The sequence below is a fragment of the Mixophyes fleayi genome, chromosome 4, assembly GCF_038048845.1.
Source record: "Mixophyes fleayi isolate aMixFle1 chromosome 4, aMixFle1.hap1, whole genome shotgun sequence".
Taxonomy (NCBI): Eukaryota; Metazoa; Chordata; class Amphibia; order Anura; family Limnodynastidae; genus Mixophyes; species Mixophyes fleayi.
This window is the reverse complement of record NC_134405.1, coordinates 96,101,480-96,163,411: the sequence shown is the minus strand read 5'-3', so window position 1 is coordinate 96,163,411 and position 61,932 is coordinate 96,101,480. Positions and strand designations below refer to the sequence as shown.

The following is a 61,932-nucleotide window of genomic DNA, read 5'->3' as shown; positions in this document are numbered from 1 at the left end:
GTTAAGCAGGGATGATAAATCCACATGAAAGTAAAGATGGCTTGTTAGTTGGATGAGTGTTACTTATTCAATACATTTATCTTGTTTAAATAGTTGCCAAACGAAACGGAGCCCAGTGTGTATAAATGTAAGCAGTGACTTGCAAGCTTGACCTATCACTGACAGTTCTGATTGAATAAAAGTCATAGATGTTTAAAAGATCAATATTTTCTCATTTCTAAAACAGTATGAGAGACAACAGATATTTTTATTTACTGTGCATTAAAAAACAAGCCTTCTTTATCTTCACAGCACGCATGTTTTTTCCATGAACAAATAAACAAGGTGTACTCAGGTAATCAATGATATTTCCTTTCTTCATCTGCACAGCTCATTACATTCATACAAAAGGTCTTTGGTGTAAAAATATTCTGTTTTATTTTTTATTTTTGCACTATATTAAACTTCTGCTCAACAACCTATTTTATTCCCTGATCCACCCCCTGGAAGAAGCATTAAAATGCAGACGTTATAGGTGTGCATAAACATAATTGTGACATTTACACTGTATACACAGAAATGTCACAGAGTCCGAGCACACGAATGTGCTCTACTGGTCTCTGCAGTGGGAGGATGATATAACAGAAGTGCCTCATGTCTGTGACGGTTATTGTCGCACAATGAGATGGAATGTGTGGGCCTGCTCCTTATTCAAGGCTTGTGAATTTCTATCTATATGTCTCATTTTGAGACTTCAAATTACACTTAATTATGTCATCATTTCACAGGAACATTGAAGAAATGTACTAATACCATTTATGAATGTCTCAGCTTGGTAGATGTTGTGTTTTTATGCACATAACAAACAGTTACCTATTTGCATACTTCCACAATCCTAAATCAGTGAAAACTGCAGTCAATATATGGTATTGAGCTGTATATGATAATTACTATATATCACTTTTCAGTTTGGCTATTCCAATTGCTACAGTCAAACGTGTCATAATTTACACACCTATAAAAATCTGATAAAGCCATCATTTTGTAACCAAATAACAGTTTCCATCATAGGTGTTTTGTCTGCACAAATACTTTAATAAAAGAATATGAGGCATATGACATAGCCCCGGGACAAAAAACGGGATTTCCTGGAAAGTGACTAGAATGTATTATAATTAGAGATGAGTGGTTTGGATTGGTTGAAATCCGACAAGACTCGACATTGGGGATCTGAGTTTTACAGATTCATGACTCGGTTTCTCGTGCCAAATTTGGATCTCAAAACGAGGCAAAACATAATTTTCGGGAAATATATTTGCAAAACTTGTGAGATATTTTATATATATATATATATATATATATATATATATATATATAAAAATATAGGCATAAAGATCTCCCATGTTTTGAGGGGGCACTATGTGAGCTGTAGTGGGTGTCAAAAGGTGGGGTAGATTTAATTCAGTAAGTTAGGCTCTACCCATCATGAATTGTACACGCTTCACGCTAGGTCGCATTGCATCTGTACCAGATTGGAAAACAATTTTGCTATGGATTTCTAATCTTTGGTCAACTGGATACACACTGAAAAGAAAATCACCTGGCAGACCTAGGACCGTTAGAACGCCAGAAAATGTGGAAGCAGTGAGAGCATCCATTCAGCAATCACCAAGACTTTCCGCTCATAAGCATGCCATGGCACTGGGGAGTTTGAGGAGAATTTTACATGCCGATTTTAAAATTACATCCTAACAAAATGATGTTGGTTCAATAATTAAGTGAGGGAGATTATGCCATTCGCAGAGCCCTATGTGAGGAAATTCTTGAACAGGTTCCTGCTGCAGCCGTTCTTCTGAGTAGTGATGAGGCTCACTTCCATATCAGTGGAGCCGTAAACAAGCAGAATTTTCACAATTGGGCTGAACATAACCCTTGTGAACTCCACGAACGACCACTCCACTCTCCTCGCGTAACTGTTTGCTGTGCAGTTGCCGACTTTGGTGTAATCGGCCCATATTTTTTCGAGGAAGGTGGTGCAACAGGAACTGTGACCTCTGACCGGTATGTTGAAAGGTTGGAGACCTTTCTGCGCCCCAAACTGAAGAATGTGGATACAGAACATGTGTGGTTTCAACAGGACAGGGCCACAGCTCACACAGCCCAACATTCACTCGGAGTGTTGAGGGAAATGTTCCCTGGACATTTGATCTCTTTAAGAGGGGTGGCCGGGACGGTCACCAGATTTAAGCCCATGTGACTTTTTTCTTTGAGAACACCTAAAGGAAAATGTTTGCAAACATCGTCCTCGATCTCTTGAGGATTTGAAGTGAAGGATCAGACAGGAAATCAAAGCCATTCCACCCGATATGACCCGGAGAGTGATGGAGAAATTCTGGGAATGCCTTTATCAATGTATTGCCAAAGGCAGTCGCCATTTGTCCGATATGATTTTTAAAACCCATTAAAACAAATCTGTTTTTATGTTCTTTTCAGAAATAAATACAATGTTTTCCTAAATATTTTAGTTCATTTTTTCATACCCTTTGAAAATACGGGAGATCTTTAAGCCCCACCCTGTATATATAAATATTCCTCTCTTGTTTTCTAAGGTGCCATTTTAGAACAGACAGCGTGCAGGGAGGAGGTTAGCTACAGTATTCTGTTCTGAAAGTAGCGTTCAGGGTGAAAGAGGGACATAGCAATAGAGTCGTGTCATTATTGTAAAGCAGTACTCTAGAGATTAATCAGCTAGAATAGTTGCTTTTAATTTCAATCTTTCAGAGACTTTACATGGACTAGTGGCTCTTGGTTGCTGTTAATGCATTGGAAATATAATAGCACTAGTATATTGACTGAGTTAGATATTATTCTGAACCAAATATTTTATTTAATGGAGGAATAGAGTAGCCGCAGAATCCCCCAAAAAGTTTTGCTAGTGAAAGTAATCTTGTGCGGGGTAGTGGCTTCTGTAATCATTTTGAAAAAAAAAATAGGCGTTTGTGTGTGAGCGTCAACACAGCTGCACACCCCAAAAAATGCTATATATTCAAATTTTTTGTATTTTTTCAATACTTGTCAATTTTGAAAGGGTCATTCTTTGAAATCTATATTTAAAAAAGTGTGTTTGCGTGTTAGGTTCAACGGAGCTGCACAACCCAAAAAACTCTATATAGTCTAATCATTTCTATTTTTGAATACTTGTCAGTTTGTAAAGCGTCTTTCAGGGACCTCCATATTTAAAAAAGTCGATGGTGGCCTGCATTCATTCTAAACAACTTCAAAGACTACACACACAATATTTAATGTTACAGGGTATTTATCATAGACAGTGAAGCTACAGTAACAGGCAGAGGTCACTGGATGGACAGTGGTATGAATGGAGTTAGACATTTATTAAAGTAAATAGACGAAGGTGGCCTGCACCCATACTACAAAACTTGAAAGACTACACACACAATACAGTTTTCAATGGCCAGAGCATTCACCGGTAGCCAAGAGCAGGGCTTTCCTAACCTTGTTTTACTCATATGCTCTGTACTGTAATGCTGCCCTGCTGAATCAAACCAGGAGACTTGTATATATTTATGGGGAGGGCTGAAGAATCAGTCCCCTGGGGGAAGCTTCGTCAAAGCCAGTGGTAAAGGGGACTGCCCGAGATTTGCAGCAGAGGTGGTCCCCAAGAAGGGGTGTAGTCACTCCGCTGCCAGATTTTGCATCAGCCAATCATATGTCACAAGCCACCGCACTAGCCGCAACAGCTAAAGTGTATCCAGTGTAACCAGGGCGCGCGACAAATGTGGCCTGTACCCATACTACAAAAATTCAAAGACTACACACACAATACATTTTTCAATGGCCAGAACATTCATCAGTAGCCAAGAGCAGGGCTTTCCTTACCTTGTCGCTATGTGAATAAATGTTGATCATGATAGACGAAGATAGCCTGCACCTATACTACAAATATTCAAAGAATATGCACAAAATACATTTTTTCAATGGCCAGAGCATTGATCGGTAGCCAAGAGCAGGGCTTTTATACCTTGTTTTACTTTTATGATATGTGCCGTAATACTGCCCTTCTGAATCAAACAATGGTACTCATATATATTTCTGGGGAGGGAGGGCTGAAGAATCATTACCCCAGGGGAAGCTTCATCCGACCCTGGGGTAAATTGGACTGTCTGAGACTTGCAGCGGAGGTGGTTGCCAAGACCCATGTATATAAATATGGAATGTATATAAATAACATATTTAAATGTCCTATTGTTACGAGCAGCGGCGGTGCCCAGCCGCCGTGACTCTCCTGCCTCCGTCCCAGTCGTCGCTATGACGACCGGGACGTCACTTCCGGGGTAGCAACGGTCGGACGCTTTTCAGTTCAGCGCCGCGTCCCGGCATTACAGGGCAGCCGGGCGCGTGCGCAACAGGGCGGCAAGCCTGTGGGCTAATTAATTCAATTAGGGGACAGCCTGCGTGCAATTTGAGAGCTGAGCTCTCATTGGTCCATTCCAGTATTTAAGGCAGGGAGGGCTTAGCCTCCCTGCCGGTTATAGCTTCCAGATTCCTGTGTTGCTGCCTGCTGCTGTACTCCTGTACTCCTGGTGTTAAGCCTTTGGATTGTTGCCTGCCGTGTATGACCCCTGCCTGTCCTCTGGATTTGTCTTTTGCCTGTGCCCTTGACCTTTTGGCTTATATCTCCATTTCTGCTGATCTGCTCGTGACTTCGACCCCTGGCGTGCTTCCTGACGATTCTTCCTAGCAAGTGACCCCTGACCTCGGCCTGTTCTTTGGATTTGCTGTCTGCCATTACCCTCTGCTTCTGGGTTCCCCGCAACTGCTATACATCACACAACCCCCTGTAGTCTGCAGCCAAGTCTGTCCCCACCACTAGGGGCTCCAGTGAACACCAGACTGTCAGAATAGACTCCGGGTGGTGTTGTACTGGTTGGAGGGTTCCTGACACCTATTAGTGAAGAGTAAGACATATTTAAAACAGACGGTTCACACAAGCCAATAGCTGTCCTTCCTATATATATAAGTATGAATAATACTGACACTGAAGCAGATTTGGTTACCCAAAACATTCTGAGAAATTAAAAGGACAGATTTTGGCCCTGGCAAAGAATACATGTAGAGATGGAGATATAATGGCTGACGATTTACGCTAAGTGATGGAGTTAGAGAACCGTATAGATTGATGAATTATTTTTGGATTGAATGGGAGCAAGCAAATGCAATGATGGCAAAATGACAAAATCCTTCATTAAGACAGCTCGCTGCAGACCAAGGGAGGGCTAGCAAATTTTAGCCTGGGGAAGGGGGAGGGGAGATATTGAGACTCAACCCAGCAGTCTATTAGGAACATTTTAAAGGAAAAAATAAAAATGCAGGGGGGCCAGTGACTCAGCCCAAGATAACCCACTATGGGACTGCCCGAGCCTGCCCATGCTGCAGACATTGTCCAAAGTTGGTGGCAATTGGAACAGTTTTGTCGGAATCATTAGAAAATAGATTGGAAATTACTAGATAAGAATGTTAATGCTATAAATAGTAATATAGGAGCAAAAACAGCTCAAAATGAAAAAAACACATCCGAAACCAAAGCACTGGGGTCAATGTCCATCTTTATTATAATAGGTCCATCTGAGGTACGTAACATAAACTGACATTTATCTGGAGCTGCTACCCCTTTACCTTGACAGAAATAATGCCTGTAATGACACAATTGGGCTAATTATTGCTTCAAAGCACATAACATATCCAGGAATCAGATTGGCAGACACATTTTTACCTTGTTAGATGCCACCCAATAAACATGGTAAACTTATAACCACTCCAGAATATTTTGATACTAACAGGGACATTACCAGATTTACTTAAGCTTTTACTAATCTGGAGGTTTTAAAGGAAACTCCAAATGCTAATGGAATTGCCAATATCATCAATTTAAATCTTGGAAGCTTTTCAGACCATTATAAACTAGGGGCCTGATTCTTTAAGGATCTTAACTTAAGAAACTTCTTATTTCAGTCTCCTGGACAAAACCATGTTACAATGCAAGGGGTGCAAATTAGTATTCTGTTTTGCACATAAGTTAAATACTGACTGTTATTTCATGTAACACACAAATATCAACTTTAAATTTCAGTGTACAAATAAGCTATCAAGTATTTGTGGGCTACATGAAAAAAGTCATTATTTAACTTATGTGCAAAACAGAATACTACTTTGCTTAATAAATCAGGCCCTAGATCTGCAACACAAGTTATTTCTCTAATTTATATGTAGATCAGAATCTGGCTATACCGTGGTCAGTAGTAGCACTATTGCATTGCAAGAAACAACAACCATCCATAAGTTTTTGTGTATGTTTTCAAAATATGTACCTCTATAGGATCAACTCCACTTCCCTAAGGGAATAGTACATAGGAGTTTTTGCTACTGTAGATTACGGGGAACTACTAGACTTCCATATAAGATTCATCTTTATGGGAAACAACTCTGAATATTAAATAAAATCAGGGACAGAGTTTCAATCCCTCAGGGTCACTTTCTATAGTGCAAACAAATATTAATCTTTGTTTGTTATAGATCTTTCCCAGAGCTTTGTTTGACTCAATGGAGAGCAGAGCATCAAAAGTAGTTATTGCAAACTCTTAATATCCCCTATTTATAGGGCCATCAGTCAAAAACATATTAAATCTTATGTCCAAAAAAGTGAAGAGGACTTTAAAATAGAGGAGGTGGGCCCAATGCTTCTAAAGTATCTTCTAGGCTTAGGTCCTGCATGATTAATAAAGTTTGGATAGAGTGTTAATTTAAAGTAGTTCTTAGGGCAGATTATGCCTTCAATGTCTTTGGTCAGCTCTCTCCTCCCCAGGGTCATTTTGATAATCAACAAGGAAAATGTAAAGGATAACATCAAGCAATATTTATCTCAATGGGTTCAGCTAACTTTACTTGTAGTCTATATGTGCATTCTATGAAAGTGATCTACAGTAATGTCCACACATTTCTCTATCAATTTTGTAAACTTTAGAATTTTAAACAAATTAGACACTGAGATGCATAAGGAGCTGAAGACTAAAAAAATATTTTTGCAAAGGAGAGATTCAATCTGAAAAAATTAAGAGTCTTAGGGTTAGATTTACTAAACTGCGGGTTTGAAAAAGTGGAGATGTTGCCTTATAGCAACCAATCAGATTCTAGCTGTCATTTTGTATAGTGCACTAAATAAATGACAGCTAGAATCTGATTGGTTGCTATAGGCAACATCTCCACTTTTTCAAAACCGCAGTTTAGTAAATATACCCCTTTGGCTGGGTACTCACTACAGAAGATTTCTCTCATTTCTGCCATATCAGTAATGATTTTACAATGACTGAAAAAAAAAAGTCCCGATCAGCATGCCAATTCATGCGCACACATTTTCATGATTTACCTTTAGATTTGCTCTCTTTACCTGTTTTAACCATTGGCTGAAAAGATCATGATTCTGTTAACTCTATGGAGATCCTGATCGTGAGTACATACACACTGCAGAATTGGAAGGACATTGTTCAATCGTTGAACGAGAGTTTTAGTCCGGTTTAAAAATCAAATGAAACGATATGATGAGCTTTGGAACGACAGTCGCCCATCGTTGCAGAGTACACACTAATGTGATATCCGGCTGAATGGTCGTTTATTGGGTGATTGGTCCGATAATCAGCTGAAAACCCTGTAGTGTGTACCTAGCCTTAAGCTGTTTCTGGAGGAATGAGTAGGGAATCATAAGTATGAACAATGGGTGACATTACATGCAAGGTCATAGACAATGAGGTTTCATTCCTGCACCATATTTATGTGCATTATATATATTTATTTTATTTTGTTATGTAAAATATTAATAAAGTGTTTAACAAAAAATAATTTTCATCTCCTTTTCATATTTCTACTTCTTTCACCTGCACTGGATATCTCTCCGTGTTAAATCAGAGGCTTGCTTTCTTAGAAGAGACCATGATTCTGCAATCTGCTTTCTCCTCTCTGGAAAAGTTTGCAATCTGGTGAAAGGAAAATAAGTTACACCATAAACATTTACATGTATTCTTTTGTTGGGGTTTTATTTTGCATGTAAGTACATATAATGGATTTTATTAACGGAGGATGAAGATCTCACCTTGTCTGAAACAGTGACTTGCATTTCTGTTCCCAGTGTAAGTTTTGTGAGAGGACGACAGACTGCTGTACTTTCATGAAAGATTCCACTACAGATAAACAGTCCAGACGGAAGACAAATAGAGTGCAGGGACCATTTTCTGTGGCCAAAATCTCTCCAGAGGTCACCTTCTCATTCGCTGCAAGGTAAAATCAGATAATCATGAGCAGATCCCTTGGGGTATATTTAATAAACTGCGGGGTTGAAAAGGTGGAGAAGTTGCCTATAGCAACCAATCAGATTCTAGCTGTCATTTTGTAGATTGTACTAAATAAATGACAGCTAGAATCTGATTGGTTGCTATAGGCAACATCTCCACTTTTTCAAACCCGCCGTTTAGTAAATCTAGCTTCTTGTCACAATCCAATGAAGAGCAGTATATGAATTTTGATCAATAAATCTGACTGAACCATTTTTAGAATTTAATGCAATACAACAACTGTATTTATTGAGAGTAAAGGGAATTATTTTGGATTATGTCAATGAAGGTGATTTACTAACTGCATCATCTACAGAATACAATTTTTTGACACCGTATACTTGCACAGCAATTATGGAGACCCTCAACGCTTACTATACATAGTCCAGCTCTCTGTCCAGATCAGCCAGCTAGCCCAGCGTTGATCTCCCTGAACAATGAAACAAGCAGGGTTTTATACCTGACACTTCTCCCACAGGCCTAGCTTGATGGACAGGTGACACACCCATCTTCTCTTTAAAAGGAAACGCCCATCCCTGGCTCTGTTTAGACTATCAGACCCACCCTGTCTGTTTGCTGAGAGGAAGCAGCTTTTAAATCATGTAAGTAAACCAATTTTAAACTACACATATGTTTTTACCTGGTTTAATCTCCACCTAGGTACATAACTGGCCAATGTTTTACTCTACTTCCCTGCTTTCTCTGCATATTGCCAGCTAAATGCCTCCTTTTGTTACAATATATATATCATATTTGGATATAGTTTTGTTATGCAAGATCTACATATTTAGTAACTTATTATAAGGTCTTACTTGAGAGTCTGAAAAGCCCCTTGGTGTCCTATAAATTAAAGGTAATCCTTTCAATATAAAGTACCCCTGTAATATCCTGTTCCATAAAACTGAACCTTGTTCTTTAATATCTCCCAACCAATACTAGTAGTAAACATCTAACACACACACACACACACACACACACTCAATGGTGCCATCTTGCCATATATGCATGGTCCCATTCATAGATGCACATGCTGCCTAATGCTGACATCACACTACCAAACTGCAATGGCTATCTTTGTCTCATGTATGAGTCAATAGAGATGATAGCTTCTACTTTCATTTATAAGTATATTTTTTATGTTTATGTTTGCAAAAAAGTATGCTTAGCAGTGGCGCACGCAGGGGGGGGGTTTGAGTCTCCAGAAACACACCCCCCCCCCTGCGCTAACTCAGTGCCCACCATAGCGGCACTGTCCTATACAGCAGCCGCGGCGCTGTCAAAGACACAATACAGCACCGCCGCGGACGCTTCTTTGGCAGCGTCGCGGCTGCTGTATAGGACAGCGCTGCCGAAACGGAGCATGCGCAGCAGCTCTCTCTCGTGGTTGGTTTTTTTATTTATTTTTTCGGTCGGGGGTGGGGAAACCCCCCCTGACAATCCTGCATGCGCCCCTGCTTAGACATTATTATTTTCATATTAAATAATGCTAAACAATCTGATAACCTGTGGAGCACATGAGTCCCGATTCATCAAGGATTACAACGTGAAAAAAATTTGCATTCTTTCATGCACATATTCAAGTACAAATAGATCTCATGAAACGGTTCACGTTGAATACAGAAATAAGTATTTGCCGTATGCAGACAGACAGAACACATTGCAGGATATGCACAATGCATATGTGTAAAAATTAAATACATTAACAACTGTTAATACTATAATGACTAATGAAAAATACATTTTAAAAATATATATATTTTTTTCCCAACACAAAATACAATTATCAGAATGTTTTTAATGTCTACTGTACATAAAACACATTTTTACAGTTGCTCTTTTGCAAACACATGTTCTGTCATGGGTACAGGTCCGTCATCACTATCACTTGGCACTTATACCTAACCTGTAGCTGGTGCAGGTGAATTCTGAAACAATGGTATTCCCATTTCTACAGATACTACTTACAGGACTAACATATATATCAGTCTCACTAGTGTAACATACATCAACACTATAGTTCATTTGTTTCATAGAAATGATCATTTACATAAAATTATAGATTTGAAATCATATGGTGGAGTGAAATGAAGAATATTCTCAAAAGTAGCAGCAGGGGTTTTATTTCAATTAAAAATGCATCTATAGCTTGCCTCCCGAAGATGGAGACACCGCAGTAAAGGTAAATGCTGGATACACTCTATTACAGGAAATGTCTAGCAGATGATTGCACATAGGATAGAGGTTATATTTGCAAAAATAGACCCAAATAGTAAACAAAAAAAGACGATCAAAGAGAACTTTTCCTTTATTATTCCACTGCTTTTCTTAATATCTCTAAATGTCAGAAGACAACCCTTCATGGTTATTATTATTATTATTATTGGTGTCGATTTATAAGGTGCCACAGTTCTCTGCAGCTCCATACTGTAGAGAAACCATGACATACATAAAACAGGGACAATATCAAGGGACATACTAATAAATCCAGAATTGAAAATGAATGGTAGGGAGGGCCCAGCTCATTAGAGACCTTACCATCTAATGGGACAAGAGCACTGCTGAGACAAAAGGAGCGAGTCTGGCCTAGAGCGTAGCCCAGAGTGTGCTAGTGTGGTTAGTATAGGTAGAAGTAGGGTACGTACTAACGAGATGGGTTTTCATAGAGCGTCTAAAGATTTGAAGGCTGTGGGGGAGTCTGATTGGGCTAGTGGGGAATTCCATAAGTGGGAGGTGGCACACAGAATTCTTGTATGCAGGAGTGAGAGGTGGTTATTAGAGGCGAGACACAGGCCAAAGGCAGATCTAGGAGGGCGTGAGGGAGAGTATTTTAAGACAACATATAATGGGGTGGTGTTACTGAGAGTTTCATATAAGCTCTGTAGCTTAGTAAGGAACACTGTATCATTAAAGGTGAGAAGCTTTTGTGATTACTTGCAGGGACTGTATTATTACATGCTAGGGATTGTGGTCATAATTACTTTCACACATAATAAAGTAATTAACTTTATTAACTATAAAAATAACATGTCATAAAACACAGTTTTCACTAAATTGAATAATACAGTAGTATGTGGTATATTTATAAAGTAATATGAACAGTATTCATCATCATCGTTTATTTATAAGGTGCTACAGATTCCGCAGGGTACATCAATACAAAACAAATAAATACAATTATTACTATAATACCTCTGCAACAAGATCAATGCTGAAATAAATATATTATAACATATATAAATAAATTATATATGTACATATATGTATTATTGCAACCCATCAGAGCAATAATAAAGAAGACATAATACAGGAATCTAATTCTATATCAGAGGTATGATGTTAGCGATATAATTACCCACCTTTAAGAAAAAGACAAAGGTTTTCTGAATCAAGGGCATAAACTGGTTGCCAGGGAAATGCCAATTTATAGGATGAGGGTAAACCAAACTGGCAAATTTTCTGATGCAGCACAACATCCAAGAGCTCGACTATACCACTACGGTAAAATAATAGTATCTATAAAACAGTAAGCAAGAATAGTAATGTAACTTTTCTAATCAGCAATGTATATATTATATTATAGGTGCCTACAAAAAAATCACAAAACTACAAACATTTATAAAGATTCATAAACCGAATGTACACAATTATAACACATGGAAGAAAACTGGTATATGGGATACAGGTAAACATTAAAGCACAGAGATATGGGATACAGGTAAGTATGAAACACAGAGACATGGCATACAGAAATGATGGAAGTACATAGGAACTTGGGATACAAGTAAACATGGAAGCAGTCAGGGATATTGTACACAGAGAAACATGGAAGAACATAGGGACATGGGATACAGATAATGATAGACGACCACAGGGACATGGGATGCAGGTAAACATGAACAATATTTAGGGTGCACGTGGAAGACAGACAATATTAGTATAACTTACGCCATTGGGAAGTGAGTTAACTGGCACAACTGCACTGATCTGTTCATCTGAGGAGCCAGGGCTTTAGGGAAGACATGTAATCAATAAAGACAGTGTAAGACAAAATGTCATTATATTGAGCAAAATCTCCTATATAACATATTCCCGGTTACTCATGTTAATTCAGTTTACTTTTCAGATTTACAACTCTAGCTACAGAGCATCTACTGAGCATCAAGCAATGTGACCCTACATATGAAACAATGACAAATAAAACAAAAACGGGTGGTGTGTTTATAATTATGTAATTGTTATGACTTTTATGGAACTTGAATGAATTCAAATAATAAATGTGTACATATGCTTAAAAATAGTTAATAAGAGTTAATATGCAGAAGGAATAGTCTACTCAAGTGGGTTTCTAACAAAAAGGGAGATAAGACATATTCTGGTACATGGTTGTACTAAGTTACAAGAGAAACCATATGTACGAGGACCCCTACAAGGTCAAACACTATAGAGGGGGAGTCCGAACAGGGTGTGTAGCTAAAATCTGCCCAGTAACAAGAAAGGTATATAAGGTTGTGTAAATGCATTAGTTGTTGTTCAGATGCTTGTTAGAATGCTGCACCTAAGTTCACATTTGACTTACGATTTTTGACTTCATACTGATTGGTAAAATCCTAGCTATAACAGCAAGCATGCAATGTATTTTGATAAGAAAGAAGATTAAAGCGAAGACCATTAAAAAATCAGTAATAAATGTTTTCTTTCTAAATTGGAACTTACTCTAAATGATAATAATAATAATTATTATTATTACTATTATTATTATTATAATTATATAGACTTAGATAACAGTGTAAGGGTAGAGATTTCACCTCTGCTGGAGAAGAACTAGGCTGGATTGCTTGCCTCCTGCTGCAGTAACAATGTACAGAGATTTATCAGTACCCCACACCAAGATCTGGGCTTTTGGTACAGCTGGATAATCTCGGTTAGACGCAGTGTGTTCTAAGAAATAAAGGTTGCCTATGGACTTTCCCTCCGGTAGGGCAACAACAGCTAATGGGAATCCTGGGAAAGGAGGAGAACAAAGGTTTCCATTATATTAATAAAAATAGTTTTTTTAGAACCATTCAGGTTATTTTTTTTATAAATAATGTGCAAATGTAAAATAGAAAGTGCAGAACTCACCAGAATATTTCATGTCCCAAACTGTAAGTGTTTCATCTTCAAGGCCAAGGGCTAAGTAGGAGGTGCAAGAGCTGACAGCTGAGAATCTGATTGGTGCTGCACATGGCCAGACAATATCAGGCTTTAAGTCAATATCTAAAACATTGGAAATAAATTAGTTAAACAAAAAGATATATTCATAGTAGAACTTATACATAGCCAGACATTCAACCTAAATACTTTTTTTTAATCACTTAACATTTTGGCTACATGAGTCTAAATAGCTCATTTTCATTGCATTTAGAAGTAGAATATGCCCTGCACCACAGCAACTAATCAGCAAATAGATAATATCTGATTAGTGCAAGTAATTTGATAAAAGCAAGTTTCTGATTGGTTTCTAGGGAAAATTGTGCACCTAAATGCAATGTTAATGATCCCTTAAATGTCATAGAGTAGAAAACATTTCACCGTGGTTTATTTATGTCATAATATAAAATATAAATAAATACACTGTTATATTTCAAAATTTAAAGAATATGAGAAAAATGTGATTTAAATCTACAATACATGTCAATGTAAATGCATTTCTACTAGAGATTATTTCTTAGCAAAACAAGATGAAGGGCATGACTACAATTTAGGATCTTTTTATTTATGTATTTTCAGTAGAACAGAGCCAGTAGTATCAAATATATCTTACTCTTGGGACACCATCCATGCTCAGAGCAGCCAGCTTGTGGCTTAGAGTGGGGAAAAGCTGTAGACATTTTCCTGTCACTTTTCCTTCTGATCAGCATTCACACTCCCCAAATTAACAGTGTCAGATGTTCACAATATACTTTACATAATAGGTGGGAATGGTGCAAGTTATGCTTTCTTTTTCCTGTACACAATGTGCAAAGTGTCAGCAAAATTATATACTTTCATATATTTGTATTGGTTTTTAACACAGTTAACATATTCCATGTAACATTGTTATATATAGCCACACAACATGACGCTCTCTAAAACGGCATTTTTTTTAAAATCTGATCATAAGACACAGATGTCTCCATAAGAAAATATGATATATATATATATATATATATATATATATATAAATCATTTTGTTGTCAGATTAAAAGGAATATTCAATTTCCTTCACCAAGGCATGAATTCATGTCCATTACCATAAGCAGTGATATACGTCTTCCCGTCATATGTGACACGTCCTGCATTTATCTTTGAGACAAGCTTACTCACGATCACTAAATACGAAATATTGCTTTGTATTTTTTAAATCAGGGAGCTTAATCTTTTATTAATAAGGCGCCACCAAAGGTCCGCAGCACCATACGTGAAATTTACAGTAGTATACAATACACAGAGAGCAACAAACCATAATACATTATTAAACTAAACATAATTATACAGGCGTTACCAGTTAACAGATTACACACAGATAACTTGTTAATGTAGATCATATTATTTACAGGACAGCGAGTAAGAATGATAGTAATGTCCACATAAAGTAGGCCTATAATAAAACAGGGCTAGGGAAACAGACCTAGAGGAACAGAGGGTGATGCAATAGTAGGAGAAAACGAGGAAAGAGGGAAAGAGAAGCTTGTGAGAGCTTACATCCTAAAGAGAAGGGAAAGACACAATTAGTAGCAGCCAAGGCGAAGTGGGAAGAGTGAGGCAGCGGTCTTTGGCAGATAGGAAGGGATGGGAAGGAGTGTGGGTAGAGAGGAGGCTGGAGATATAGTGGGGCAAGCAGGGACTGATTTGAGGAGATGTCACGACATATGGGCATAATTTAGGACATGAAGTGGGTAGTAAAGTTGAGAACAGACAGTAAAGAGGGGAGGGGGAAGAGAGAATTGAAGGTGGCAAAGAGGCATCGGGGCTGGAGGATTGGGAGGAAGTGAAAAAGTAAGGTGGTCAGGTTGGGGGAAAGGTGAAAGGACTGATAGAGCAGAAATGTAAGAGGAGAGAAGGAACTCAAAGTGAAGGAAATGAACATGAGAGGGCAACTTCTTCTAGAGTTGCACTAAGGGATCATTTTTGAAGATAGCGGGCAAGTTTGGAGCACCATTGATGAGGCGGCGACCAACAAAGATTGCTAGTGGCAGTTTAGGCAAAAGAGTAAAAGGCAGTGGTCAGGGTATGATTATAGAAGGAGACATCTGGTCACAATCTCGACTCTATTTCAATAGAAAAATCAATAAAGCCCCTTAGTTAATACAAGGAGAAACCGCTACAGACCTTGCAGGGCATTCTTATCAACAGCATCTAGGCAGGGGACCACATACTAAGGCTGGGTACACAATACAGGTTTTTTTACCCAATTATTGTGCCAATCACACGATAAACAACTGTTAGGTCCAATATCACATTAGTGTGTACACTCCCATGATCACGTTTTATCGTACCAAAGCACATTGAATCATTTAATTTGATTTTATAAACTGACTAAAATTTCTCTATAAACGATGGAACCATGTCGAGCAAATTCTGCAATGTGTCTGCACTCACAACCAACAGTGTAGGCAGATCTCTATAGGGTTTACAGAATCTGTTCTATACAATAACATTTGTGTAAACATTACTTGAATCCTGATAACTCCTTAAACACTATACAGAGCATTTAAACTAATGCTCTTGGCTACAAGCCTTAAGAGAATCAAATATAAGGGGGGGGTCCCCTGAGGGACAACAGCTTTTAAGGGTGTTATACCCTTTGCCACCCATAGGTGGAGGTTTGGCAAAGACTGAAAAAAATTCTGAATTATATTACACTACAACAGTGTAAATGGGCACCAATGTTCCTCAAACCTCTGTCTAGCAGCCTCACATTATGCTGTGCCTCTAAAGATTAGGTTCTCTAACGCCAAGTACAAGGATACCAAAGAATTAACCACATATAGTGATGCCTTATACTCCAGCACACTCTGAAAATAGCAAGGGTAAAAAGAGCCAGAAAAAAGGGCACCTCCTCTTATGTCTTGTGTCCCTACCAATAGGAAAGGGAGAGAAAAAACACCACAGTGTTCTGCCTGGCTGTAGGATCTAATATAAACATGTGTAACCATGTTAAGAAATAAGTTAAGAATTAAGAGCAGCACACTCCATGAACATCACACAAATAAAATCTAATAAGCACACACAAGGAATCTTATGGCATTTTAACATCACAGTAAAAAAAAGCTCCGGTCACAAAAGGTATGCATAGATGTGCCCCCAAATCAATCAAATCTGGCCACTGTCTCTATACATTAGTTATTCATTGTCATCTATTATTAGATGCTGAATCTGAAAGGACAGAAAGATGTTCTAGATTGTGCTATTTTCATATTATTCTTCAAGCATTAATTCAATTGTAGTCCAGTATAATAGGTTAATGACAGTTTCTTCCAGGATCTCTTGGTAGGTAGCATAAACAACTGTATACATTAGAGTTAAAAATATTGCAAACAACATGTACCTTTATAATCCATACAATTTAGATGGGAGTATTATGAGGCACTGTGGTTTGTAGGCTGGCCACACACAGACAGACCCTGCCACTTGGTAATGAGTGTCACAATTTGGTGGGCAAATAAGATGAGATCTAACCTTTTGGACCTATGATGTAGCTTCTGGATCACTTCTGACTACCGAGGTCTGTTAGTGTAGTTGAAAGAGGACTACACACACAGCTAGATAGAGGCCATCTTCCAAATGCATTTACCAACAGGTCCTATAATAATCTGTTTGTTTCGAAACCAATCAGATTATTATCAGGCACTTATGATGCATAATCGGGCGAATTGTCTGATATCTAAACTAATAAAATGATATTTCTTTATTTCTTTATGTTGGGTATTTGGAGCAAATACATTGGAGGACATGTTTAGGATTTGCACAAGTATACACACACCTAATGTGCCATCTAATGGACAAGAGGATACCCTAAATATTGCATAGTGCAGATCACTGTAACACTTTTCTTGTTAGAACTGTGTACAAGCAAACAATACAACACGCGTGATTAGATCTAGGTGATACATCCAGGCGCACTGTACACATGTTGATGCATGATAATGAGTAGGAAATCAGTGGAAGAAAGACTGAAATACCCAAGTGACACATGCAAGATAGGGCTCTCTATAAAAGACAGCAATATTATTTATAAGCAATTTACGCTTGCATGGTAACACTCAATAGCTACATCCAATTATATTGATGAGCCATTCTCCCAGCATTGTGCACAGTAAGCCAAATTAACCCCCTGACCTGTGATTCACAATCTATTCTTTTAAGTGTGTTCCCACAATCATGTCCACATACTTATTTGTTTGTTTAACAAAAGAGATTGCTCGTCAGCAACGGGGATGCAGCTCTGTGGACAAGAAAAAAAACCCTGCTAGCTTTCCTTTTCTTCCATCCATCCAGGACTTTAATAACGTGTGCAGCACAGTAATTCATCTGAAGGCGACATACAGAAAGATGTACTAGATTGCGCTATTTTCATATTATTCTTTCAAACTCCTTTAAGGCAAATCAGTGTCAGACACTGAAAGACAGGGGAGCATAAACCCATTAATCGAATCACAGACCACACATAGGAATATGTTGTCCATTCAACCACTGTAATAGGACACCTTTTCGTTACCAAGGACATTCTAAAGTCTGTAATGTTTGACAAGTAAAACCTTATTTTTCTATATGTTGATCATTTAGGTCTAATTAGCTTCAAATCATAGGTTGCAACGGTCTTAAAGAATCACTGATGATTGTGCATACGGTCATCGTCCAACCGTGCAAATAGTGACCCATCCAATCTAGCCATAGTGCCCAAGCACAAAGCGGCAGCATCGATCACATCTGGCCATACACGTATATGATTACATTTAGTTACGTTTCATGAGCACTCTCTTTGATTTTTTTGCATATACTTTACCTCTTACTTAATCATGTAAACTCTTATTTTGAAATACAGTATTTCAAATATTTAAAAGTAAATTTACCTGCCCTATCCTTTGCAGGTTTTCCCAAAACGTATATGAGATGATTGTGACATCCATTCCAATGCACACTGATAGCATTAGGTATAGCTACAAAAAGAAACAAACATTATTAATCAGATGAGTTATCATTAATCAGAAGCATCTTTTGACCACTATGTTGCTGCTTAGCTAAAAGATTAAGTTTAGGAGGTGGCACCATCTAGTGGATAATTTATATACCAAAACCAAAATCAGAGAAACTCTAAAGCAACAAACATGAAGGGGGGGGTCTATTTATTAAACCGCAATGAGACAGAAATCCAGAGAAAACAGCTGTTTTAATGGCTATCGCAGCTCTTCTTTCAATTTATCAAGGGGATAAAGCAGGACAAATCAGAGACATCCCTTGCCTTAGCCCAATAGACATATATGGGGACTGTGAGGTGACCCAAATTGACCAGCCTTAAATAAAGTAACGCCATTGTTAAATTACCTTTTTAATGGAGTCTATCAAGAAGCTGCTCCATTGCCGGATCCCATCTCTCTGTGCATGTGCGACCTTATCCGCGCACACACACACTAGCCACAGCAGGTAACTTCCTCCTTACGCCAGCAGCATTAGGCTGCCGGTGAGGTTTCTTTCTATTAGTTTAAAGGGGAGGAGTTTCGCCAGGGCTCTCCAATGAGCCTTGGCAAGGTAAGTATCAGCATACAAAATACTTACTGTGCCCACTAGCTACCAATGTTGAATAGAACCCATGGTTTTACTCTTGGATGGATTTAGGTCAGGAAGAGTAAAATGATGAATGTTACTTACTTTTACTCTGGTTAGTCAGTGGGTTTCTCAATGTGTAATAGTCCCGAGTAAGAGATCCTCTCTCCTGCTTGGGTGGATCTTGTTCAAGGTCGTTGCAAAGCCCCTTCCCAGTGAACTTGTCATTCACATAAATTCAAAATGGTTTATTGAGGAGGGTCCTTGATAGCGCCTGTGTTAGTGTGAACATGGCCACCTGAGAAGGTGAGAGGCTCTCCTTCATGGGACATTTAGAATAATAGGTGGACCAGCTAAAGCAGCAAATCAACATAGACCTGGTATATAACATTTCTACCGGTTTACACATTTTATTTTAGGACTTAGCCTTTGAAAAATCAGACTTTATTGGCCCGATGAATATATGCCTACCTGAATTAATGGTTTCTGTATCACTTTGTAACACTTTATTAGGCTTGAGAAAATGAAACATGGTGTGCCTAAAAAAAAAAAAAAAAAAAGACATAACTTTTTTTTTACATTTCACAAACTCAACACAATGTGATAGGCATGTATTAGATTTAATAAACAATCACAGGGAAACTGAGGGCCTGTCACTGAGTTGGACGCAAATTAGGGGTAGTTTCCACTCTAAGAAGATGCCCAATACTATAGTGTGTATTCATGCTCTAGGTTGGGTCATAAGCATCTCAAGATGTGTTCAGATCTGCACCTGTAGTATATGGTTTATGTCAGGCATATATAACCCCACAAATGCATACACACACCCAGGTCATAAGCACAAGAAACGTTTGTTAACATTTATTTTAAAGCAAAAAACACGTGAGCTTTTAGGCTTGATATATAAATACAGGAGATATAATATTCCTTACATAATAATATAATATTATATATAATATAATATATATAATATAATCAGGCGCGGGCTGGGAGAGGGATGGCCGGGGGGCAGACAGGCGGCCGCATCACATGACAGGGGATGGAGCCGCGTCATTGACGCGGCCGCATCCCCTGTCATGGGATGCGGCCGCCTGTGCGCTGACGCGGTCGCATCTGATATCATCAGATGTGGCCGCGGGGGGAAATTATGTATTTTGCATCGGGGGGCGGCCGGCCGGCCTACCCCCCGGCCGTAATAGCTGTCTGACCCAGCGGCCCGGGGGGCCGTTGCCCCCCTGCCCAGCCCGCCCCTGAATATAATATTCTCGTGTTTGAATTAAAGTAGCAAAACATTTATATGTAAAATAAGCCCACAAAATATTATAACATATGTACAATCATTGCAGAAAGCACCTATCAGCTTCAGTGGTGACATCTCAATCAGCCAATCAGAAGCGGGTACCTAGTACTGGTATATAATAGAGTAGGGTAAAATCTGCGCTAACTATAGACAGCAGCCACCTATAATCCTACATACATTCCACCCAGGTATGTAAACATATAAATCACACACAATATGGAAAATAGGAACGGCGCTATCTGAAACATATATCAATCACTTTTCTCATCACAGATAAAAATTGACCTCAATAGATGTTCATAACATATAGTCCATAAGTCCCAAATTTGGATAGTGATCCTCTCCTTGAGATAAGAAGGCCCTGCTCGCAAGCTTATAATCTATGGGACAATGGTTTGATACACAAGGGTAAATGCTACATCATATTAATATTATTATTATTATTATTATTATCATCCTCTATTTGTTAGGCACCACAAGATTTCCACAGCGTCGTACTCAGTACACACAGTAGACTATACAGGGTGAAACAGTACTGAACAATAAACAAAAAATACCAGTATTCCAGGCAGGCTAATGCAGTAAAGACAGAGCAGAAGAACAGGTATGGAGACAGGAGGGCCCTGCTCATACGAGCTTACATCCTAAGGGAGGGTAAACAAAAATCAGGCACAAAGGGGAGCCAGTTGAAGCATGGGGGAGAGAAAAGGGGGGCTGGGAGGAGAGAGGGGAGAACGAGCGGAGGAGATGAGGGGGTTAAGTGGATGGTTGGTAGGCTTTGAGGAACAGGTGAGTTTTTAGTGCTCTGTTTGAGGGAGCAGAGATTAGGAGAGAGACGGATGGAGCGAGGGAGGTCATTCCAGTGAAGGGGGGCTGCACGGGACAAGTCTTGGATTCTGGAGTTGGAAGAGGTGATCAGAGTGGAGCAGAGGTGACGTTCATTGGCCGAGCACACGGAGCGGACAGGAGTGTGAATGGAGAGGAGGTTAGAGATATAGGGGGCAGTAGACTGGGAGAGAGCCTTGTAAGTGATGGTAAGGAGTTTGAAAAGGATTCTGTATGAGAAAGGGAGCCAGTGTAACGCAAGGCAGAGAGGGGAGGTAGAGGAGGAGCGGAGTGAAAGGAAGATGAGTCTTGCAGTCTCATTGAGTATAGAGCGGAGGGGAACGAGATGGGAGTGGGGGAGGCCGGTAAGGAGGAGGTTGCAATAATTGAGGCAGGAGACGATGAGTGCGTGGATGATAGTTTTGGTGGCATTCTGAGAGGGGAAGGGCCAGATGTGGGCAATGCTGCGCAGTTGGAAGTGACAGGCTTGGGCAAGGGATTGAATGTGGGGGGCAAAAGAGAGAGAGGAGTCGAGGGTCACCCCAGGGTGCGGAGTTGGGTGACAGAGGAGATGGTGGTGTTATTAACAATGATAGAGAGGTCATGGTTAGAGGGGAGTCAAGGGGGAGGAAAGACAATGAGTTCAGTTTTAGAGATGTTAATTTTGAGAAAGCATGAGGACATCCAGGAGGAGATGGCAGAGAGGTAGTCTGATACACAAGAGAGGAGGGTGGAGAAAAGATCGGGCGAGGAGAAGTAGAGTTCAATGTCGTCAGCATAAAGGTGATACTGAAGACCAAAGGAGGAGATGAGAGCACCAAAGGAGGAAGTATAGAGCAAAAAGAGTAGAGGGCCGAGAACAGAGCCCTGAGGAACTCCTACAGGGAGGGGGTGGAGGAAGAACCAGACGTGGATACAGAGAAGGAGCGGTTCGCAAGGTATGAGGTGAACAGGCGTGGCCAGATCCAGAGAGGCCGAGAGAGAGAAGAGTTTGCAGCAGGAAGGGGTGGTCCACGGTGTTGAAGGCCACGGAGAGTTTGAGGAGTATGAGTAGGGAGAAGTGACCCCTGGATTTGGCTGATAGGAGATCATTAGTAACTTTGGCCAGGGCAGTTTCGGTGGAGTGAAGGGGGTAGAGGAGGGAATTGTCCGAGAGGTATCTGGTGAGGCGGCTGCAGACAATCCGCTCAAGTAATTTGGAGGCACAGGGGAGAAGTGAGATTGGGCGATAATTAGCATTATATTGAATATTTGTCCAGCTAGAATGCAAAAGTTACAAACTATTTAGTGGGCTGTATGATCAGTCACACAACTATGTTGGTCAGAGGGTTGTTGTCTTGCGTTAGCTGTGTAGAGGGTGGTAACAGGGTAACCTAGGGAAATTAAGAGGGTGGTAGAGGAATATTATAAGCTTGTCTGAAGAGGTGGGTTTTCAGAGATCGCTTGAAGGTTTGAAGACTAGAGGAATGTCTTGTGGGTCGAGAGAGTGAATTCCATAAAGTAGGTGCAGCCCAAAAAAATGTCAGGTAGTGATGAGAGTGAAAGAGAGACGCAGATCTTGTGCAGAGCGGAGGTGTTGAGTTCGGAGATATTTTGAGACAAGTGAGCAAATGTATGTTGGTACAATTTTGTTGGCCTTGTAAGTTAGTAGAAGAATTTTATATTGGGGAGTAATGCGAGACAACACAGATGGTGAGAGATCAGGAGAGGATAGATAAATTTGTGTATCATTTGTATAGGCATAGAATTGATACTGAAATCCAAAAGAGCCTATTAGTTTTCCTAGAGAAGTGGTGTAGATAGAAAATAGCAGAGGACCTAGGACTGAGTCTTGTGGTACTCCAACTAATAAAGGAAGCAGAGGGAAGGTTATTCCAGAGAAATTAACACTGAAAGAGCAATTACATAGGTAGCATGAGAACCATGATAGGACAGTGTCTTGAAAACCTAAGAATTGTAGCGTCTGTATAAGGAGAGAATGGTCAACAGTGTCGAATGCAGCAGAGCGATCCAGGAGAATTAGAAGAGAGTAATCACCTTTAGTTTTAGCTGTGATCAGATCATTGACATCCTTGGTCAGCGTAGTCTCTGTGGAGTGTTGAGAGCGAAAGCCTGACTGAAGAGGATCCAATATGTTGTTTGCAGAAAGGAAATGTGTGAAGTGAGTGTAGGCAATTCGCTGGAGATGTTTGGAGGGGCATGGGAGCTGAGAGATGGGGCGTTAATTTGAGAAAATCCCTACAAAATGCATGAATAGATGCCAAAACAATGAGCTGCGTTCCTGCAAGGCATGAATAAATGTGCCGCTCCCATAAAATCCCTCCTCAATCTGTAAATGCAGCAACCTGTTCTAGTCTTCTTTAAAATTAGCAATAATTAACAATATTTTTTTAACCTAGTTGCTAGAACTACCAAACTTAAGCCTCATCATTTTACTGTGCCAAAAAATATGTGCATAAGTCCCAAAGAGGAACAAATCCTGTAATTTCAACTACCAATACATACTAAGGGCTAGATTTACTAAACGGCAGGTTTGAAAAAGTGAAGATGTTGCCTATAGCAACCGATCAGATTCTAGCTGTCATTTTGTAGGATGCACTAAATAAATAAAAGCTAGAATCTGATTGGTTGCTATAGGCAACATCTACACTTTTCCAAACCCGCCGTTTAGTAAATATACCTCTAAGTGTCCTTCATTCAAAGAGTTGTCCCACCGCCTGCATAACAATCTGTAAGTTACATCAATTAGATGAAATTATACCACTGATACCATAAACATATTTACTCAGAATATTCTTTATTTTGATGTCACTAAAAGAGGCTCCACCTCCTGGTCACATCAGTAAAAGCTGCACAATGACATAAACAAGCAAATAAATGAAGCATTTTTTTTATTATATAACTTATGATGAATAGTGCAGAATAAAAAAAGACATCATGTTCTAAAGTAAACATAAATACACTTAATAAAACACACATATCAATACAATAATTTATAAACTTAACTTATAAATACAATAATCTCTACAATAACAACTCAAAAGACTAAATATATGAAATACATTTATTTTTAGCATCCTTTGCACTTTAAGCAATGTACTTATATCATCAGACAGCGTTGTTCTATGGATATAACCTCAGAGTAGATCAGGAATATATTGTATTCCAGGGCAATGAAAATAACTCAGCTGAATGATATAAACACTTGGCTAAAAACACTGAAGTAGGGGAGAAAATAAAAGAAACGTAATTAATAAAAGTTGCTGGAGGGCACTACAAGACAAAAAACTAGTCATCTCAAAGTAGTAACTCATTTACTGTGTGTAGGGATATACATAAGATTTCTTAGCATTGGTCAACTCCTTTACCTGGACTTCCCGCCTTCTGGCGTCCTTGGCATATCCAATCTTAGGTACTTTTCACACATGCCCATAAATATTGCCTCTTGCTGATCCCACTGATGAGAACTGATTATGTGATTCTGTCCGGTGCCAAACACATTGCTGTCTTCACTATTCTGCACAGCCTCCTGTGCTGTTTTGTATAAGCTTCCTAAATGACAAATGCCATATGATTAAAATATCCTCCAGAAGGAGAATCAGTTCAAATGGCAAATACAATGGATGTTTAATGAATATAGCAAAACATACTGATAAATGCCAGTTGTTTGTGCCCATTCAACAATACACTATCCAGCCACCCCCCTACTATTGTCGTTAAAGGTGAACCACTAATGAACTGGCAAATCAATAATAGCTTTATTACAACAAATTACTACATTTAGAAATATAGTAATTTTTTAAAATCACAAAGGAAGAACAAATACATACTTTAGACTTTGTTATACCCTTTTGTATTCAACACATACAGTATTCTTGTCTTTATAAAATCTGACACCAGCAACAGCCTCATCAACACCACAATCACAGCTATGCTGGTGAGAGGTGATTAATACACACACCTGGATGAGAACTCCTCACCTATAAATGCATTGTGATACAGAACCCTCCTAGCTTCTGATGAAATTGCCTACTGGGAGGGGCTGACTGTCACATTTTTTGTCCAGGGAAGTTAGAGTCAGCTCAGCAGCCTATTAGGAACATTCTAAAGGAAAAAAATGCAGGTAGCCCAGTGACCCTACCCAAGGTAGCCCACTATGAGACCGACCGAGGGGGGCAAATACTCCCTTGCCCCCCAGCCCAGACAGCCCCTGCCTACTGGTAATGAAATTCATGAAGCTGTGAAACCAGGTGCCTCCTGACAAACACTAACAACTGGATGATATGCAGAAACTACAGTGATTCACTCATCAGGCTCATTTTTGGGGCCTGACAAGCTGCCATATTGGACCAATTTCCCAATATTGCTGCTGATTCCGCGGTAGGTGTAGCCAGGTTTACATTTGCTCCGATTTAGATCCCACACAATCCAACCAAGATTCACAGAATGTTCTATGTTTTACATTATCCAAGAGCATATGTACTACAATTATATGCTGATGTTATATTAAGACAGGTTACTACTTGTTCCACATAAATCATTATGTTACCTGCCAATGACTTAGGTGGTTTAAGCTTCATCAGAAGCACTGGTTGTGTGACCTTTGGCTCGGTCATAACAGGAGTGCTAGCTGTCTGCAATGCAAGGGACACAGGAATAAACGTTACTGGCAGTAGGAATAAATAATGAAAACAAAATCACCATATAACTGTCTGAGCTATAGAAAAAAAAATACTGTTATAAGAAACATATTCCATACTAGAAGACAAGGAGCACTTAAAGCATTCTAGTGATTAGTTTAGTATTTGTGAAAGTCAACAATGCTTAATATTTGAAACATTTGGTGTGCTGTGTAATTTGTTTTAAATACAGGTACTTATACATATGCTACTAATTAAACATTACAGAAATATCTCTAAATTGTATGTTCTTTTATGTCTGAGTGATGACTGTTCTGTGTTTGTGGATATTATACCATACAGTGTATTAGAACTAGTATATATAATAATATACTGATCTGATGTAGATACATATTACTGCTTTCTTAACTTTGTGTTTCTGGGTCACATGCATCTTCATACAGTAACAACATTTTATTTTTAATGCTAGAATGGCGAGATTTCCTAACCTGCCTCCAGGCGGGTTATTGGATTATAAAGGTGAAAGAAATTTCTTGAAATGCAATGAGATTGCTGAAGTTATTAAGGTGTGTGCTCTGCAATTTACTGATAGACTAATAACATCATTAAGCATGAATGATCCCTACTGTGAGATAATGTGCACAGATAATACAAATTCATTTATGGGGGCCTGGAGAGTAACCCAACTGAGTGGTCTAAGGAAGTTTACAAGGAGTAAAAGGAAAGTAGTAGGAACATATTAAAAGGACAAGCTGCCCATAAATACATGGGTTTGTTAATGGACTCATTTCAGACTCTGTGCCCCAGGCTACAATGCTCTTCCACCCTTATTACAGGCCTTTATTATATGTGTTCATATTTATTGTGACATGTCATAGATCAGTATATGAAACACTAATGGCCTTATGCACAACAGAACAAAGTCGGTTTTGGTAATATCACTCCTAATGGGAAATAACTAAAGGTTGTATTCACAAAGGTCTAATGTTGTTCCTAATGCCTAAATCATTTATAAAAGAGATCATTTTGATTCTCAGTGCTGCCTGCACCTCCTATGTCTAAAGCACCGATTGTCAACTGCAGTCATCCAGTTCTGAGTATCAGTGTATGAAAGCATAATATAAAATCATGAATAGCAAAATGTGATTCTGAAATTCGAGTTTGAATCATTTCAGTAATTTGTTCTGTTTGAAGTCTAACATTATATAACATTATTTATTTTCAATTTACTATATATTATACTCTATGAGCCTGAATTATCATTTTGTTGAATGTACTAAAAAAATGATAACAAGAATCTGATTGGAGATGTTGCCTATAGCAACCACTTTTCAAACCGCCAGAGGCTCACAGCTTGATAAATGTACCCCTTTGGGTCATTTACAAAAGTTTGCAAAAACTGCAAACACTCCTTTGTGATATAACATGCCTACTACATCTACAGAAATATAACTGATTTTACAGGTAAACACATGGATTTGTTGACCAAAATGACAATGTCTTATTGGGTGCAAAATGCAAAAGCTTTTACATCCAATGGTATGAGATGGGCAGATCTGGGACGCATTTAGCAAAGTCCAGGGGGTAAATGTATCAATATGCGGGTTCTTCAACACCCGCGTGTTCAGCCTCTTCCGCGATTAAATTTCAAGCGGCACTGCATTGTAAAGGGTTAACTTCCCTTTACAATGCAGCGCCGCGTGAAATTTAATCGCGGAAGAGGCTGAACACGCGGGTGTTGAAGAACCCGCATATTGATATATTTACCCCCAGGTTAAGCGCCAAGTTTTGCACATAACTGGAAAAACAAGACTCCTTTTGTAGGATTGGATAATTTAAACGAGCTTGCCCGGGTGAAGGAGGCGCATTTAGGGAAGCCTTCCCCATTTTACAGACGACACACCGCCTTTCACTGCACAAAAAAGAAGCCATGTTCTCTTGCTTCCAACATTATCCCTCCTGTACTTTAGTGGGATACATTTTACATTTTTCTGCTGACTTTTTGCATTCAGCCACTGTAATAAGCAGATTCAGACACGCAGTAATAAAGACAATGTCCGATCTCCACTCATATTAATAAATGCGGCTTGTCAATGTACCTATGTCAATACTGTGACAGGGTGGATGTCCTATGCCACCCTGTCCCTGTGTTGCTGAGAACTGGCTGGGCTTGCCTTGCCACCGTTCCCTTTCTTTATCCCAAATTGCGCCCCTCTAGCCACAGTAGGAGGGGCTTTTTTCTGCTGCCACCAGTAGGCTCCTAGAACCGAATCTGATTGGAGATGTTGCCTATAGCAACCACTTTTCAAACCGCCAGAGGCTCACAGCTTGATAAATGTACCCCTTTGGGTCATTTACAAAAGTTTGCAAAAATTGCAAACACTCCTTTGTGATATAACATGCCTACTACATCTACAGAAATATAACTGATTTTACAGGTAAACACATGGATTTGTTGACCAAAATGACAATGTCTTATTGGGTGCAAAATGCAAAAGCTTTTACATCCAATGGTATGAGATGGGCAGATCTGGGACGCATTTAGCAAAGTCCAGGGGGTAAATGTATCAATATGCGGGTTCTTCAACACCCGCGTGTTCAGCCTCTTCCGCGATTAAATTTCAAGCGGCACTGCATTGTAAAGGGTTAACTTCCCTTTACAATGCAGCGCCGCGTGAAATTTAATCGCGGAAGAGGCTGAACACGCGGGTGTTGAAGAACCCGCATATTGATACATTTACCCCCAGGTTAAGCGCCAAGTTTTGCACATAACTGGAAAAACAAGACTCTTTTTGTAGGATTGGATAATTTAAACGAGCTTGCCGGGGTGAAGGAGGCGCATTGAGGGAAGCCTTCCCCATTTTACAGACGACACACCGCCTTTCACTGCACAAAAAAGAAGCCATGTTCTCTTGCTTCCAACATTATCCCTCCTGTACTTTAGTGGGATACATTTTACATTTTTCTGCTGACTTTTTGCATTCAGCCACTGTAATAAGCAGATTCAGACACGCAGTAATAAAGACAATGTCCGATCTCCACTCATATTAATAAATGCGGCTTGTCAATGTACCTATGTCAATACTGTGACAGGGTGGATGTCCTATGCCACCCTGTCCCTGTGTTGCTGGGAACTGGCTGGGCTTGCCTTGCCACCGTTCCCTTTCTTTATCCCAAATTGCGCCCCTCTAGCCACAGTAGGAGGGGCTTTTTTCTGCTGCCACCAGTAGGCTCCTAGAACCGGATACTTCTGGGTAACTCTCACTGCTAGTGTACCCACTCGCTGGGCACCTGGGTTGGTACTCATTACCTCTTCCTTTAGATCAGCGTTTCTATGGATGGTTCCCTCTGGCCTATCACAGTGGCCAGAGCTGCAGGTAGCGGACAGAGCGTTGGTACTGGAATTCTGGGTCCCAACCTTACAACAGCCACATAACGGATTAAATTTGGTCTAATCTGCAGGTCACAGGAATTACAGCAGGTAGGTAGGTGTCAAAGCTAGCTCTTGAAGCAGTGATGTTTATTAGCTCAAGTGTCCTAATAAGAACAGTTACATACACTAATTTAAGTTACTAGTGATCTCCAGAAGTACAGATGGAATAATGATACTACATGGTTAAGTAGAGCTCCTTTTTATACAGATTCTGACACAAATCCTGGCAGGGGGTAAACCAGCCCCCTGATCCAACCAGGCACCAAATTGTCTGATATCACATCAGATAATTTAACATCAGGTTGTGATATTTCTCTAGACGTGGAGTTAAAGCAATTTAAAAAATTCACAGCAATCTGTGATATCCTAAACTACTTGTATCCTGAGTCTACATTGTTCAGACAGGTTCCTGTCTCTCTAATAAGATGTGACAACAGGTAACGACCTCCTGCTGGGCCTTCAGGCTAAAGTAGTTTTTTTTGCCACTTCTGCAATGAAAAGTCTTACTTATTTCTTGCTTCCTATAACCTGGCATAATACATTAGAAATCAATACATTTCCTATACCGAAACTCACATATAAAAAAATATCAGTACATTTGCAATGACACACAGCGGTGTTCTGCACCCTTAATTAAAATAAATATCTACAATAAGTTATTCCTATGTGATCCAGCTACAAATACCATAACACATCATACTCTCAGTACTAGAGTGCTCATCTACTGACTGATAGCAGTGTGCTTGGTGCTTACAGTAGCCAGGGAATGCTCCAGCTCCCTCAGCCATGTATCATTGGGCAGCTTGTACACTTCCAGCCAACATTCCCCACCACCTGTGTTTTGGAACAAAACAAAAAACATTATTAATATAATAAAAAGATCTTAAAATTTCAGAAAGCGCTCTATAAAGTTGCAATTAATGTGGGGTTAAACTTCTAAGGTTCGGGGTGATTTTACATTGATTATTGCACTCTAATTTTATTTAAAACCTCAGTAATCCCTGCCCACAGATTGCTAACGGTGGCAACAATTATTTATGATGGGCACAACTCTTATTATTTCCTGATGGGAGCACCATTCATACTGCTCACGTGGCACTACAAGTATTTCCTCATCATAAATAATTTGGTCAGAAAATCCACCTAAAACTAGCCTTTAGTAGATTTAGCTCTTAATGGTTTTCAACTAGGCAATGAATGAAAGTGAACTTAGCATAGAGTGCTGCTAAATTGTGTGGTATCCAAGCGGAATGAAACTAAGTAACTCAACCTGGAAGATATAAAGGGATTTGCTGATAAACACAGCAGAAGCCAGAAAGATAAAGCAATGCAGATTGCAGGTGAACATATACAAAGCAATAAATAATAGTTGTATGAGGGGGAAAAAAATCTTAAGCCCTAGGTACTGGTTAGCGCTAGAGATTGGATAAGGGCGGCTGCTGAAGATGGTACAGGGCAGAGTTTGGAAGTATGTTGGTGATGAATATCCCATTTAGCTAGGAGGTCAACTAGTTTTCCTCTTCATTCCTTCCTGTTCTTTCATTTAGTTCTTTTGTCAAAGCTGGAGATAATATATTTGCCAGTCTTATTGGTTATTAACCTGGCCACATAAATATTTGTAGCTGGCATTCATTCAACATAGTTACTGGTTTTACAGGTCTACTTGGCATATAAACTCCATCTTTAAGGGCCAACTTAAAACACAGAGCGAAACTGTTATTATAGCAAAGATAGTGTCAGGGGCATGCCACACGTATGTAGATGGATTTGACTGTTTAAAAATGTCTTTGCCAATAAAAAATTGTATTTCATTTTTGTTTTTCAACTTTCTTTTTACACCTAATTCGGAAGTGCCCCCCTCCTCCATTGTAGATATTGATGTCCTACATAATCACCTTTGGCTGATCGCAATCACTCATGAAAACCCACCAAACAACCAGATCTGAGGCCAAACATGTTACGGCCAAAGTTTCATGTTTAATTATTTGGTCGCAAGGGCACAATGTTTTCTGTTGCCTATGACCACACACACATCAATGCAGTTCTCATGGAATAGAATTTACTGCAGAAACTCTATCATAATACAAATACAATAATATATAGTATATAATATACTAAATCAAAACTATCTCATGTGACATAATAAGGGATAGGATAATTGTGGGGTAGCAGAACTTGATGTTCATTTTTCAACCTAAACAACAATGTAACCTTTACTGTGTATTACAATGCATTAAATTAAATTTACCTTCCAAAAGAACACCAACATAATCCCCTCCATCAGACACCTGAAACTGTATGCTAATTGTCCGCTTACTTATGTCCTCCTGTGAAAGACACATTACACTTTTAATAACCTGCATATTTTTTACTACCCTGTCTATTTTTTGACATAAAGGGGCATATTCAATTGTCGGCGGAAACGCCGAAAATCTCGCGCTCTGCGCACTATTAGCGTTATTAAGGTAATAGTGTGCATAAAAAACGTTATTACGGTAGTTTTCTCGCTGGATTTCAGCTCCCTGAGCCGCGAGCTGAAATCCAGCTTACTATTACCGTAATAACGGTAATAGTTTTAACACAGCGGGATATTCAAACAATTGAATATGCCCCAAAGAGAAAAAAATCCTACCGGTTCATTGAAGGCTTTTAGTAAATGGAGGTTCTCATCGGAAAAGTAAAAGAGACGGGCAATGCCTGTAGAAAAGAGAGTAGTGTTTCAATTCCGTAACACCAATAGAGGCACTGACCTTTCTGATAACACATTTCAACCTTACATTTTCTTTCCACTTGTAGGTAAAGCAGAGGCAGATGCAGAGTAGGAAGAGGGGTGGTCCCCTCCGCCAACATTGCTCCCTCCACTTAGCAATATAGTGCACTGCTATTGAGTAAACAACTGGCAGCGGTGTTGTTAGCACAGGAGGCATGCATGTTCTATGGAAGCCACCTCCTCCTGCTTATTGTTATTGCCTGGCTTGTTCTGTCTCTACTTAACAGCTATGCAGGCAAGCTTAGCGATTAATTAGCAATTGGACTGCCAATGACAAGCCTGCTTACACTGACATCTAAGCAAAAAGAAACTCGGCACTAAGAGGTTAAGAACACATGAAGTACCAGCTACCTCCTTCCAACAGCTGCTTAAAAATGTATCATAGGCCTCTGTCTCTCACTAGAGGTCTGTCGCTCACTTTGTGCTGTGATGTGGAGGATGCTCAGGAAATGATCTTTTCTTCTACTGTCGGGGGATCAAGCTGTGGAATCTTGGTGGGGAGACGTCTTCAGTCTCTGGTGGTCAATATAATTGGTAAACCACCCCACTAAACAGATCCACTCCATCATGTATCATAGGATTTACATAATGTCTCTATTCAATCAGTTTAACAGTTTGATAGAAAGGAAATAAACATTACCCATATCATCCACTGTACTGAGGAGGTAGACTTGGTTGTGCACAAGGCTCACACTCAGACTACAAACGTCTAGGTTACTTGCTTCCCAACCGCAAACCCAGTCATGATCAGATAAGCTGTACACTGCAAGTCCTTCCGAAAGGCCGACAAATAAATATGTCCCAGAACCCCCTGCAGCCACACAATTAACTCTTCTGGACACCTAGAGATGCAGAAAACACCATTCAGTTATCCGGTTAAAGAACAAAATGTCACACAGTATATAGAATAGACATAAAATAATAATGGTACTGCCAGGTTTCAGAAACATTTAGTTCAAGTGTTATGCTTGGATGTCCCAGCAAGTATTCAACCATATTCAGAATTATTTTATTTTGCTACTGGGGAGGGGGGGGCTATTTAATTTATGTATCTATAATAATCTTTAATACTTTATTAGACATTGCAGCTTCCACACATAGTTCAGTTACCCACACTTTTATTTAGAAGACAATTATATCCAATGAGATCTTACTATTATTGCTGTATGTAGGACGTGCATGAGCAATCTGCTTTCTGTGCATGCTCACAATCTGTTATATCATTAGAGAAGGCAGGACAAATCTTAGGAGCCAAATAGTCAATACACCTAAAATCCTAACATCTAGGAATCATCTCTATACACAGTTGTGTACAAACAACAATAAATAATAGTAAAATCAGCACAAATGTGACAAATTATCACTGCGGTCTAACAAGTATGTGTATAGTGCCATACGCATATCTTGGCAATAGGAATTCCTTATTTTCATTTATCAGGACCTACAAGTTCAATTATGTTAATATAAAAGATATTCCCTTAGTTGCCGCTTTCCCCCCTCGCTCTCAATCACTATCAACAAAGTTTGGTCAATCTATAAAATGGAAAGCATCACAGCTGTCCTCAAAGACAAACCAGTGAATTTCAAAAACACGTGGTCTTCCTGAACGAATTACTACAATGCCGAACCCCCATTAACAACCATTTGACAAACCCCCGTACTTATAACACGTTTACTATATGTTTGGATGACTTTTATATCTACATGAGAGACATGCATAACCTAGACCCACTTTCTCACAACTATGCATATCATTTATTCCCTTCTCCATTGTTTGATTCACAGTTTAATAAGTAGCAATCCCCTATCTCCCATCCCCCCCAACCTTTATTTCTCTCCCCATGTTTGTCCCCCCCCCTCCAAAAAACAATATTCTTATTCCCTTATTATAACATACTTATTAAACTTCTGTAATTCTGAGTTTTCCTCAATGTTTGTAAACATCTTGTTATTCATATGTATAATGTTTGGTATGTTCTGCATATGTTGTTTTGTAAAACTCCATACAAAAATAATAAAAACAAAAAAAAAGATATTCCCTCGTATGTGTAACCTTGGATTGCTAATGTTTCAAGAGCATTTTGAACAAAAATATAATTTAACATAAACAATCATTACATGGATTTCCGCAGCTGGCTGAAAGATGTTAATTTTCGCCTTGAGTTTCTCTGCTTCACGGTTCTCCTCACGTATCTTGATAATTTCAAGGGCCTGGTCAACTAGAAACTCTACTAATTTTGCAATCATCCGATAGGGTTGCGGCAGACAGTCTTGTGCTTGGTCTGGATCCCTCAGGAAATAATCTTCCTCCTGTTCTTCATTGGCCCAGTCTTTCTCAGAACCAGGAGGTATTTCTAATAGCCCTTTCCTAATATACAGCGGCATGCTGTGGGCTCCAGCAGGGGAAGAGAGAGAACAGTGTCTGTAAACTGGTCCTTATCTAATTACTGCAGATTGATGCTCTCATAAATGTGGATCCACCTGAGAAATAAAATAAAAAACTAGGAACTGGTGTATGTATCGATTTACATTATTTAGACTATGATTAAACCAAAATTCACACTCAATATGTGTACTACAAGTTAACCCGTGCATGATACTCATGCATTCTAGTCAAATCAAGCTACTTAAGGTGTTAAAAAGGTTCTTGTCATGCATTTGGGCCTAGCCCAGGCCTCCTTCCCGACGCAAGCGCCCTTTTTTAACGTGGTTTTGTCCACATGTCACCACCTCATCATTTTTCTCCATCACCTCATCCTTCATCTTCATCGCCACATCCTTCATCAAGCTACTTAAGGTGTTAAAAACTCCCCACTGTCACCCCCGGCAACCACCAACCACTCCCAACTGTCACTTCTCCTTCAAGAAATATATAGGTCAGTGTATAACTCTGCCCAGCAGGTGGCGCTGCAGCTTGGGTTTTTTTTTCCACACACGCCACTAGGCATTTATATAGTAGATTATAAGATCATACATTTTCCTGAGCAGTCTTATACAGCTTCCTAGAGACTATAAGAATATGTGCAATAAAATTAGTTGTCTTAGTTGTTAAGGGTGCCAATTTCCAGATATCAACAATATCGGTTTTCCCAGACAATGCTGGGCTTAGGATCTGAATACTATTTAAATACTGTCAATGAGATTACAGGATAAAATATTTGTGTATGCATGCTTCTCCATAGATGTATATAGTGGCCACTTCTGTAACAAACAAAATATATCAGAGAAAATGTTATATGGAAGAGGGTGAATACTCCATGTGTATTCTTAAGTGGAGGAAAGAATATAAACAAAAAAACATGGGTAGGTGATATTTATCTTGGCACTGTAAATATATGGGGGGATATTTATGGAAGCTGGTGCACATGTAACTATGCAGAAAAAGTACTGTAGTACATAGCAACCAATCCATACTTACCAACTCTCCAGGGATTTCCGAGAGACTCCCGAATTCTGGGTAGGGCTCCTGGACTCCTGGGAGAGAAGGCAATTCTCCCACATCCTGACCACTTCCTAGTGAAGTGGGCGAGATGGGGGCCAAAATTACACAATTAATTGCGAATTTCATCATTTTGGCACTGTCCCCGCAGCACAATGACTCAATTGCGATATTGAGCTGCGCGAGTAGGCCGAAATTACGCAATTAGCAGTGCAACGCCCCTCTCCACAGTTATGCTTCACATCCCCTCCGCGATCACCCGGAGGGGACAATAAAAAAGTTGCAAGCATGAACCAATCCCATTCTATACTTTTAATGCAGCAGAGAAATTGAAAACAGGGGTCTGATTATTTGCTATGGGTTCAATTATTATTTTTTTTGCATTTACTTTTACACCAGAATTTATAGATGTTCCCCATTGTGTCTTCCAATTCTAGTTCTGTATTTGGCTTCACCTGAACAGCATGCCACACACTTTATTTTCGTATAATGCACACATATCGCATACCCTCTAAATACAATTTATATAAACATCTACAATGGTGTATTGTATAGGTATTATTAATAAGAATAACTAGGTGAGGCACATTCCCATAAAAATGGGCACAGATGCACAGAAAAAGACATATTAAGTAGTGTAACGAAAAAATGAATGGTATTTGTGCCATGTTCATAAATTACTTTTAGTGTGGTGTGGTTAAATGGCAAATCCTACTGTATCCACACAAAAAGCCAGAGTAACACGAAAAGTGTGATCCATACTAAATTCATACAAAAAGCCAGATCCATACCAAATTCACATAAAAAGACAGATTCACACAAACACATCCAGATTCACACTAAATTCACACAACCACACCCGGATCCGCAGAAAAAGTTGGATCCTTATGAATTTAATGTGGAAATTAGTGTTTATCCAGCTTTCTGTGTTAAATTAGTGAGCATTTTAATTTTTCAGTAGGTATAGGCTTTTTTTGTGTATTTAGTGTGGGTCCAGCTATTTTTATGGATCTGGGTGTGTGTGAATTCAGTGTGGATCCGGCGCAGAGTGAGTGTCTATCTTGCTTTTGCCCTCTTACCTTTTAGTTATAACAATTATAGCAAAACAGATATTCATGTGGTTCAAAATGCAACTTAATTTCTGTGATGTTGTTAATTTGATATGATTACAATGGGGCATGCTCAGCAATTTGATATAGATAAACATTGTTCTATCAATTGCAGTAGTGGTATTGGATGTAGTCAGGGCCATCTTAACAACATTATGGGCCCCCGGGCAAAGCAGTGCATCGTGGCCCCTAGATATAGATATATAGATGTATACAGATATAGATATATTGAGATAGAGATAGATAGATGTACTTGCTCAGTGACCCTTGTAGGTTTTTGTTGCAGGTTTTTTTCTTTTGCAGGATTATTTATTCTCATTAAGAGCCCTGCCTATGAGGCCCCCTTGCACGTGGGGCCCCCGGGCATCGTGCCCAATAGAAAAGATGGCCCTGGATGTAGTATAATAACATTTATCTATAAATCATCCTCACCCGCTGTATTACGAGCCAGCATTCATCAGCACGATACGTCCCTTGTTTACTCGTCACCATAGTAACCACAAGCACAGGAAGAGACAGATATACAGAGCCGGACATAGACTGCCCTATACTGAATACAAGTCTAATTGTTACATTGTTATCAGAAGTTTCTACACATGAACAGCTTGGGCTCCCTGCGGCTCTGCAGCTCTCGGTGGGCAGGTTCCCTGTGTCATGGATGGTTGCTGACATTTTAAAATATTTTCCACTTAGGTTACTCCAAGCACATCACATAGTCTTACGTAAGTTAAATGAATATGATCATAATGCCATTTTTTAAAAAAATATTTTAAACATCCATCTTTAATAAATGTTACTATAGAACACCATATTCCATATACAGAATTGTATGCAGTTTGCGAATATTAAAAAATACTGGGATAAATTCCCATAACCCGGGATTGCATCAATGACCTGCTCTTTAAGGTTACAGATACACGTTTGAAAGGGGATCCTAAATACGGCAGGTTCGATGTGTGTATATATACATGCACCTGAGCCATTGTTTTGATAATGTGGCCCCTTTGTATATAAGATATTATAAGTGGTGGAACCTTTCTTACAGGTTGCCTGTTTCTGGCGGAATGTGTAGGAGTGGCGCTATGACGTAACCATGCGGCTGTCACTGCACTATTCCTATGAGGAGACTGATATGAACCGAGCAGTGTCCGTACAAGAGTGTCCGTACAGCAGCCGTACTGTGCAGCGTACTCCTGTGTCTCTGTGACCCGCTGGCTGCTGCTGGTCATTTCACCAACCTGTAATTATCTCATTAGGTGCAGAGCTGGAGGACTTATACTGCAATTTTTAGTTGGGGGTTGTTAACTTGTGTCCCACATCAATGAATGGGCTACTGGTATAGTTGTTATCTTAAAATGGGACTTGATAAATGTTATTAATAAGGCAAAACCCTAACTTAGATTATAAGGCCAATAAAATCAATTCTAGAAAAGGTGGACCTAGCAATTGTTTTTGCTTTTAAATGCTTAAAAGTTAGATTTAAGCCAAATAAAGTGTGGAAGGGCTTGATATAGAGTGGGAGACTGAGATTTTTACTTAGTTTGTGAAAACTGACATTTTATTTTAGCATACAGAAGCATTGTACAACCTTTGTTAAACCCATCACATGTTCTAATAATTCAAGCCATACAATATTTGTGAGTGTATTGTTTACTTTTAAGACCCTTTCAAATTAATTTCTAATTTTCCCCTAGTACAGGTAACAAATTAAACCTGTAACAGCAGAGTACAATAATACGGTGTGGACAGTACTGCTAATCATGGATTCATTTGTGAAGTTTACAAACCAAAGTCAAGGGAGAGATCGACTTTTCAGGTACAGTTTTAATGTGAACCTTAATCAGTTACTGTCCAATTTCAGTAATGACTGTTTTAGACATTTTTGGTGAATAGTGTGTCAATTTTACTGTGAGAGTCAGTGTAATGTTGAATGAACAAAAGAAGAAAAATCAGGAATCCACTTTTTTGTTTTTCCATAAAAAACATCATACTCATTTTTTTCCATTTCAGAGCTATTCAGTATGCATGCATGTTGCTTAGTTATATTTTAGAAAATAAACCTGGCAGAGAGAAAGTGGTAATGAAGCTCAAACGAGTGGAATCTAACATGAGTTCTGGGCGTAAATGTAAGTACTGGTCCTGGCTGTGATAATCTCCACTAGTTGCCATAGCTTCATTTTCTTTATACCCTATTTTACTAATTATTTCAACACCATTTAAAGGTACACCAACCTGTTATTTTGCATTTGCCTAATATAATTATTCTGATATATAGGGATTCATGTATAAAAAAAATAGTGAGTACTTTATTTGGCTTCTATAAAGTATTTGTAAATCTGCTTTCCGAGCCTATATTTCACTAGCTTGGCACTGTTTGTGCCTCTTTTGTCATAATCCGCTAATAAACTCTGAAAGTGCAATATCTTTCACTCATGCCCGAGTGTTGCAGGGAGAATATGATCTCATCAGAGAAGTAGCCAAGTCTGTAAATGTGAGAGTACAGGCCAAGGATTCATAAAATAGATCTCCCTATGTTTACTCATCTGTTTAGATGGATAGTATAAAACTATATCTAGTATATGGATTCCATTATACCAGGCACAATTAAGCAAATAGTATTTTGAGGTTAGAATTCCTTTAAATGGTAATTGTAAGTGATGACTGCTACATTAACAATGAATCTTTATTAATCATTATTAATCTTGCTGTATAAAATGACTATAGGACAAGACAAATCCTGGAACCATCTTAAATGTTAAAAGTTCTGCTTTATTATGAATCAAAGTGCCAAATTTAAGTTCCTCTCTGTTTTGAAGACAAAAAGACCAAGATGGTTTCTAGATTTGTGCTATTGGCTAAAGAATGTGAAATGTGCTTAGAATTATCTGAACTTGCTCTGTGAACCTAAACTTTGGTAACCTTTATGACTGTGCTCATCTGAGAGATAAATGATTAACCGTGCTTGTTGTCTTTCAGTGTTCCGACTAGGCAACGTGGTGCATGCCTTTGAAGCTGCAAAAGCTGCTATACAGCTGTCAGATCCCATCTTATGTTACTGCTTAACTGCTGTCAATTTAAACCGCGTTCTTTATTTTACCTGTGACTCTGTCCTGTGGGCGAGAAGTGCGGGTCTAGTATCTGACATCGACAAGGAGAAATGGCGACATCGAGCTTCCCAGTGTTATTTCTCTTCTCTCCTGTTTCACATAGCCAGGGATTTGTATGTAATAAGACAGTGCATGGAGAAAGAGGCTAAAGAGAGAAGACACTTGCACAGCGATGCAGAGTGTGACGCTAATCTAAACTCTAACAATGCCCTGATGAAAAGCCTTGAAAATTTCTTATTTGTACTCTTCTTGAGCCTAAAGAACCACCCACCTGTCTTATTGGACACAATAAAGAATGTGTGTGATCTTTTCAGTCCTCTGGACCGCTTGGGTGTTTACAAAACCAATCAAGGTTTCATTGGCGTATGTGGCCTGGTATCTTCACTTGTGGGTATCATTACAGTTGCAAATCCATTGTTAAAACTAAAACACTGATTGGGATTACTAAGAAAGGGGACAAAATTTCATAATGCTGCTGGTTGCTACAAATGAAAATTGTACTTATGTAGAGCAAATGAAGACCAGAGATCATAATTTTTAAGGGCCTGATTCATTAAGGAACTTAGGCAAGAAATTTCTTACTTATGTCTCATGGACAAAACCATGTTAAAATGAAAGGGGTGAAAATTAGTTTTCTATTTTGCACATAAGTTAAATACTGGCTGGTTTTTCATGTAGCATACAAATACTTGATAGCTTATTTGTACACTGAAATTTAAAGTTGATATTTGTATATTTTTCAGGAATTGTATACAAATAGTTTTTGTATACAGGACATCTAACATATTGTAAAAGCAAGCTCTAATATTAGGGTTATAGTGTAGAGACCCTCTCTGGTCCAGGGGGTTTCTCCTCTATGAAACCCCCAGAGATGACTTCACCAAGGTTTCCAGATTGGTCGTAATAGAGCCTGCTTGCAACGCACAGCATTCTATTATGAACACTGTGCAGGAGTGATGTAATGGCGGGCAACCAAGGAGCAGGTACTGCAGTCACTGCTCTAATTTCAACAGAATGTAACTGCTCCTGGTGCACAAAACATTGCACAGCTACATTGTGGTTGCACTAAAGGGTTAAGCATGTGCTTAAATGAGTTGCTATATCTTTTCTTAATGAACACTATTTTAATTAATGTGGTTACTAGTGCAATAGCAGTAGGTTTTACAAATCTAATTTTAGGAGTTGATATGCACTGAAACTGCAGTAACTTTATAAAGCTGCATTTTTGAGAGTGGTCTTTTAGGGGCATATTCAATTGTCCGCGTTACTCGCAAAAGTAACGCGACTTGCGCACTATTACCGTTATTGCGGTAATAGTGTGCGTAATTACCGTTATTATGGTACCTTTAACGCCGGCTTTCAGCTCGGAGCTGTGAGCTGAAATCCGGCTTAGAATTACCGTAACAACAGTAATACTTTCAACGCCGTGTTACCTTAGAGAGTAACCCGGACAATTGAATATGCCCCTTAGGGGGGTATTCAATTGTTAGCGAGAACCGCTAAAATCCCGCGCTCGAAAAATATTACCGTCAATACGGTAATTTACTCGCAAGATGTTACCGTATTAACGGTAATATTTTAAGAGCGCGGGATTTTAGCGGTCTGGCTAACAATTGAATACCCCCCTTAGTGTTTGTGTTTTATAGATGTGGTGCTGTATTTAATATGGATTATAGAAGATGCAATTTGAAATTCTTCATAATTTTCTACTACTGTTAATTTTTAGAAGCAGTATACTCGGAGAGTACATGATAAATGAAGTTAGACTTGTAAACAATCGTAAATATGTGAAATTTACTAATCGTCTTTTTTAATTGTGTAAACCAGGGTTACTCAACTTGTCATGTCAAGCGTCCCCTATTGTGTGAATATGTAATCTTAGAACCTGATAAAGTGCATACGTTTTCTACCTTACTATTAAACATAATTATTTGTTTTAAATGTGTTTTATATATTCCTAACATTCAATTATAATTTTTGTTTAATTTAACAAGTAGAAATTGTCTGAACTACCTCTGGGGATACATGTACCATAGGTGGAGAAACACTTATACATCCTTGAAATTGCTCATTAAGATGTGTAAACAAAGCAATAAACTGTTTTTCAAAAACATTAGCTTATTTTACTTATTTGTGTTTCACTTTAAATTGACTACCTTATTCAATTTATGGGGCACCAGCATATTCCACGTCAGTTCCTGCTCTAATGGAACATTCAGTCTCCAATTTCCTTATCGCGCGCACACCATGGTTCACACAGAAGGCAATTAAACGACCACAAACCATATACAAACTCCTTCCAGAAAGCGCCTTAATTGGAATCACACCCAAGCTCTGTAGGTTTTAAAAGTTAACAAGTTCTATTGGCCTATTCCACAACCTCTTTTCTTGCGTTGGAAGAAAGGAACAATAGTCAAAGCTAGTTTAAAGGACTGCCTTAAAACATTGGCTAAGTTATCTGAATTTTTTTGGTGAATTATAAGAAACAAGTACTTTCAAAACGTGTTCCCAGAAGTTTTTTTTTCTGTAGTACAAATTCTCTATTTCTCACTCATCCTATCTGGGGGACACTGCTACCATGGGGTTGTATGTGAGGAGCCTGGGAGTTAGCACTTAACAAGTGAACTCCTCCCCTCTGCAACCCCTCCTAGCCTCAGTGTTGTTCAAGTGCCCAAAGAGTTGGGCTTTCTATGGCTGTTCTGCAGCTATCATTTGATGATATTAGATTTATTTTATTATCTCTTTTCTTAAACTTAGAAATAGGGGTGTATGTGCTGCACTGCAGCACATGCACTTACTGGGTCAGTAGTGGAAAGTATTCCATTACCGGCTTCCACAGGAGGCGCACAGGATGCGTCATAAAGAAATTGCTTTTGCAGTGACAACGGTTTTCTCTGGCTGCTGTCACTCAGAACCACGCTAGGTGTGGCAGCACCGGACCAATTGTAAAGCGCTACGGAATTTGCTGGCGCTATATAAATGATGATGATGAGAGCGCCGGCCACTAAGAATGCGTATGGCTGTCACTGAACCGCGCTAGATGTCCGGCACCGCCATTAAGCAGAGAGCGCTGGCCACTAAAAATGCGCACAGCCATTTCCGATTCGGAAGCGAACATTCCCCTGCAGAGGCCGAGGGGGGACTGGGGTCACAATTTTGGCCACAGAGGATAATTGGAGCAGGAGGCTGATGCAGGTTTACTATAGAAGCACCGCAGAACAGCCGGTTTTGACAGCGCTGTACAAGGGGGAGAGTCCCATATAGGAGTTATTTCTCATCCCCCCCATCTGCTGCGACGCAATGGTATATTCCTGAAACGGGAACGGCAGACATGGCTACAGCCTCCTCTCCTCTATGGTGCTTACGGTCCTTGGCTATCAGGAGCTAAGTACTTCATGAATTTTTGCATGGATGGATATATATATATATATATATATATATATATATATATATATATGTAATGTGTGTGTGTGTACAGTCACTATCATTTTTAATCTGCTCCTATTTCATGTTGAATATTGTATTATACAGTTTATATACATTTTGCTGTGTATAGGTATATGAAATGCTCTGTTTATTTAGTGACATATTGTACTACACAGTTTATATACAAAATTTTGCTGTGTGCAAAAGTCCTGTCTAGAATTATCCGAAAGTAGAAGTATACCCTGAACAGGTGCCACATACTTCTCTCCTTTCATATTGAGATACTGTTTTGGCTGAGAGCTAAAGAAAACAGGCATCCTCTACATTAACTCATCCTGCACCTTTATAACTGTGTTGCCTGCTAATGTGTTTAAAACACAAGAAACTGGCAACAATGGCTACTAAAGAGTTCCTTGGTAAAATGATTTACTGATTATAATGTAAATATTGGTCTTCTGATGTGGACTAAGGACCCGGGGCCAATAGTGCAGAATAGGGGGGCTTACGCGTGGGAGTAAATCCAGGGTAGTACGCCCCCCCAAATGTGTGTGTGTGTGTGTGTGTGTATATATATATATATATATATATATCTACTATATAAATGCCTAGTGGCGTGTGTGGGGAAAAAAAAACCAAGCTGCAGCGCCACCTGCTGGGCAGAGTTATACACTGACCTATATATTTCTTGAAGGAGAAGTGACAGTTGGGAGTGGTTGGTGGTTGCCGGGGGTGACAGTGGGGAGTTTTTAACACCTTAAGTAGCTTGATGAAGGATGTGGCGATGAAGATAAAGGAAGTGGTGATGGAGAAAAATGATGAGGTGGTGACATGTGGACAAAACCACGTTAAAAAAGGGCGCTTGCGTCTGGAAGTAACGCTCTTCCCCTGAGGAGGCCTGGGCTAGGCCCAAATGCATGACAAGAACCTTTTTAACACCTTAAGTAGCTTGATTTGACTAGAATGCATGAGTATCATGCTCGGGTTAACGTGTGTGTGTGTGTGTATATATATAATCAGTGTCCGCAATTGAGCAGACACAGTAGCGACACATGTTCAGCTACTTGTGGCCCAGCAGAGATATAAGCTAGGGCCGGGGCTCTTACCATTACTGTACTTAATTCCATAGTGAACAGGTACTGGTCCCAAAATTAGATGTGGACCTGGGCCTGCTTGGTCACTTAGCAGTGGGCGTCCTCCCAGGAGAACCCCATCGCTCCGTAGTAGGGGGAGGCCTTAAGTTGGTTGACCTGGTTCCTGGTCAACACTGACACCACACTACTCCATGAAAGTAAGTGTCAGGGGTCCCCTCGGGCCTGTCCCTCAAGAAAAGTATGGAGGATTCTGGTACAAACACTTGTGGATCTAGTTTTGGCAGGCCACCAAGCCTAGGTTCTTTCCAAAAGGGAAACATTTTTTTTTTTTTTTAAGGCTAAGCATAAGGCTCATAACACTGTGACCCTTATCCCCTGCAGCGTTGAAGTATTGTACCACTGAGATCCAGTGCTTATGGCAGACATATCTAAGGCTCCACATAAACATCCCAGCCCTGGGTCATTAGGGTGCTGGAGATGTAGGCTGACAAGTGGGCAGTGCAGGTATAAGGCATTGGGGAAATACTGCTCTCTAGGGCTTCGAACTGTTGGAATTTTGGGGTGATGCAGACACCACAAAACTCACAACCTCATTTCTTTATCTGTATCTGTAAATGGTTGAGGGTCACAAGACCAGAAACATACATTAAATAGTACCCCACGGGAGAGAGTATCCACCTCCTGATGGAGATTCTGAATAAACTGTCTCGTAGAGAGAATTTGCTGTCCGGCCTCTCCGAGGTGGTTGATCTGACAAAGGATCAGTAGTCCAGAAGCAGCCCTTTGGCCTTGGACCATCCCTGGGGGGTGGCTGATATTCTTTATCATGGGAGGCACCCAGTGACCTTGCTTCCGGAGGGGGTCAAGAGTTTGGGTTGGAGCCTACTTGGCTACTACTCGGGATATACATAACAGATCAACATCCCTAGCCAGATAGGCTGGTCAGTCCTGCACTCTCCTTACTAGCCCTCATCCTGTATCTTCTCGAACCATGGGTTAAGATATACTGGGGTCTCAGTCTTTCATCGATATCTGATACGCCCTTATCCGGGAGCAGTATAGGAACGCCTATCTGTGCCTCGGCTGGTCTTTGTCAGCACTGAATGCCATTATCAAGGCAGGTTCAAACTGCATGCCATAAAAGCTTCCTACCCGGGCTTTACGGTATTGACTACAGGAGTGATAGTTCTATCTCCCTCCATTTCACTTGGTTCCCTCACCGAGAATATTCTTCGGTAAATCTGTATGGCCACGGTCTTCGGCCGGAGTGTGTTCTGGGGGACAGGCATTAGCGAACATTGTTCGCTAATGCTTCACAAGCAGGAGATTACTTAGGGAATGGTATCCTACTTTGTGATTTTTCCCTGAAGGGACGTTACATCCTACTCCTTCCGGGGATCGGGTAAGCAAAATATCGGTTATCACTCTCATCTGGAGAGTCCAGATGCTAAGATTTCAAACTCATGTCAAGAGGAGGCCCTTCTTGAATGAGTGCCCATGTTGGGACCATCTCTAAACAGGCAGGGCCTCGGCCCTGGACACTTGGTATAGGGTGACACAGATGGCGGCCTATGGGCTAAAGAGAGTGTCCTTCGTCTAAGGGATGGGGCTCTGTATCCGACTTAAGAAACCTGATCTTGAGAGGGTTCTACAGACATTGGTTGGACCAAAAGGGTCACGTTACTGCCCCAGTTGGGTGGCTCGATCATTTTTCAGGAATTTCAGCCCTTCTTTGGTCTGAATATGCCAGGGTAATATGCATACGTCTACAGAGTGGGCGGGACCAGGAATGCATGAGGGCGTTCAATTACACCTTAGTCCATAGGGTGGACTTCTGTTGCAACAGTCCCGCCGGTAAAGGGATCGTCTCTACGCAGATCTTCAAAGGATGTGCCGGCAGTGGATTTACCTAATATACACCTCAGGGTGCCTTGGCACAGTCACCACGACCTGGATTCTGTTCATGACCAGAAATCCTACTGTTGAGGTGGCCGTTCCGTCCATGCAGTGAAAGTCCCGAAGGGGAGAACCGTTCCCTCCTCTATGCAGATTCCCCTGAATATCTGGAGGGTCTATATAGGAGCCCCTGTTTAGAATGCTGATGACTTCAAATCGGGCTCATTGGATCAGAATACAGTATTCTAATCATGCAGTCTCTGTGGTGGAGAGGGCTTTTGGCTTAACACAGACTTTCTGCCTTGGGGCCCCCCTTACAGCCGGGATCATTCTCGGCTATCCTTTTTGATCAGGATTGTTATGGCTGGCTTCTGACGGTTACAGAGATTTTCATCCAGAATAGTGGCCACCCTTTGGGTAGGCTAGGAAGCCTGTGGCTACCACAGGGCGTGCAGGTCCATCCTGGGGTGGTGAGTGTTAGTCCTTCTCTCATTCACTCCCCATTCCTGGTCTTCACTTTTCACAGATCAGTTCCTGACAGATCTGGTACCTGCCCATATTTGGACTTCTTCTGTAAAGACAGAGGTTTGTGAATGGGTGAGATGTGTGTTCCCTCTGTCTAAGGGTTCGGTCCTCACCTTCACAGTTCCTGCTGTGGCTCCAGGAGGAGGCTTGACGCTATGTTCTTATTCACTAACAACTTCCTTACCACCTCGGGTTCTGCTGAAGTGTGGTTTCCACGTGGAGTTTCTTGATTAGGACCTTGGTGTAATGTATTAGGCCGGGAGCCACTTGACTATATACCTATTTTCCCTATCTGTCATGTCAGGGCTGTGGCTCACGGTTCTCTTATTCAGCCTATGAGGCTATATAGGGTTCAGTTCAATCTGGAGATTCTGTTACAGTCTTTCAGGAGGTAGTTGCCTCTTGGGACCTTATCTCAGCATTCTCTCTTACCAATTGGGTCGTGCCCTCCATCTTATGTGGAGTGCCTGCCCAGATTTAGGAAGACTGACTTCAACTAAATTGGAATTTTGCTGAGATTGGGAAAGGCTGGCGGCTCAGCTGACCATCGCCAGGAGTTTCTGTATTATGACCGACAGGCATTGCAGGTTCTGTTGGACTCTGTCTATATTGGCTTGGTGTCCATTCCACCAATCCGTGGGAGTAGACTGGGCAGCACTCATGTTTGCTTCGGCGCATCACGTCAGCCGAGGAGTCATATAGTCTTCTGGCTGCTATTCACATGGGTAACCATGTTACTGTTCTCCCTAGGGCCGCTGTTTTTTTGGCCGCAGTGTTGCGTGCCGGATTATCAGAGCGCTCCTTGATAGCAGTGTCCCCCAGATAGGACGAGTGAGAAAAGAGGATTTATGTACTTACGTTAAATCTTTTTCTCTGAATCCATCTGGGGGACACTGCGTTCCCTCCCTTCTGCTCTTCTACTAATTGGTCTTGGTTGTTTGACTTCCCTTCCTTGGAGCTTTTGTATTACACTAAGGCTAGGAGGGGTTGCAGACGGGAGGAGTTCAGTCAGCAAGTATAAACAAATTTATTAACTTGTTAAGTGCCAACTCCCAGGATCCCCACATACAACCCCATGGTAGCAGTGTTCCCCTAATGGATTCAGAGAAAAAGATTTAATGTAAGTACATAAGTCCTCTTTTTTTGGGTTGTGCTTGTAAAGCTTTGAATTCAGCTATTGCGTTTAGATTGCTTAGTTAGACTTATGTTGTCTGAAATATAATAGGAATAACAGGAGAAAATGCTTTATAATATTAAGGACCATACTGCATTCACTAACACATTAAAAACATACAGAGTGTCAAGGAGAGTGCCCAAATAAAATATTAAATTGCTAAATGCGAAAGTACATTATTTCCCCTCGGACAAAAGTGTTTAAAAAGGTTTGGTCAGTTAGCACATGTGGAGGTGATTAGGTTAAGCTCAGACATTCTTTCAGGAAACTCACTTAACATAGAGATCACATCCATGCATTCCCTCTGATCTTTCATGTCCTTTCCTACTTAGAGTAGACTGTCTAACGCACTGTAAAAACAAAGTAGCCCACTAGGTGAGAACCTTTAAGGTAATCAGTGTGCCCCTCTGCATTTAGGGGCAAAAAAACGGATTGTGAAGTATAGATCAGGGGCGCACCCAGGGGGGGTTTCCTAGTCCCCAGAAACCCCTGTCCTACTCGGGACCAGCCACTACTGCTTGCAGCTTGTAATCGTCTCCATGTCAATCTCCTGCTGTGTGAGCACAGCTCTCTGCCGGCAGTTTGGCCCCGCCACTTCCTCCCACACGGCCAGCATGGGTGTTATGCAGGAGGCAGCAGCAGAAGAAGAAGGTAAGAATGTGTGTATGTGTGTGTGTCTGTGTGTGTCAGTGTATATGTCAGCTTACATGTCTGTGTGTTTGATCCAGTGTGTTTGTGGGTGTCTGTGCTTATCTGTGTATATGACAGTGTACATGTCTGTGCTTATGTATGTGTGTGTTTGTGACAGCTTACATATCTGTGTTTGATCCTGTGTGTTTATGTATTTGTGTGTTTATGTATGTGTGTATATGTGACAGCTTACATATCTGTGTGTTTATGTATGTGTGTATATGTGACAGCTTACATATCTGTGTGTTTATGTATGTGTGTATATGTGACAGCTTACATATCTGTGTGTTTATGCATGTGTGTGTATGTGACAGCTAACATATCTGTGTGTTTGATCCTGTGTATGTGTGTGTCTGTGCTTATCTGTGTATGGGACAGTTTACATATCTGTGTGTTTGACATGGTGTGTGTTTGTAGCCACGCCCCTACACATACTGGACACGCCCACTTGTATCGTGGCGTGGAAACCCCCCCTCCTCGAATCATGCGTTTGCCCCTGTAGATAACTGTACAGGAAAACCACAGTAGTCACATATCTTTTGGAATGATATTTAGTGTTGTAATTACATCATATTTGATATGTAAATGTGTGGGAGGTTATGTCTCAGGGATATGTCCTAGAAAAGTTATGGAAGACCAAAAGTTTTGGACAAGCTATAATTGACACCAGGAGACACTTCCTCCCCACAGCATATATCACTGCCTCTGTGAATGCCCTCCAAGTTAAACCTGCTTAAATACCCTGTGTGTAAGAGAGTATATTGTCAGATCTTGGGGCTCAATCCAATTGAAGGACTGTCTATTTAATTCTGCCTTGTCCCAGGCATACATACTATGATACAGCATGGTGGCTTAGTGGTTAGCACTTCTGCCTCACAGCACTGGGGTCATGTGTTCGATTGCCGACCATGGCTTTATCTGTGTGAAGTTTGTATGTTCTCCCCGTGTTTGCGTGGGTTTCCTCCGGGTGCTCCGGTTTCCTCCCACACTCCAAAAACATACTGGTAAGTTAATTGGCTGCTATTAAATTGCCCTTAGTCTCTCTCGGTTAAAAGTATTTTGATGGGTTAACCCTTTGATTGCCGGTAGGTGCATTGCTAACCTGTGTGTAACAAGGAGCATAGTGTATGATAGTATATTGGGGCTCTATTGCACTTATTCAATAGGTGGTGGCAGAACATAGGTGTGTATGGGTGTCAGAGTGCTGTTCGGGGGCGATTTAGTACTTCTGTAACCTGTGTGATAGGTGAGTGAAAGATTAAGTGCTTGAATCGTGTAATAACCCCATACATTAAACAATTCAAAGTCAGAGATACTGGGAGCGAGTTTCTGATACAGAGGTGCATTTGACACTACCATTTTCCTGCACCAATGTAACCCTGGTGCCACTTTTGCCGGTAGACACCACACTGCATTTGCAGAAACCAGCCCAGACTATAATACTGCAGCGGGTTAATTATTTGAAGGGGGTTATGTGAAATTATTTATGTAGTTTTTTGTTTTCTTTAAAATGCTAGGCATTAGGCTTATGGTGATGACTACCTTATTTTTACTCAAACCACACCAAGATACATTTAGAGCGCATCTTAATACTGCTGCAAACTTACAAAATATTTTGAGTTGCACCTATATTAAAATACATGCAGCTCAAAATACGTTAAGCAACAATTTTGCGACTGTAATTTTTCTCTTATATTCAGGACACAAATTTGTGTCCTAGTCGAAATGAAGCTCTCAGTATAGAACATATCAGCTTTTGTGAGACTCAAGGATAAATTCTAAAGTGCAATCTTTCTTTGTAGTATGCACTTATACTAAGATATTCTTTGCTACCCTTGTAAAAGGATATTTGTCCTATTATCCTTAAAACACATATACCTGTGTAATAAAATGCAGTAATAAAAATATGGAAAAAGCACAACCAGATTATAATGGACGTCCAGTATCCCTCTCACTCTTATGACTAATGACACCAGGGGCTGGGGGGCATCTGCCCCTTGGGCCAGTCCCATACCTTTGATAGGTCACTGGGCTACCTGCATTTTATTTCCATTAAAATGTTCCTAATAGGCTGCTGAGCCTAGTCTCACTCCCATCCCATTTATTAATCTGCTCAAGCTTTACAACTTAAGGACAGCATTCTTTTGAATAGGTGCCCACAAATTGGATCTATGCTACTTTTAATACAAGGTAATGGTCTCCTGGCTCTAGATGTACAGTTTAGCATCTATACACATAGAACCTCATCTGCTATGTTGCTATCCAATCTACTAATTTGTTTAGTTTTCTTTGTAAAGTTGAGATAACTTGTATAGGATCTGTTACAAAGCATTAATGTGTCTTTGTGTTTGTGAGGTCAGTTTGGAAAAGGGCACCAACCTAACAGGCCTGAGCTCTTTTTGCCAACATTGAAGAGTTCTGGTGGTTGTATAATATTATTGGGTGCATTTTCCTGGCATGGTTTTAGAGCAGTGATTCTCTTAGAAGGCAAGGGCGATGCTAATTGCTACCTAATGGTATTGAGTAATCATCACCCCATGTTGCAGGATTTTTTTCTGCCAAGAGGGGTGTCTTATTTACGATGACAATGCCCCCATTCACAAAGCACATGTGATTACCCAATGGTTGAATAAGCACGACATTTATGTTATCTTTATGTAATGGCCTCAGTAACTAGATCTTGACTCAAACAATCATCTATTGGATATTCTAGAATGACATATGAAACAGTGTTTTTTACCATCATCACACAGATATATGGCAAGTGACTTTCCTCTGTAAGAATGCTGCATTTTCCTACAGAATCCCAGACATTGATTAACTCAATGCCATGACTCATACAGGCTTACTTGTTGCCCAATGCCCTACCAAGTGACTATATTGGTGTTTGCGTTGTGTTCAGTACTTGCCTGTTTTATTCTGTACATATTGACAAGTGCTCAGTGTCACTTCTTTTATTTTGGATGCAATTCATTGTGCTGTTCTTATTCTATACATTATCACTACACAGTATCATTTCTGTTCTTTACTACTGGTGCACTTAATAGTACCTATTCTTATTCTCATTGTATGGACCTCTGAAAAAAAACTACATTTCTTGTTTTGTTTACTTTATGTGAATGTAATTGACTCAATAACAATTCTAGTTCTAGTTAAGCATAATACATTTGCAGTGGATTGTAACATTTTAAATTGTAAATACAATTTTCCACAAGAGGGCGGTATTCACCAAACAAAATGTGAGTGCTAAGTTGTTTAGAACTGAGGTGAAGTAATAAGTAGAATCCACAGATAAGCACAGAGGTAGTTGTGAGGTTGGTCATGCAGGGTTTCCAAAAATACACAAAGGACCATTCAAAGTCAAGTTTCATAGGTAATTATGTCTATCTGACATGGTATCTTCTGTATCAGAAATTCATTGCCTAAAGAAATATTCATTTTAAAGAGTTCTCAATAAATGAGTCGGATCACAAGCTGAAAACTTCCTTTTCTGATACTTGTCCATCTGATATTCCCCCTAAATGACCATGTTAAAAAACAGCAAAGCAGAGTCTGATCTGAGATGGTCACATAGTCACAGTGCTTCTGCTTGGGACCATTAGTGTATTTCCCTTGTACACAGATATGGGTAAACAAAACAGAACAGGAGCACCGTCCTATACACCTGGTTCCTCCTCTGACTACTGCACTTAGGATAAAGAGGCCCTGGACCTGCTGATCAACACAAACATGTAGCACATGATGAAGAAGTTAAATAAAGCCATGAAAAACATGGCAGGTGAGGGGTAACCACTCAACTATCTGACCTAGAGACCACATTAGCTTCAAAGGATCTACAGGCAATCATTAAGACACTCGGCTAGATTTACTAAGCTGCGGGTTTGAAAAAGTGGGGATGTTGCCTATAGCAACCAATCAGATTCTAGCTATCATTTTGTAGAAGGTACTAAATAAATGAAAGCTAGAATCTAATTGGTTGCTATAGGCAGCATCCCCACTTTTTTAAACCCGCAGCTTAGTAAATCTAGCCCTCAGACTGCTTGGTATTCCTACACAGACACCTTGAAAATGTATACAATAGGGAGCAGGAAAAATAACTTGAGCATATGCAGTTTGCCTGAATCAGTTACCCCAGTGACTCATTACTATTTATACTGATCCAGGAATGAGATTAATCTGGAATAAGATAAGACACTCAATGCTATAAAACCATGGGGCACTCCTAACAATCTCTGAAATTTATCTGGGATTCTCAGTTGGCCGCAGAAAACCACACAGGGAGAAACGCAAGATATGTCCAACATTCTCCTCTAGGCTACACCATCAAGTCCAGAGAATTGATTTGATGCGTCCTGTAAGAGATTGTTGTGGTCATCACATATTCTCCTCAATGGATGTTAGTCATCAAAACCTAAACCTTGAAAAAAAGTCCAAATCACTATAAAAGAGTGCCAGAGCCTATTAGACATACTGGTTGAACATTAAGTACTGCATCTGTGATTGCTTCTCGGCCGTCATGGGAGTCGTCACAGACTACTACAGCAACCTCTACTCCCCTAAGACCATCAACATAGATGTGACTGAAACATTCCTGACACTTTTATGTTATTTTGCTTCACGGATTCAAGGGCTGCGGGTAGGCCCTTTTGGGCTCTGCGTCCTCGAAGATCTAGGTGGCCCTTAGGTTCCGGTCCCCCTGAACCCCATCATTGCCCACCCTTCCGGTGGTGGGCCAGTTGACTAGCCCTGGGTGAAGCCTTGGTAGATCCCATGGGCTAAATGGACCCCCCTAGATTTGCAACGAAGGGGGTCTGAAGACCTTTGACCCCTAAGGGTCTTTTTGGATCCGGGGGTCGGGGACTAGGGCCTTTCCTTTCTAGAGGAGGGCCATGTACCGCATCCTTGTGCATGTTTTTTAAGTTTTCACTTATTTTTTCGAGCACTATGGCACAAAAGCACTGTTCCCGGGCTTTCAATAGAAAAAAATCTGTGATTTTGTGTGTGCCATTTTAATATTTCATAGAGAAATGTGAATGAAGTATATTTAACAGTAGGTAATAAAGTTGATACTAGTTAATAATGATTGGGTAATAAGATACAGTGATTTAAATATACCAAAAAGTTACATAATTATGGGTTCAGCGGATACCTTCCCAGTTCTTGATGGATTTTTAGTTACCTTGGTTACCCCTCCTTGGTGCTATAAGTGGGTTTACCATAACTCCTCTATTGTCCGTTTTATGATTATATACATGTTACCTTTTAGCGAGATTAACAATTTGGTTTCTTGTTTGGCGACTTAGTTACCGTATTGTGACAGACACAATACACTGAAAGATACATCTAATACATATGTGAAATATAAAGTGCCATCAGAACGCACAGAAGAAAAAAGTATTCAATTATTGTCACCTATTAATAGTATAGTCTTTAAAGAAATACATTTAACATAGAATGAAACGGATACTGCTCTGTGCATTAGACCTTGGCACACCCTTACTGTACATTGACTATGTGCATACGCCTCTTCCCCTCCCCGTTCAGCCCATGTGACTATACTGTCGTATAGTCAGTTTCTGGGAATGTGCAGAGCAATTTAACGTAAAATACGGCACTTATCGGGATTTACTTTCCTTAATGAATCAGACCCTCTATATCCTGGGATGGTGAGGTATCTGGGGTGGAATGGGTGGTGGTAATGGTGTACCATTTGTCTCAGGTTGTGGTGAATTATTTAGTTCTAGTGGGAGTTCCATGGTTGATAGTGTTGGCATTTATGAGGGGAAAGGTAGGGGCATCTGTGTTGTGTTCGGGTGTATTGTTTGTGTTCCTATGTGTGTCCCTGGCTAGATCTTAGATTGCTTGGTGGCCTTTATTTGTTTCAGGCGGACCTTTGAATGGTGATAACTCATGCGTAATTTAGATATGACTATTTTCTTATAATGATATATTATGTCTCTTACATGTTTCCTATGTGTTACGAGCTGCGGCGGTGTTCACAGCCGCCGCAACTCGCTCTCTGTGCTCCCCAGCGTACCGGCCGTCATCTTGACAACTGGGACGTCACTTCCAGGCATGGCCCGACCATTGCTAAGGCAACGGTCGGATGCTAATTCCCTCAGCGCCGCGTCCCGGCAATGTAAGGAAGCCAGGCGCGTGCGCAGCACCCCCAACAGCCTGTAGGCTAATTAATTAAATATACCATTCATTAACAGGGGCTGTGGATACTTCCAGAGTTAGGCTCTGATTGGCTGCAATTGGTATTTAAGGCAGGGAGGCTAAGCCCTAAGTTATAGCATCCAGTTTCCCTGTCAGCTAACCTGCTCCTGTGCTGTGTTTGGTGAAAGCCTTTTGGATTGATTACTGTGTATGACCCCTGCCTGTACCTTGGACCTTACCTGCGACCCTGACCCTTTTGCCTGTACCTTGGACCCCGCTGTGTTGCCTGTGACCCTGACCTTTGCTGTGTTATTGGACCATTCTGCTTGCTAGTGACCTCTGACCTCGGCTTACGTCTGACCATCCGCTGCCATCTACTCTGTCTCCTGGCCTACCGCTATGGTTCTGCATTACAAACTTGCAGTAGGTCTGGAGTTAAGTCGTTGGGGCATATGAGTACCGGTGAGCGTATAAAGCTCTATGGGAAAGGCGGCTGATAAAGATGAAGAACTCCACCAACTAGTTCTGTAAGTTTGTGAACAGACAGTCAGCCTAACAGTATGTGGGCCTTTTGTAGTCATCCAGGTCTCTTGCTAGCTTTTACTTTTAGTTTCTAAAATGTTTTTGTTTTGGTTGATTCATTTAACTATATTGTCTATTTCATTGTCAATGTTTCAGTGGACTTGAGTCACATGACACACTGATACAGAGGCCAGGCCTGCCATTAAACAGACCTATAGTGCCATCTATAGATGCATATGCACTGCTTTTCTCCTAGACCCACCACTTAGCAATTGATGAACAGGCATCTAACCATCTATAGTACATTACCCTCCAACAAAAAGGGGACCGTAATACCGTTATAGATCCATGGCACATGAACACTTTTACAAATCTCCAGGCCCCAAGAAGGGCGCAAATAGTTTTAACATATTCTGCAATACAAAAAAAACGTCATTCATAGTTTGTTACTTTGGTGTTTATGTTATAACTATCAGTATCTGTCATTCCTTTTGGATTATATTTTCCCTGCACTCTTGCTCTGATGACAACAGTGACATACACCGATTTCACCATATTAGGACTCTCACTTCTCTTTCATTAATACATTGAAACCTATATCATTTATTTTATTCTGTTTTATTTTTATTCTAATTATTTTAGTTCATTATTAAGCCATTTCTAATCACATATGGTTTGTTACTTATCAATCAGATTACATGTTTAACTGTTGACATATAGTGATCAATAACTAATATACCAGTATATTAAGAAATGTAATATTTCTTAATTTTAATATCAAATTTATTGTGTATATAAATTGTAACACATGGCTTTTCATTAAGCTATACTGAGTGAAGCTTCTTTTAGCAGAGTAAGCCTGACTATACTGATTGGGCAGAAATTTCAGTGAATAGCTGACCACATGACAGGTGGGTTATTGTGATGTACAACTACAAATATTTTTGTCACATTTGCAAGCTCACACACCGTGTAATATCTATTAAAAATTATTCATATAGTTTTATAAATATGCTGATTCTATGTATATGCTAAATATGTATTTTTGAGAAGCTGTGTGTCATGTACATTGCATGTTGCAACTTTTAAGGAGGCTGAATTAACAATCTGTATAAGATTCAATGACATTGAAACTGTACAAATATAGATGGAGTTGCTAGTTTCCAGTGCTTTTTTTGTAAGAAAAAAGGTGCAGGGACTCGCATCACGTAGTCGATCACTGTACACACACCCACACACATCAGTTGTGTAACGAAACATAACGGTCACCGCCCGCAGTAAGCTCTCAGCGCGCGACCACACGACCAATCACAAGCTGAGCAGCGCCACAAGCCAAGCAGTGTCATCACAACCAGCACGGAGGAAGTGCGCATGCATCAGACTCAACACACAAGTAGCCCACATGCACCGTTTTAATGGTTTTGCAGCCAACCTGCTACACTCGACAGGGCGATTCAAGTCCACGTGGACAAATATTAAATGTTCAAAAGTTACCTTTCAAACTTGGAAAATCAGTTGAAAAAAGGTGCCGGATCTCAGTTCCGGTGAGTTCTATGACAAGAAAAACACTGGTAGTTTCAAATAAGAAAGAGAGAGGGAGGTAAAAGATGTGAAGAAAAGACCAGCTTTATACTTCACTCTAAGCCTGGATTACACTCCATATGCTTTGCTGTCACTTTCTCAGGGAATAAAGTCTGCAGGAATGGATGTATTTCTGTTGTCCAGGCGCTACATTGAGAGTGATAATCAGGGCCCAATGTTCCAAAAACATTGATCACTAACCTTTCCACATTGTTTATTCATCCACCACGACCAGAACCTGGGCACTAACTCCTTTCACTTTGTTCTGGACACCCTCTCCGAAACCAGATCAAAGAATGAGAACCAAGCAGCTAGATCCTTCCACATTGGGTGAACAGAAGATTGTCAATCAAACCATAAGAACATACTCTAATTCTTCCCAGCACCCAATGGCAACAACAAGCTAAATGGTCAGAAATTATTCTAAAACCAATCAGCAAACACAGGACTGGAACCTAAAAGTGCCTATGAAGGGCACCACATGGTGTGGGGTTATTATGTTCTACACAGGCCTGGAGTGCTGTTTAAGGAGACACATTAAAACCATTTTAGCAGTAAGGTATGTATAGTAAAGTAAAGGTAAAGCTGTCTCTGCTTTCTGTGCTTACAGCTGAAAAAATATTTAAAATAATACAGAAAGTTACAGGAGGGCGTTTTCCAGTCATCCAGCCAAGTGGCTCTCAGTGACTGTAACATACAGTCAGATGAGTCTGTAGTTACCAGGGACATCTCAGTATGTGGCTTTTCTAACACCCTTTACTGTACGTTTATGTTTATCCTTCCTTCAGCTCTATGGAGCAGGGAATTTAGAGGGAAATCCTTACTTGATGTAATTTAAGGAAATCTAGAAAAGTGTCTCTGTTTTTTATATGGAAGGGAAATTTCCAGTTCTTGATTAAAGTAAACGGTGTGAGTATAGGAGGTTAGATTACTCTCGATCATGATTCTGTCTTTTCAGTGCTCATGATGATGAAGAGGATAATTGAGGTGTCTCAAACTAGATGGACATTTTGTTTGACCAATGGAAGTTCTAAATGCATGCTTTTATGATAAAGCTATTGTAAGATGGGGTTTTACTCCTAAACTTGACACTTGCATTACCATAGAAGACTATGCCCTTGGTCTTGAGAAGCGGATACCTATGACTCCATGGAAAAAAGACAGGATGCATCACTGAAGACTAATCTAGTCACACTATCCAAGCATAATCTCTATGGTACCAGGAGGTATGTGCTCTCTATCTACTGATAGCATAGTGGTTAGCAATGCTGTCTCTACAGCACTTGGGCCACAGGTATGAATCTGATCAGAGCGCCATTAGAGTTCTATATTCTCACTGTGTTTGTCTGTGCTCTGAGTGCTCTGGTTTCCTCCAACATTCCAAAAAACATATTGGTAGGTTAGTTGAATATTAACCCTATTGTTTGTGTGGTAGAGAATTTAGACTGTTGACTCCAATGGTAAGTGATTACAAAGATTTTGTCATTTTGTCTGTAAAGTGCTGCATAATATGTATGTGCTCTATGCCTTTGACAATGGCAGGCTGACCCTACTTTGAAGGTAAAGTACTGTGTTCTGTCTTCTGTATGGATTCGTACTACTCATGAATAATAATTTGTTTGCAATAGAAAGAGGGAGAAGGACCTTTGCAAGGGAACTGAGCTCATAAGTTGTCATTTTAGATGACCAACAATGCAAGTCATAATCAGTCAGCTGGAAGGCTGTTGCCTTGGTCCCAATCCCTGTGTTGTGAAGTCTCGTGACAGGTAGGATTTGTCTCCTCTAGTGGTTTCGTGTACCACACAGGACTAATCTCCCATACATGCAAATCTTCTTTATTCCTTCAAGGACACCAGGAATTAGAGATGCCAGAACTGCCTTACTGCAATGTCAGACCTTTCAAGACCTTTGAACAAACGAGTAATTAATGACATTCTTGTAGATTATATGGAGTATGAATTAAGCTAGTTTTACAATATTTTATACCTGGTAGATTGTAACAATTTACCACAAATTAAAGAAGTCTGTCTGACCCATTGCTTCATAGTTAGGAGCAGGATGTAGACCACCCCAAAAATGCATATCTTTATATTTCTAATAGTTTTTCTCCCCGAGTTTTCAGTGGCATCCCTATGCAGAGGGCTTCTGTTGGGCAACAGTTTCTTCCGAGCTGCAGATCTAGATGTAATTCAGGTATGTCCTGAAGCAGGGCCGGTGCTAGCATGTCTGTCGCCCCCCCCCCCCCCCCTTCCGCCTTGCTTACCCCGCTCACTGCATTGCGCTGACCCTGTCCAGAAGTCCTCTTCATTCTTCAAGATCACACATAGTTGGACACCACCAAGACATACAAGACTTAGGGTGACTTCGATTCCATTTCAGTTTTGAAGACTCAGAGGATTCTCAAGATATAATCAGGCTTATGTGGCAAATCAGACTTCATCCTTTTTATGGAATGATCTTCCGGCAAGTAATCAACAAGACAGTCACCACTGTGGATGACATCAGATAGCTAAGGCTATTATTTCAATTCTGCAACAAAATGATATTGTCATGTCATGATATCACTGAACACGTTCATAGTTTTTGCACTTACGACTCCTTATTAATCTTCACCTCCGAATGCGACTTGCATACATATTCACTTACGTGCAACTTTTTTTAAACACAAGTCACGTTTAAGCTTGTGTTCCACTCTGAATCAGGCCCTGTGTGAATGAAAGATAGAATTCATTATTCAAGTTTTCAGAACTAAAAGTAAGAGCATAATTTATTATTTATAGTCTTCATAAGCTAGAGCTTCACCCTCTGATATTCCAGATAAAAATTAGTTTCAAGCAGGTTCAAGGCTGAAGTCCGCCTGTTTTTTAGACCACTTCTTATTCATTTGTGATTTGTGCTCCAGCTTCTTAATAAAATAAAAACCTATTTTCATAGATTAAGTTAAGTTGGATCATTGATTTCACACTGGAAGTACACAGAAGAACCCACTTGTATTTAGCCTGGCCCAAAAGGATTTTGTCATTAATATAGAATTTAAAGTGGCCTCAAGAGCCACTTTTACCAAATTGAAAAATAACTATAGCTGTTTAAGAGTTAAATGATTTGGAGCCAGTAATTTGACAGTAGGAATCCAAAGATGGGGATCCTTTACATAAAACCCCCTTATACTTATACTCTCCCTAAAAGGTTTTGGGCATCAAATCTGTGGGCACAGGAAGATTATTTATACATAACGAGAATGAAAAAAAAAATATTATTTTGACTCATAATAGATCGATTGAGAGAAATGTGGTAGAATTGGCTCCTGTGTAGCGATCCAAAGCTCTTTGTTCTTTAGTATAGTGTAGCAGTTGCCCATGCCAATAATGCAATTGGCAGTTATACTCATTTGTTACTGCAATTTGTTTCTCTTCTGGAAACATCTCTTTGTCTCTAGTTTTTCCATCTTCTTATATTGTTTTTTTTCCATTGACTGCAAATCCTTAATAAAGCGGTCACTTTTATAATGCCTCCCTGGATAATGTCATGCTTACTTATCACAGGTAGATCCTCTGCACAATAGGGCATTATAATGTATTAATTCCGTTATATATGTCAACCCCCTTATAATTCTAACCTCACAATGCCAATTTTAGCTTGAGTATTAAAGTTGTGCTATAAATACGGAAATCTGTAATTGTTTTGCTTACATAAATCAATAAAGATTACACAAAAAGTTGTATTGATAGACTTTATTTCAAATATAGGTGCTTATACCTCATACCAGCAGCAGTTTTGCAGGAGCCTCAAATTATTACTATGTGCTGTTCGGTGACCCTGCTCCTTCTGTTATCCAGCTACAGTCTTTGACTTCCTTCTTGCTTTCAGTATACTCAGATCCTGAAATAATCTGTGCTGCTGTAAATCGTTTGATGATCTGACAGGTTTTTATATCCCTACACACTGGGAACACATGGAGAAGCACTATGTTCAAAATAATAATAAGGTGCTTTCACTGCAGACAAATGCACCATAGAAACTAACAGCATGGACCATCACAGTATTTTTTTCTAGTATGCCTGGGATATTAGTCCAGTGGATAATATTGTTATATGTTTATGTAAAATTTACTTTCTGAGAGAATTCCCCACAGCGATGAAATGTGAACGAGAAGCATAAGAGCTTATTTCCTCAGATAACAATACACTTTAATATACTGTATGTATCTCGATTGATGAATATTTCAACTGCTTTGAGTTCTACATGGATCCTGCTGTGATAATTGGACATTCTGTATGGTCATACAATACTGTTCCTCATAACATTAATGGCATCAGCCAGCAGCCTCCACTGTACTAGCAATCAATAAAATAACTACAGAATATAATCTAAAGCTACTTCTCTGCTGTGCTGGTCACAGTGTTGCCTTCTGCATTGGTCTCCCAGGACCTGTATAGGAGATACGCGCCGACCTCCTTTCATAATGTTCTGTAACTAGAGTTGACATTGAAGATGGTTGTTGTTTAAAATAACTTGAATGAGACTGGCCTCTTGAACCCCACTTCCTTCTCTTTAAAGCTTGTAACCAATCCCCTCTCAATCTCCCTGAGAGATCGTAACTAAACAAAAGAATTGTGAAGCTGTTCCAAGAAGCCATCTCACTTTTATCTGTATCTATATTTAAACTATGATTAACGGTTTGAAATAAAAATATATATTTTTGCAGAGTAATGTAGGATTCTGAAAAAGTACAAAGAGCAGAAAGAAAAATATCTACAGGAAATAGCTAAAAGTAAGTGAGTATACACAAGAGCTAAGGTCACATTTTTATATTCTAGGTATTAACAATCTGACTCAAGTTAGTCTGACTAACGTTCTCATGTGATGGACATAAAAACTGCACACAGTGGGCCTGAGTCATTAAGGAGCGCAAAGCATAAAAAGGAGTAACTTTGCACCTGGGCAAAACCATGATGCATTGGAGGGGGAGGTAAATTTATAATGTGGGGACAGATTTATAGCTGGGGTAGGGTATGTCCTAGATCAACGTTAATTTTTAGTGTAAAAATCAAACTATCAAGTATTTGTGTGCTAGATGAAAAA

At 39.9% G+C, this 61,932-nt stretch overlaps 2 protein-coding genes across 7 annotated transcripts; one reads left to right on the top strand and one right to left on the bottom strand.

The window, feature by feature from the left end:
* Positions 1–7,830: 7,830 nt before the first annotated feature.
* On the bottom strand, positions 7,831–37,177 carry WDR93 (WD repeat domain 93). Its single transcript, XM_075205196.1, has 16 exons — positions 37,112–37,177; positions 34,250–34,612; positions 32,772–32,973; positions 31,994–32,058; positions 31,610–31,688; positions 30,116–30,195; positions 25,838–25,922; positions 24,657–24,840; positions 19,635–19,702; positions 18,473–18,559; positions 13,500–13,634; positions 13,184–13,379; positions 12,324–12,384; positions 11,735–11,891; positions 8,141–8,318; positions 7,831–8,024 (listed from the first exon to the last, which is right to left on the bottom strand). Exons 2-16 carry the CDS (start codon positions 34,514–34,516, stop codon positions 7,922–7,924), a joined length of 1,947 nt encoding a protein of 648 aa, XP_075061297.1. The 5' UTR covers positions 34,517–34,612; positions 37,112–37,177; the 3' UTR covers positions 7,831–7,921.
* A 567-nt stretch (positions 37,178–37,744) lies between these two features.
* Positions 37,745–41,322, top strand: PEX11A (peroxisomal biogenesis factor 11 alpha). 6 transcript variants are annotated; one of them, XM_075207783.1, is made up of 4 exons: positions 37,745–37,919; positions 38,379–38,495; positions 38,690–38,805; positions 39,656–41,322. In XM_075207783.1, the coding sequence occupies exons 2-4, from the start codon at positions 38,440–38,442 to the stop codon at positions 40,219–40,221; spliced, it is 738 nt and encodes a 245-aa protein (XP_075063884.1). In that variant the 5' UTR covers positions 37,745–37,919; positions 38,379–38,439; the 3' UTR covers positions 40,222–41,322. The 6 variants fall into 6 exon arrangements, with proteins under 6 accessions (XP_075063884.1, XP_075063883.1, XP_075063885.1 ...); XM_075207782.1 differs by having other exon boundaries at positions 38,374–38,495; XM_075207784.1 differs by having other exon boundaries at positions 37,745–37,935.
* The last annotated feature ends 20,610 nt before the right edge of the window (positions 41,323–61,932 follow it).

What these genes read in the sequence shown, in the direction of transcription:
- WDR93 (XM_075205196.1), bottom strand. Translation starts at nt 34,516, where the DNA reads ATGCCGCTGTATATTAGGAAAGGGCTATTAGAAATACCTCCTGGTTCT. An exon ending in ACCACCTAAGTCATTGGCAG is followed by an intron (nt 24,841 to 25,837) that starts GTAACATAATGA and finishes TTTGTCATTTAG; the next exon opens with GAAGCTTATACAAAACAGCA. An exon ending in CTAGTTCTTCTCCAGCAGAG is followed by an intron (nt 12,385 to 13,183) that starts GTGAAATCTCTA and finishes TCTTCCCTAAAG; the next exon opens with CCCTGGCTCCTCAGATGAAC.
- PEX11A (XM_075207778.1), top strand. Translation starts at nt 38,610, where the DNA reads ATGAACAAAAGAAGAAAAATCAGGAATCCACTTTTTTGTTTTTCCATA. An exon ending in CATGAGTTCTGGGCGTAAAT is followed by an intron (nt 38,806 to 39,655) that starts GTAAGTACTGGT and finishes GTTGTCTTTCAG; the next exon opens with TGTTCCGACTAGGCAACGTG.